Source organism: Vicia villosa, linkage group LG3, assembly GCF_029867415.1.
Source record: "Vicia villosa cultivar HV-30 ecotype Madison, WI linkage group LG3, Vvil1.0, whole genome shotgun sequence".
Classification (NCBI taxonomy): Eukaryota; Viridiplantae; Streptophyta; class Magnoliopsida; order Fabales; family Fabaceae; genus Vicia; species Vicia villosa.
In genome coordinates this window covers 178,742,495-178,803,787 of record NC_081182.1, presented here as the reverse complement: position 1 = coordinate 178,803,787, position 61,293 = coordinate 178,742,495, and the positions used below count along the sequence as shown (strand labels likewise).

The 61,293-nt window shown below is 34.5% G+C and overlaps 5 protein-coding genes across 15 annotated transcripts in view; 3 read left to right on the top strand and 2 right to left on the bottom strand.

Annotated features, from left to right (window-relative positions):
* Positions 1-15,059: 15,059 nt before the first annotated feature.
* LOC131662621 (protein LEO1 homolog) lies at positions 15,060-51,273 on the bottom strand. 10 transcript variants are annotated; one of them, XR_009301763.1, is made up of 19 exons: positions 51,108-51,271; positions 50,601-50,893; positions 48,295-48,433; positions 48,017-48,202; positions 47,481-47,657; positions 45,939-46,070; positions 45,694-45,873; positions 45,486-45,614; positions 45,253-45,357; positions 44,877-45,122; positions 44,054-44,191; positions 43,675-43,835; positions 38,067-38,358; positions 35,133-35,259; positions 34,125-34,827; positions 33,706-33,872; positions 33,501-33,629; positions 33,237-33,355; positions 15,060-15,204 (listed from the first exon to the last, which is right to left on the bottom strand). XR_009301763.1 is itself a non-coding variant. In XM_058932451.1 (12 exons), the coding sequence occupies exons 1-11, from the start codon at positions 51,204-51,206 to the stop codon at positions 44,060-44,062; spliced, it is 1,818 nt and encodes a 605-aa protein (XP_058788434.1). In that variant the 5' UTR covers positions 51,207-51,271; the 3' UTR covers positions 41,059-43,835; positions 44,054-44,059. The 10 variants fall into 10 exon arrangements, 1 of the variants encoding a protein (XP_058788434.1); XR_009301770.1 differs by lacking the exon at positions 15,060-15,204 and having other exon boundaries at positions 32,310-33,355; positions 44,054-44,182; positions 51,108-51,273; XR_009301769.1 differs by lacking the exon at positions 15,060-15,204 and having other exon boundaries at positions 32,327-33,355; positions 44,877-45,116; positions 51,108-51,272.
* On the top strand, positions 24,988-26,754 carry LOC131659456 (replication protein A 70 kDa DNA-binding subunit D-like). The gene is made up of 8 exons (XM_058928645.1): positions 24,988-25,023; positions 25,132-25,292; positions 25,379-25,643; positions 25,749-25,845; positions 25,933-26,060; positions 26,140-26,224; positions 26,317-26,446; positions 26,587-26,754. The coding sequence occupies exons 1-8, from the start codon at positions 25,011-25,013 to the stop codon at positions 26,752-26,754; spliced, it is 1,047 nt and encodes a 348-aa protein (XP_058784628.1). The 5' UTR covers positions 24,988-25,010.
* On the top strand, positions 26,760-27,749 carry LOC131662623 (uncharacterized). Of its 2 annotated transcripts, none has more exons than XR_009301771.1 (4): positions 26,760-26,953; positions 27,051-27,218; positions 27,301-27,369; positions 27,472-27,749. XR_009301771.1 is itself a non-coding variant. In XM_058932454.1 (4 exons), exons 1-4 carry the CDS (start codon positions 26,945-26,947, stop codon positions 27,661-27,663), a joined length of 327 nt encoding a protein of 108 aa, XP_058788437.1. In that variant the 5' UTR covers positions 26,760-26,944; the 3' UTR covers positions 27,664-27,749. The 2 variants fall into 2 exon arrangements, 1 of the variants encoding a protein (XP_058788437.1); XM_058932454.1 differs by having other exon boundaries at positions 27,051-27,107.
* On the top strand, positions 27,894-32,181 carry LOC131659455 (uncharacterized). The gene is made up of 4 exons (XM_058928643.1): positions 27,894-27,921; positions 28,607-28,957; positions 29,049-30,266; positions 30,563-32,181. Exons 1-4 carry the CDS (start codon positions 27,894-27,896, stop codon positions 32,179-32,181), a joined length of 3,216 nt encoding a protein of 1,071 aa, XP_058784626.1.
* Positions 51,274-57,898: 6,625 nt separating the features above from the next.
* Positions 57,899-61,293, bottom strand: part of LOC131659454 (uncharacterized) — a 7,560-nt gene continuing 4,165 nt past the window's right edge. Inside the window, exons 6-13 of the mRNA XM_058928642.1 lie at positions 60,357-60,383; positions 60,202-60,265; positions 59,901-60,010; positions 59,606-59,785; positions 59,366-59,470; positions 59,068-59,278; positions 58,314-58,454; positions 57,899-58,213 (exon numbers count right to left, since the gene is read on the bottom strand). Coding sequence (XP_058784625.1) covers positions 59,168-59,278; positions 59,366-59,470; positions 59,606-59,785; positions 59,901-60,010; positions 60,202-60,265; positions 60,357-60,383 — 597 coding nt within the window. The 3' untranslated portion in view covers positions 57,899-58,213; positions 58,314-58,454; positions 59,068-59,167. The remainder of the gene's footprint in view (positions 58,214-58,313; positions 58,455-59,067; positions 59,279-59,365; positions 59,471-59,605; positions 59,786-59,900; positions 60,011-60,201; positions 60,266-60,356; positions 60,384-61,293) is intronic.

Below are 61,293 nucleotides of genomic sequence, written 5' to 3'. Positions count from 1 at the left end.
CCGTAGGTCATTTCTACGCGCCGTTTGAAGTATTATGAGAACCCTTGAGTATGCTTTATGATAAGGAGGAGTGTGTTAGTGGTTGAATGAATTTCTCATAAATGTATTTTTGTGAAATGATATTTGCTAATCAAGTATGTTTTGACGGTATATGTGTGCTGTGTGAATATGAACGCCTGAGTGGCAATTTTGATGATGTATCCGTGTGGATTAATATAACCGGTGTGATGAGGATATGTGACCGAGTTATATTATTGTTGTTGTTATGTAATCGAGTCGTTTGTATGCACAGCATAACATTTCAATACGTTAATGGCGGAATGCTGTTAACAGATGGCCTGCGGGCATGGTTACCAGTAGGGGCTTAATGCTCGGTAATGGAATGAGCCTGAGTGGCAAAAGGTCATCAGTGGGAGCTGCGTGCTCGATGACGACAGCCTGCGGGCTTCCTGAGTGGAATAAAGTCTCAGCATAATGCTTGGCAGGTGTATTTGTCATAATGACAAGGAGGAGTTTTACTCCGGATTTGGTACCACATGCATACGCATAGTCGAGTCTCATTCATCATCGTCAGTCTTTATAATTTATGTTATCATTCATGTACCGCATTACTTATATATTTACTGTGGTTGAATTATTTGATTGTCTTGTTATATGATTCTTAATGATATTTGTGGGCATTACTATATTGATCATGCTTTCATTATGAATTGTATTCTCACCCTTCTGCCTTAATGTTACCTACTCGTGGGTAATGTGCAGGTGATCCGCAAGTGTAGGTGCTCTCTTTGTAGTCGTCCGTTTTGGTGTCATCTGCTCGTGATACGTAACACCTAGGGGGGGGATCGAACACTTATTTTGTAGATAATGCTTATAGGATCCTTTTGATGTATATTTGATCCTTTAGATGCATTCGTATTATGTATTTTGGATACCTTCTCATGCGATGTATTTTGGAAGAATGTTGTGGATATTTTGTTTACCGATGCATTTATATATGTATGAATACATTCAGGTGTTTATGTGTATCCGTCCTCTTTGATTATTTGTGTTACGCATCTTTTGCGAGTATGTTATGTTTGGTTATGTGGTTACTTAAGTGTAACGCCCTAATTGTTTTTTTTTATTTAATTTTTATACTCTGATATTTGTACCTATATGCCTGGGTAGAATTGGGGTGTTACATTAGTGGTATCAGAGCGGGTCGGTCTTGTCCGACCAAGTGTCGTGTCGTTTGGTCTAACAGTTCTTGTGTTATTTTTTTTTTGGGCTTACTTCTCTTGGTGTTATTGTGAAGTTTAGAGATGGCTGGACGTAATGACGCTGCTATTGCTGCTGCATTGCAAGCTATGGCTGAAGCTATGCATACGGATGAGAATGCAAGGTCTCGGAGTTTAGCGACTTTCCAAAGGGAGAATCCTCCTGTGTTCAAGGGAACGTATGACCCCGAGGGAGCCTTGACTTGGATGAAGGAGATGGAGAGGATCTTTCGTGTGATGGATTGCACGCAAGAGCAGAAAGTCAGGTATGGCACTCATCAGTTAGCTGTGGAGGCTGATGATTGGTGGCTGGAGACTTTGGCAAGGTTAGAAGCAACCGGTGAAGAGATTTCCTGGACGGTGTTCAAGAGGGAGTTTTTGAGGAAGTATTATCCGGAGGATGTCCGTGGAAAGAAAGAGACTGAGTTTCTGGCTTTGGTTCAAGGCAGCATGTCTGTGTCTGAATATGCGGCCAAGTTTAATGAACTTGTGAAATTCTACCCGCACTTTGTTGGTGAGGGAGCAGAATTTTCTAAGTGCATTAAGTTCCAGAATGGGTTACGTTCTGATATCAAGAAGGCGGTAGGGTATCAGAAGATTCGGGTGTTTCCAGATTTGGTGGACAGCTGTAGGATTTATGATGAGGATAATAATGCTCATCATAAGGTGATTAATGAAAAGAGGAACAAAGGTCCGCAGAATCGTGGGACGCCGTATGATGGAGGGAAGGGTAAGAAAAAGATGAATTATGGACCAAGGTTTAGTGGGGGAGATGCTCCTGCTAAGATTGTATGTTTTAAGTGTTGTAAACCTGGCCACAAAAGTAATGTCTACAATGGTGACTCGAGGAAATGTTTCAAGTGTGGGAGGGCAGGACATTTGTCATCCGACTGTACGTTCAAGGGAATAATGTGTTTTAATTGTGGTGAAGAGGGACACATGAGCGGCCAATGTCAGAAGAAGAAAGTTCAAGCTGGTGGGAAGGTGTTTGCTTTGGCTGGAACTCAGACGGACAAGGGTGATCGACTGATCAGAGGTACTTGTTTTATTAATGGCATTTCTTTAATTGCTATTATTGATACGGGTGCTTCGCATTGTTTTATAGCCGATGATTGTGTTAAAAGATTAGGTCTTGTTCTATCTGATTTGGGTGGTGAGATGGTTATCGATTTACCAGCAATGGGGTCGGTGATTACTTCTTTAGTTTGTAAGAATTGTCCGGTATCAATCTTCGGTAAGGACTTTACTGTTGATTTGATTTGTTTGCCGATGAGCGAGTTAGACGTGGTTCTGGGAATGGATTGGTTGATGAATAATCGTGTCCATATCGATTGTTATCATAAGTTGGTGAGGTTTCCATTTCTTGAGAAAGATGTGGAATTTGATGTCTTATCTACCAAGGAGTTGAATCGACTGTTAGAAGATGGGGCACAATTGTTTGGTGTGTTTGCATCGTTGACTGTGGAGAGTCGAGCTGCAGTTGGGGATTTTCCAGTAGTGCGAGAATTTCCCGAAGTGTTTCCTGAAGACTTTTCTGATGTGCCGCCAAAGAGAGAGGTGGAGTTTTCCATAGATCTAGTTCCTGGTACGAGGCCTGTTTCTATGGCGCCGTATAGAATGTCGGCATCAGAGTTAGTGGAATTAAAGAAACAATTGGAAGAGTTGCTAGCAAAACATTTTGTGAGGCCTAGTGTTTCACCATGGGGAGCTCCAGTGTTGTTGGTAAAGAAGAAGGATGGAAGCATGAGGTTGTGTATTGATTATCGCCAGTTGAACAAGGTGACGATTAAGAATAAGTATCCGCTTCCTAGGATTGACGACTTGATGGATCAGTTGGTGGGAGCCAGTGTGTTTAGCAAGATTGATTTAAGATCTGGTTACCATCAGATTCGGGTGAAGGAAGAAGATATTCAGAAGACTGCGTTTAGGACTCGGTACGGGCATTATGAGTTTTTGGTGATGCCGTTCGGAGTTTCTAATGCACCTGGTGTGTTTATGGAGTATATGAATCGCATATTCCATGATCAGTTGGATAAGTTTGTTGTGGTCTTCATAGATGACATCTTGATTTATTCTAAGTCTCCGGAAGAGCATGAGGATCATTTGCGTGTTGTGCTACAGGTTTTGAAGGAGAAGCAGTTGTATGCTAAGTTATCCAAGTGCGAGTTCTGGTTATCAGAGGTGAGTTTTCTTGGTCATGTGATTTCAGGTAACGGGATTGCAGTGGATCCATCCAAAGTAGATGCAGTGCTACAATGGGAGGTTCCGAGATCGGTTACTGAGATCAGAAGCTTTTTAGGTTTGGCAGGTTATTATCGAAGATTCATTGAAGGCTTTTCGAAGTTGGCACTTCCGTTAACTCAGCTTACTTGCAAGGGTAAGGCGTTTATTTGGGACATAGTTTGTGAAAGGAATTTTGAAGAGTTGAAGAGAAGGTTGACTTCAGCTCCGGTTTTGGTTTTACCTGATCCTGAGGAACCGTTTGTGGTGTATTGTGATGCATCGCATATGGGGTTAGGTGGTGTTTTGATGCAGGAAGGTAAGGTGGTGGCTTACGCTTCGAAGCAGTTAAGGATTCATGAGAAGAATTATCCCACCCATGATTTAGAGTTAGCTGCAGTGGTTTTTGCATTAAAGATTTGGAGGCATTATCTCTACGGTGCAAGGTTCGAGGTATTTAGTGATCATAAGAGTTTGAAATACTTATTTGATCAGAAAGAGTTGAACATGAGACAACGTAGGTGGTTGGAATTCTTGAAGGACTATGACTTTAGCTTGAATTACCATCCTGGTAAAGCTAATGTGGTTGCCGATGCTTTGAGTCGGAAATCTTTGCATATGTCCGCTATGATGGCGGAGGAGTGGGAACTTTTGGAGCAGTTTCGTGATCTTAGTTTAGTATGTGAATTGACGCCAGGTAGTGTGAAGATGAGTATGTTGAAAGTGACGAATGACTTTCTGTCGACCGTTAGCGAGAGACAGAAAATGGATGTGAAACTTGTTGATTTGTTTATGGTGGCAAATCAAAGTGATGATGGCGACTTCAGAGTGGATGGTCAGGGTGTTTTGAGATTCCGTGGTCGAATTTGTGTACCTGATGATTCCGAGCTGAAAAAGATGATTTTAGAGGAAGGTCACAGAAGCAGTTTGAGTATTCATCCGGGAGCCAATAAGATGTATCAGGATTTGAAGAAGATCTTTTGGTGGTCTGGTTTGAAAAGGGATGTGGCTCAGTTTGTGTATGCGTGTTTGGTATGTCAGAAGTCAAAGGTGGAGCATCAGCGTCCTGCAGGGTTGTTGCAACCATTGGATATTCCAGAGTGGAAATGGGATAGTATCTCTATGGATTTTGTGACGAGTTTACCAAATACTGTGAGAGGTTTCGATGCGGTTTGGGTGATTGTTGATAGGTTGACAAAGTCTGCTCACTTTATTCCTATTAACATCACTTTTCCAGTTGCGAAGTTGGCTGAGATTTATATCAAGGTGATTGTGAAACTGCATGGTATACTGTTGGGTATTGTGTCGGATAGAGATCCAAGGTTCACATCAGACTTTTGGAAAGGTTTGCAAGAGGCTCTAGGTTCTAAGTTGAGGTTGAGTTCGGCTTATCATCCTCAGACAGACGGTCAGGCCGAAAGGACTATTCAATCGTTAGAAGACTTGTTGAGGGCATGTGTTCTAGAGAAGGGAGGTTCGTGGGATACTTATCTTCCGTTGATAGAATTCACTTACAACAACAGTTTTCATTCTAGTATCGGAATGGCACCTTTTGAAGCGCTATATGGTCGTAAGTGTAGAACTCCACTGTGTTGGTTTGAATCGGGCGAGAGTGTGGTACTCGGACCTGAAATAGTAAGAGAGACTACAGAGAAGGTGAAATTTATTCGTGAGAAGATGAGAAGTTCACAGAGTAGGCAAAAGAGTTATCATGACAAGCGAAGGAAAGATTTGGAATTCCAAGCCGGTGATCATGTATTCTTAAGAGTTACACCTATGACTGGTGTTGGACGAGCTTTGAAATCGAGGAAGCTTACTCCGCATTTTATTGGTCCTTATCAGATATCGGAGCGAGTTGGCAAAGTTGCGTATCGGGTGGCGTTACCGCCAAGTCTTTCTAATCTGCACGATGTATTCCATGTGTCTCAGTTGAGGAGATACATTGTAGATCCGTCCCATGTGATTCAGATGGATGATGTGCAAGTGCGTGAGAACCTGACGGTTGAGACGATACCAGTGCGTATTGAAGATCGTGAGACTAAGACTCTGCGAGGCAAGGAGATCGCCTTGGTGAAAGTCGTATGGTTAAGTGCGGCAGGTGAGAGTTTGACCTGGGAGTTGGAGAGCAAGATGCGAGACTCCTATCCTGAGTTATTTGTAGCAGGTAATCTTATTTTCAAGGACGAAAATCTTTTAAGTGGGGGAGGGTTGTAACGCCCGTAAATGTGTTTTTCTGATTAATTGTGATGTTTGCTACATTTTCCTAATTTTACCGTTTTCGAGTCGAGTCAGTCGGTAAATATTAATTATGTTAATATTTTACTTATTACTTTCCATGTGTGTAATTATTATGTTTTGGGTGTTAATTGGTTAGAATTAATGTTTAGTGACATTTGGGCCAAAATTAGAATTTATGAAAGTTGAGTGGGGGAAAATGAGAAGTAGAGAAATAGAAAGAGATATTTTGATATAGAGAGAAAATGAGATATTTTGAGATAGAAAGAAAGAAAGAGAACTTGGGAAGAGAAGAGAAAGAAGAGAAAAACAAAGAGAAGAAGAGAGTTGTAGAATCCAAACCAAGCTAGAGCCAAGAATCCAACCAAGGTAAGGGGGATGAATATGGTTTATCTTGATTGTATGGTTCTTGTAGTTTTGTATGCTTTGTTCTTGTTCTTCCTCTTTTCCAAGCTTGCTCAACAATGGCAAATTGTGTGTTTTGTGAGTTTTGAAGATATAAACTTGATTTTGTGGTGTGTATGTGTACTATGATGATAGATATTCCCATGGATCATGTTTGTTCTTCATTTCTCCATGTTTTCTTGCTTATGAAGAAATATAGGTCAAAAATAATATGTGATGATCCAACCATGTGTTAATCATGGATTAGGTGTATATATAGCATGTTTGTGTTGTATTGGTGTTGAGTTGAAGGTTTAAATGGGTTTTGAATGGTTTAGAGGGAGCTGAGACGGTCTGTTGCAGAACTGGTTTTTCTGGGTTTACGCAGGTTCGCTGAGCGGAGGTCCTTTTGCAGGAAATCTCTGTCCGGGTCCGCTGAGCGGAGGTTCTGTATTTTCGTTTCGTGATTTTTCTGTCCGGGTCCGCTGAGCGGAGCTCAAGCGGACTGTGTGAAATTTTGTTTTTCCAAACTTCGTTTTGTTGTATCTTTTGAACCGTAGGTCGTTTCTACGCGCCGTTTGAAGTATTATGAGAACCCTTGAGTATGCTTTATGATAAGGAGGAGTGTGTTAGTGGTTGAATGAATTTCTCATAAATGTATTTTTGTGAAATGATATTTGCTAATCAAGTATGTTTTGACGGTATATGTGTGCTGTGTGAATATGAACGCCTGAGTGGCAATTTTGATGATGTATCCGTGTGGATTAATATAACCGGTGTGATGAGGATATGTGACCGAGTTATATTATTGTTGTTGTTATGTAATCGAGTCGTTTGTATGCACAACATAACATTTCAATACGTTAATGGCGGAATGCTGTTAACAGATGGCCTGCGGGCATGGTTACCAGTAGGGGCTTAATGCTCGGTAATGGAATGAGCCTGAGTGGCAAGAGGTCATCAGTGGGAGCTGCGTGCTCGATGACGACAGCCTGCGGGCTTCCTGAGTGGAATAAAGTCCCAGCATAATGCTTGGCAGGTGTATTTCTCATAATGACAAGGAGGAGTTTTACTCCGGATTTGGTACCACATGCATACGCATAGTCGAGTCTCATTCATCATCGTCAGTCTTTATAATTTATGTTATCATTCATGTACCGCATTACTTATATATTGACTGTGGTTGAATTATTTGATTGTCTTGTTATATGATTCTTAATGATATTTGTGGGCATTACTATATTGATCATGCTTTCATTATGAATTGTATTCTCACCCTTCTGCCTTAATGTTACCTACTCGTGGGTAATGTGCAGGTGATCCACAAGTGTAGGTGCTCTCTTTGTAGTCGTCCGTTTTGGTGTCATCCGCTCGTGATACGTAACACCTAGGGGGTGGATCGAACACTTATTTTGTAGATAATGCTTATAGGATCCTTTTGATGTATATTTGATCCTTTAGATGCATTCGTATTATGTATTTTGGATACCTTCTCATGCGATGTATTTTGGAAGAATGTTGTGGATATTTTGTTTACCGATGCATTTATATATGTATGAATACATTCAGGTGTTTATGTGTATCCGTCCTCTTTGATTATTTGTGTTACGCATCTTTTGCGAGTATGTTATGTTTGGTTATGTGGTTACTTAAGTGTAACGCCCTAATTGTTTTTTTTTTATTTAATTTTTATACTCTGATATTTGTACCTATATGCCTGGGTAGAATTGGGGTGTTACATGGGAGCCTGTTAGCTGAGGTTTTCGACGTCATGTTATCTTGGAGCGAGGAAAAAATGTCTTGGAAGATACTACAAGCTTTCGACAAGAAATCACGTTTTTGCTGAAGACGTTGAAGCCGCCTGAAAATTCTAGTAACTCACACACGATGTCGTACTGGATGTTATGACATCCACAATAACACAAAATAATACTTTAAAACAGAAAAGCATAAAACAGTAAAGAACACAGAAAATTATTCACCTAGTTCGGTATACAACAATACCTATTATGAAGGCTACCAAGCCAGGGAGGGAATCCAATATAAGCAGTATTAATTCAGAGCTAAACTCCCCGTTTACAACTCCTCACTTAAGACCTACCCAATGCAATTCCAATCTAGACCTAGACCTGAGTATCTCCACTCACTCCCCCTTAATCACTACAGTGATTACAAACAGACTTTAATCAAAAGAGAGAAGACACACTTCAAAAACACACCTTGATCTTGCTTAAAAGCTTCAATCAGGAGACACACACTCGTGCTTAAAAGCTTAGAGGGACAAAGTACAAAAACAACATATTCCAATACAATCATCAAAAGACAATTGCTTGGAGTATAAGAGACTAAACACACACAGACACAGAACTACGGTTCTTCATAATAAATCTCTCTACGTTCCAAATTAGGATTGCAGTCTTCTTATATGTAGCTCTTGGGCCCTGGGCTTTCCAATAAACAAATTAGGGTTAACCAAGTTAACCTAATTCACACGTCATCAGGCTGTTACAGAATATGATGTATACGAAATCTTCAAGTAGAAATATTCAGCACACAATAAAATATTTCCTAAATTGTAGATTGAGAGAAATCAGGAAACATAATAGTAAAACATAGCAGTTCCTGCTATCAAACATGGATGCCATGACATCGGTCATGACATTCATTAAAAACCTGTATTAGCTTACACATATGCAACCTGCATAGCACCATATAAAGCATTTCATGACATTTGTCAAGACATTAAACACCCAGATATGTTTTACCACAAATGTAGCCAACAAGAAAACACCTACAATCTCCCCCTTTGGCAAATTTTTGGCTAAAACAACCTGTCACACCATATAAGAGAAACACTTGCAGGAGAAAATACACAACCATACACAATCAGAGTTAATACATAACAGCATACCACACAAACATACAATCACTACTACTACCATCAGCATGCATACATCAACCACAACTACTGCTACTTCTACAACAAACATCAAAGCACATAACATGGCTATACTACCAGTACAACCATACCACATGAGCAGCTGTCAAGTATACTACACACAGTCAAACAGATCAACACAAAATAAGCATATCAAAATTGTTAATCACACGCACTTTTTGTTCTGGGGTGACATTACTACTCCCCCAGCTGTTTTATTCTCCAGATTCAGACCCACCAGAGTTGTCTGCATCACTTTCTTCATCTTCTTCATCTGAACCATCAGCTGGACTGGTATTTCCTTCTTCAACTTCTTCCTCAGAGTCTCTTCCCTCTTCATGTTCATCTTGTGCTTCTATCCATGCAGCGCCTGCAAAATCCTCATTACCATCCTTCTCTAAAGTGTTGATCATCTTCTCAAGGGATATCTTCCCTGCCTCCAGCTCTTTGCAAGTCTCTTTCAACATTGTTATGACTTCAGCCTTACTGGCTGATGATCCACTCTTGGATGTCTCACCTGATGCTTCATGGTCTGCTAAAAAATGTAGGTACCATAGTCAAACTTTGCTTTTGTACCAACAACATAGATAAATCTTCCAAGGACAGTTGAGACAGTAGACTTATGATTTGTTGGCACCCAATTAGCAGCCTCAATCTTATGCAGCATTTCATACTTCATGCTTAGTTTACTGGCAGACAATTTTCCTTTCAAAGGCCAGCTTCTGACTTGATTTGCAGTGATAACTTGGCATACCTTGTTATCAGAGACTTCACGGACAAGGTATGCCAAGTTATAAATGACTGAGTATATGTTGATGTGATTATAAGATGAGTTCATATTCATTTATTGGTAACATGTTTTTAGTTAAGATATGTAATTTTGGTGTGGAGACTACCCCGTTGTTGTATAGGAATTATAAGGTTCGAAGTGATATCGTTATATGTTGTTGAGTTGTTGTAATGATGCACGCATTCATACATGCATCATATGTTATTGTTATTGGTAAAAGAGGCGGGTTATGAGTCTCGGTGAGGATACTTGTGACTTGTCCCAAGCTCGGTGTAGGGCTTGGAGCTTAGTATGGGGCTCAGGGGTTCGGTAGATGGAACCTATTTCATAATAAAAACCATAGTTGAGATCGGTAGCATGCATATGAGTCGTTGATAAGTTGTATGTCACATTGCATAAATAAATGCATATGATTGTGATGTGAGTGAAGTATGAATAAATGTTTCATAATAAAAACCATAGTTGAGATCGGTAGCATGCATATGAGTCGTTGATAAGTTGTATGTCACATTGCATAAATAAATGCATATGATTGTGATGTGAGTGAAGTATGAATAAATGTCGTAGTGGGGCATAATCAATATATATATATATATATATATATATATATATATATATATATATATATATATATATATATATATATATATATATATATATATATATATATATATGTGTGTGTGTGTGTTTGTGTGAATTAGTATGTGGTAATCTACTCTCATTGTTTATGCATTGTTATTATTTGAATGTATGCTCCCCCCTTTATTGTTGTTGTGGTATGTGATCCACTTTATTTTGATTAAATAATAATATTGTCACTAATTAAATGCTTATGAAATTTATTTGTAATTTTGATTTATTTTTATATTATCATGTATAATATTGTCCCCATTAGCAAAAATTTATGGATTTGTCCCTCTATTTATTTATATATATAATGTCTAGAGAAGTTAAAATAAAAACGAAAAAAAGAAGTCATATTTTTTTATAAAAAAAAGGAAAGAAGTAAGTTAAATAATTATTAAATAATTTTTCTTAATAATAGCGATAAAAATTGGACAAGATATATGGAATGGTAAAAAAATTTTTTTAAGAAATCCATTTATACTTTGATGTGTCTGCACATTAAACAAAAGCAGATCAGACGGATACTGGAATGTCCGTCTGAACGCTAGTGAGTGATAAAATAAAAATAGATTTTTTATTTTATTGTAAAAAACTATTTTATTTAAATTCAGGTATATTTAATAAAAAATTGTTTTATTTTAAAAAATTAATAATTAAAAAAATAAATGAAAAAATTTAGCATGAAATCCGCAACGCAAAGTTGCTCTACTTTTTAATTAATTTAATAAATATATGTTAATTTTTACACTGTGTGTTTTAATGAATCAGAATTAATATTGGGAATAATATGGAAAAGGTGGGGAGAGGTTATACTAATTTAACGAAATAAGACCGGCTTTAGTTAATAAGTTATAAAACTTTATTGATATTGGTGGTTGTCCTTCCAACATTGGTGTGGCTTGTTCGCTTCGTATTGGTGGCTGTCTGTTCTAATTCAGTCTGTCATTTATAATTTGGAACTGAAGTGTTTTGACTGAGGCATCTCTTATGCCCTCTGCGAGTTTATTAATATACTTTCCTTGGCTTTCAAAAAAACTATTGATATTATTGTCCAAAGAATAGTCTTGCATGAGACTTGTTGAAATGAAGTAAGCTAGCTTCCTTATTTTCTTGGTTTGTTTTCTAGAAAATGAGTAACATAATATAATTGAGTGATAGTTTTTCAAGGCTTGCATGAGACTCGTGAAATGAAATAAGCTAGCTTCCTTGATTTCCTGGTTTATTTTTTAGAAAATGAGTAAGAGTACCATTATGTATTTATGTATAGCATTATTATTATTTTTTCAAAATAGGATTTTGGATTTTATGGTTTTGTACTAAAAAAAACCATATATATATATATATATATATATATATATATATATATATATATATATATATATATATATATATATATATATATATATATATATATATATATATATATATATTATTTGATTTTATATTCATAAATGCATTAATCTTCTCTCTCTTGATGAATCCAATGGTTGATATTTATTCCTCTCATCTCTCATTTTAAAATGCTCTCACTTGATATGCTCTCTCTATATATATATATTTATTATTTGATTTTATATTCATAAAATTATAATAATAAAATTCTCGATTTGTTATAAAAAAGGATCCTACTCAAATTTTATTGCTTAAATTGATTAATTTTTTAGTGATCGATTTAGTGATGAATATTTTTTCATCAAATTTTGTTGTCTAGTCAATAAAATGACAAAAAAATTTCAATCTCTAAATAGATTATTATGCAAAAATTTAGTAGTATAAGATGACAATTGCTTTTACTAATATTTTTTCCTTTTCTTTTATTTTTATTATAATATAAGTTATTTTTTCACTCTCATATATAATAAGAAATATAATTAATGTTGTTTAAGAAATATAAAATTTGAGTTATTTTACAAAATTATATTGTATTAGTTTTATAAAAAATTAATTAAAAAACTAGAGGAAGAGAGAATAATAAACACATAATAGTATGATAAAAAATAATAATAATCATTTATATGTAATGTAAAATAAATTATAATTTATATAATTTCTTTTCTAAAGTGAGATAGTAAAAATAGAAGAAACATTTAACTAAATGATGTTATAACGCCTAAACATAATCGCTTAGTTTCATAAGATGTGTTTTTCTTTTTTCTTTTTTTATTCTATGTCCTATAATATAATCCTGAATTTAGGCACTCAAATACAATTGTTAAAAATTGTGAAAATATCGAGTAAGAAAAATAATAGTAAAAAATAGAAAAAAATCATCCATCTAAATACTTTTCAAAGAGAGAGTTATTCAAGCCCAAACTATTTATAAAGAAAATGCATATGAAAGTTTATATCTCATGCGAAATGACTTCCTCAACCACTTCAGAAAACAAATTCATGAAAATTATAGTTGTTATTTCATCATTTGTATACTTGTAACAAACTTTTTATAACACATGATTATATTGTAGGAAGAATGATAGTAAGTTACTCATTTTAGTTCTTCCATTCAATTTTTCAGTTAGATCATATATCATATAAGATGGAAATAAATTTTTTCTTTAATTCTCATCAAATATTGTCCCATTAAAATCCGTGAGTAAATAGTTAAAATAGAAGAAATTATTCAAACCCATAAAAAATAGCACTTAAAAAGCAAGTTTCGTAGACCTAAGTCACCCAACCCATTATCTCTAGTGATAATATCACATCATTGACATTGTTACCAAATTAAAGATCATTTCGTCTAAAAAAATTGTTTTACCTTTTTATAATTTTAAAATTAATTTGACTTCTTAATAATTTTTTATTTTAAAATATTGCAATAGTGAAAGGACTTATTTGTCCTAATGTCCTTTAGAATATGATTGGATTGATGGAATATGATAAAATAAAATAAAATTTTGTTTTATGGTTTGGTTTGATTAAGAAAGGATATAATGGAGTCGTATCGGATGAAATATATTTCATCATATTTCATCATCTTTTTACCTTCAATTTGGACAATGACAAAATTTCTATTCCATATGACGTACCCAAACAATGGAATGATATATTTATTTCACTCTCCTATGTTCCATTCCACTCGACTTCTTTCTAATCCTTGAGGTGGAGAGACATCTGTTTAGCTGGGGAAAGTTTTAATCTGAAGCCTATAATTGGTTCAATTTGTCTGTTTGTGGTAAATTAGGTATGGCAAAAGCATAGAATTCTGAAATCATCGTTGGATTGGGCCAAAGCAACTTGCATCTGTCTTCCCCGAGTTATTCTTGTAGTCGTCCTCCCCTCCGGAAAAAATCGGGATTTGGGATTTTGGGAAGAGCATAAGTGGTCGTGGCATTTTCTTGACATCATAGAAACGTTATTGGTAGAGGAAGGGAAACAAATGGAGCACCTATTGCATATCTGGTAAGTATCAAACAAGTTAAATAGTCAACCAATAAATTTGTGTGAAGGAGTAATTCTAGTTTTTTGTCAGCAACGGCTATGAGAGATTGCTAATGATTAATGATACAGGTTGCAGCCTAGATCCCACAAATGTGATAGATTTAGCAACAATGTGGAACACTAAAATTATGGGACAGATTAAATGTTTAACAAGAGATCGGATAATGGCCTAGGGTGAAGAAGGGTCATGTTTAGGTTCTTTGATCATCTTGGCATGTATATCCGGCTATCTAAATATTTACTCTTGATTTTTTTGATTTGTTGCAGACTTTTTTGTAACTGAGTACTTTTTTACTCTTTTCTAATCCAAGTTCTTTGTTATTTAAAAAAAATTGTATATATAAACTTAATTCTCTAATTATTTAAGGGAACTCAGTTCAGCCTATTTGAATTTTTGGATGAATATTTTGAGTGTAGGGTGTAGAAAATGTTATTTTCTTATAAAATTAATTTTACTGGCAATGGCATGTAAATATCAAGAGTCAACTATAAACCACCTTTGAGATGGATCATACTAGAGCGACCTTTTAATTTCATAAAAGTTGGCATGCAATTCCATATAAATTTGTAACTTCTATGGCGAGGATTCGACCATCTTTTGAAAACAAACATGCGAAACTTTGTATCTTCTTATCTTCAGAAAATATGAACTTTTTAAGATTCTTGAAACCAATTCTTTAGTCTATAGAAAACCATATGTAACCATATATTTTTTACAAATTAATAGCATTATTTTTTGTAAAATATTGTTGCGGAAGGGATGAACTGACAAATTCCTCAGCTATAGCACTGGTTCCCTTGGAATACAACCTTGGATTAGAATATGCAGAAAACAAAAATATTTACACTATTATTCTAATCAACATTAGAAATATAGTGAACAACATAGACCCGAGACAAAATACCAATTAAAGTGTGCCTCTACTAGGTCTTCTTGATGTGTCCAAAACTTCAAAATTTTAGTGTATAGACAATAATATAGAGGAGGGAGAAAACAAATGAGTCGTCTAGCTTGTGCTGCAGCCAGAAGCAATGTTCCTTCCAACTTCCAATTGCAATTTGCAAGATCCTGAATCATAGAGGAATGTACATGTGAATCAAAAAGTGAATGAACAAATTCATGCAATATATTTAAGGATAAGGCTACACAGAATGACAATCTGACTTATGGAGTTTCAATCCTCATCACTGTCAGACACAACAGTCATTCGCCGATTGGTTGATGGTTTTCTAGGAGGAGATTTTTCATCAGATTCAAACCCCTTCCTTTTGACCTTACCCTTTAAATCTAGACTCTTATGCTTCATTTCCTGCAAGTAACCATCGAATCTACAATATAAGAAAGTTAAATGTTCTGGAAAAGACCGAACTGCCCCTTTGCGTTCTGCCTCAGCCACGTGGATGCATTGGTTGAGTTTCTTTGTTCTGCTCACTTCATACTTCCTTTTCTCACTTCATTCACTTCACGTTTCCTTTTCTTCAACCTTTTCTTTTCTTTCATTTCACCAAACCCAACACTTTTTCATTTTCTTGGAAACACAAGTATAGTCTTTTTGAGACTCAACCTCACAACTTTTTCCATTTCATTATTACATCAGAAAACTCTCTTTGTTATTTCTGTAACCGACCTTCATCTTCCACCTTTGCTATTTCTCTAACCGAGCTTCATATCCCACCTTCCTCCGTCTTCAACCTCTGCGTTTCCTGATTTTAACGCTCTGAATCTACATGGCTCGACCGATGGAAAAAGTTATGGACATTAACGACACCAAGAATCGATTTATGGTGTGCGAATAAATTGGATTGTGATTTTAGGGTTTCATATATTTTTTCTAATTTCTTCTGATTTAGTGTTTGTTGTTTTAGGTTTGATTGTGTTGGCTCATGCGGAAAGGGGGAAGATGCGCGGAAAAGGAGATTGTTTCTTCCTCCTCTTTCTGTTTCTGCAGCAAAGTATGTTGTTCTTTTCATCTTGCTAACAAAAATATGAATAAGGTTTTCACCAGTTACTTTTATGTTTTGACATTCAGATCTGTAGCAGCATCAACGGGTTACCGACGATTAGTGTGGTGGTGGTGGAAATGGGTTTCCGACGACGAGTGTGGTGGTGGTCCGATTCGAAAAGGTTTATGTATGACATTTTCAATTTAGGTTTCGTTATTAACTTTCTTTTGTAGAAAGTGTAGGATTTGAACTAATTATTATAGATCTGATATTATTATTATAGATCTCAAAACTCACTCATTTGATGATGGATTTATCTTATGTGTTCGATCACGGTGGCCGCCGGTGATTAATTAGAAATAAGTTAGGTTTCAACCTTATTTTTTTTTCTAATTTGCTCTGTTAATATGATTGCTTTGTTGATATGGTGAAGACATATTGGTGGACATATACGTTTCTGAGAAAAAACCATATTGATACAATAATTTTATTTTTGTCGGTCTTTATGATACAATATTTTTCAACTTTGATAGTTCTTTTTGGAATGGTCAAATATGAATGGTTGGACCAGCTGTTGCAAAACAATCTATCCTCTTGCTGTTTGATTTTACTTCGTCTACTTCTTCTCTGTTCCATGTGTATTTTAGTTGTGCAGGTTGTCGTAATTGTCGGTGAAAATGTGTATAGGGAACGGGTGATGGAAACGTTTGAGAAGGATCTTCATTTACCGGTTGTTTGTGTTGATGCTGTAAATTCAACCGGTTGTTTGGCATGCAGTAGCTTCTTTGTCTGGATATTGGTATAACTCTTTCGCACTTTCGTACAGTCTCCCTTTTGCGGCCATTGCTTTAGTGTCACTTGTGTTCATTGTAACTTCTGTCCCGGAGACAAAAGGCTTGAGCTTAAAAGATATTTAATTAATTTGGAATTACATTAACAAGTAAGCAATGAATTTACTTTCTGTAGGATATGGTGATTCCTGAGTTAGCACTGTTACCTTTCAAGCCTATTGCAATGAAGGTTCTTCAATGTTTGTTTCCCTTTGGAATATGGTAGGATTTCCTTTCCCTTAAAAGACTTGAATTACTTCTAATATGCTCATAACTGTTTGTTGTTTTTGCAAATAATTATTCGAAATCTGGAAAAACATCTAGGCTATATATGTAACAGGAAGTATTGTATAGCCTCGGGAACATAGGTGAGAGAAAACCTTATAAAGAGTAAAATGCAACCATAATAAACTTTTTTTGTGACAGTAGTATTACAATACATGGGTGATTTGGATTAGCATGGTCTTCCTGGCACCATATGTAAGTTGCTACTTTCGGTTGGTGATTTGGACCACACCTCTTTTTGGACTCAAACCTCTGCTTAAGAATTAGAATGAATTTTCATAATGGCACTTCTTTACTAAAATTTGGTCGATGAAAAGTGTAGGCTTTGCTTAATACTAAAAAACGTGTGATCTCTGCTGATGACAGTATGGTTTGTGTATTTAACTTCCTCTCCATATTTGCAGGTTACAGAAAGTTCAACCTATACTCAAGACACTGCAACCAAAGACTGTTCTGATAATTGTACAAATGTTACTTTTATACACTTATGTTTGTTTTCCATTGTTGGTTTGATTTATGGAAGATTTACTATATAAATACGGTATTGACGTTGTGTTCAATGGACGTGTAAGCATATTGCTATTTTTATTTCAAATAATTGTTATGCGAAATTCTAATGAGAACATTGATCAGGTTCATTCCTATGAAAGATCAGTTGAGGTAGGAATTCTGACTCGGTGTTTTCGGAGTCATTGTTGCAGCTGGTTTTTTCGGAGTCATGTTCTTATCAATATTTTGGTTGGTCTGGTGCAGGTGAATGATTTGGAGAAAGGTTGGTTTTTGTATGTTGAACGATAAAACTAAGCTTATTTACCGATACATTCTTATGGCCACATGTGTTGTGTATATATGTTAATTAATTTTCATTAATTTCTAGGAGTTATTGTCGTTGTTAGTGTCGCATTTCCAGTCGGTTGCTCTCTGTTTCGATTAAACCGGATGCAATCGGGTGCAACAACTCTAATGAGGAGAGTTGGAAATTGCAATTATTCTGATTGTTTTATATGAAACATTGGAATTTAAATTTTGCTTTCTGCATTGTTGTAGTGAATTGTGTTACCGAAAAGGTGGGTGACACTTATTCTCGGCGTCAAGGTAATTTAAATCGCTTTCAATCTTTTCTATTACGATTTTAAACAATAGGACAGTGTGGATGCAGCAGATGAAAAACCAGAAGATGAAAACGTGGATTCTTACCTGTCTATTGAAGGTAAAACTATGCCTTTTAAAAACTGAAACGAATTTCAGGAACAAACAGTAGAAATGAAAATAAAGGTAAAATTTACATAGAAGTGTGCTTTTATGCAAGCTATACAGTGAGTTTGAGATTATCCACTTTCAGATTCTTACCTGTCTATCTTGTGGTGTAGTTTGAGATGAGTCATTGTAGTAAGAGTGACAAAAACCTTTTTGCAGGATGAAGTCAATCATCATAGTTGGTTTGTTCTAAATTATCTTCGTCAACCGAATGGCTCGAATACTATATATGTGCAAATGATGGTTTTAATACTGGTATTTAATACTGGTTTTATTATTGGTATTTTGTAATGGCTAAGTGATATATAAAATATATAGTTATGCTATGTGAATTGAACTAATATATACTAATTGAGCAGGTTTTGGCAAGTCTCAGATAATTGAGCAGGTTTTGGCAAGTCTCGGATAACTCTGGAATTGAATTGATATATAAAATAAATAGTTATGCTATGTGAATTGAACTAATATATACTAATTGGGCAGGTTTTGGCAAGTCTCTTATTTTATTCAACTGTTTATTCTATAAAAAAAAAGTATCAAGTTTAAGCATTATTGGAATGGAAAAGCAATGATAGAAAGTGAGAATAAAAGGTAATTAAATGAATAGGACGACGGAATGAATAAAGTGAATATATGATGAAAAATAGTGTATTGAATTTTAATGGAATAAAACTCATGTTTCAATTGTGATTCCAACTCCCCAGTGGACCGTTTTGAGTTTCTATTTAAATGTCGACTGAGCCATTCTCCATACAATATATTTGTATCAGTACAACTAATGTTATTGTAAGGAATAAGTATCTTGCAAAAAAGTGTGGTGTAATTTATATTTATATTTATATTGTCATTTTACAATACCAATGAAACAATTAATATAGTTTTCTCTATTGAGTCCTTAATATTTATTACTCTCTTTCTAACTCTTTTAATTTACTAAGCTCATACCATTACTAAAGGATAATTAAAATATATATTATTGATGAAACAATTTTAGTAAAACAATTTAGTTTTTATTTAAAAAATATGTATTTTTTTTAAAAAATAATGAACTATTTTAGTTGAATAATTTTATTTTTATTATTTACATTTTTATTATATTTTGAAAACAAAAGCGTTCGTACCACACCATTACCCGTGCGAATGCAGGGGTTACAAACCAGTACCGTATGAGTGCACGGGTAATCGGACCAATTTCTGTATGAACACACAGGTAATACACCACCGTGTGAATGCACGATTAATTAAGCCAAATCAGTGTGAACGCACAGGTTACGTACCAGTACCGTGTGAACGCACGGGTAACGAGTCTAAAATTCGTGTGGACGTATAAGCTAACATATAATACTTTTTAAGATAATATATGAATAATTGAAATATATATTATTGATGTCTTTCTGTTAAAAATTTAAAATTTGATACAATTTTGATTTTATTTTAAAAATATGTCTTTTTTTTATATACAAAAAATTTACTATTCATCCAGATATTTTTTATAACGATGCCTAAAAAATATTTATACACGTGAATATGAAGTTATTGATCAAAATATTGATTGTTAACGGGACATGAAGTTACTGATCAATTTTTTTAATTAATTATGAATTCAATTATTATTTTTTCACAGGTAATCAGACATTTTTCTATTAAAAATATATATCTGAAACAAATGCGCGTCCCGTACCAGAACCCGTGCAAACGCACGGGTTTGTTACTAGTTAGTATTGAATTTGAACAAAATGGAAATGCTGAGTAATATTCATGCATTAAATTGAGTTATGGCCGAAAGGTGGTCCTTCGTCACTCTACCAAAAATAAACAAAACAAATACCTCTCCTATTCTATATAACAATACTCCCACGTAGAGGTGGGGCTACGGCCTAATATTTAAGGCCCTAAAAATATAAAAGGCTTAAATTTTTAAATGTAAATGAGCCACAAATTGAATAGGGCCTTAAAATAAAGACCCCTAAATTTGAAGTAAGGCCTCAAGGCCCAATTTTTTTTCACAAAATATTTTTCACCAAAAATTAACTTTTTAATTTTTCATTAAAAAAATATTTTTTTATTTTCAATAAATAATTAATTATTTTTTTTAAAACCGATTTTTTTTTATTTTCACAAAATTTAAATTTAAATTTTCTATATTTTCCTAAAAAATCGTTTTTTTACCGGAAAATCGACTTTTATTTTCGTTAAAAAATCGGGATTTTGCCGAAAAAGTCAACTTTTGTATTTTTGACGAAAAATCGATTTCTTTTCAGAAAAAGTCGATTTTTTATATTTTCAAAAAATTCGGTTTTTTTTGGAAAAATCGATTTTTTTAATTTTCGAAAAAAAATGTTTTTTTTTTTCGGAAAATCGACTTCTTGTATTTTCGACAAAAAACATTTTTTCCGAAAAAGTCGACTTTTTATATTTTTGACAAAAAATCATTTTTTTTTCGAAAAAGTCGACTTTTTATATTTTCGATAAAAATTCAGTTTTTTTAAAAAAAATCAACTCTTTATATTTTCGTTAAAAAATCGGGATTTTGCCAAAAAAGTCAACTTTTGTATTTTTGACGAAAAATCGATTTCTGTTCAGAAAAAGTCGATTTTTTATATTTTCAAAAAAATCAGTTTTTTCGGAAAAATCGATTTTTTAAATTTTCGAAAAAAAATGTTTTTTTGTCCGAAAATCGACTTCTTGTATTTTCGACAAAAATTGATTTTTTTCGAAAAAGTCGACTTTTTATATTTTTGACAAAAAATCTGTTTTTTTCGAAAAAGTCGACTTTTTATATTATTGATAAAAATTCAATTTTTTACAAAAAAAATCAACTTTTTATATTTTCGATTAAAAAATTATTTTTTTTCCAGAAAAGTCGAGTTTTTACAGTTTCGAAAAAAATTGATTTTTTCCGGAAAAGTCAACTTTTTTCTTTTTTGAAAAAAATCGATTTTTCGATTAAAAAATCTTTTTCGGAAAAACATCTTTTTGTATTTTCGAAAAAAATCGATTTTTTTCCGGAAAAAGTCGACTTTTTTATTTTTGAAAATAAAACGGTTAATTTTTTTTGAAAAAGTCAATTTTTATGTTTTCGACAAAAAAATCCATTTTTTCCCCCAAAATATCTATTTCAAACAAATTATAATTTGGGCCCCTTACTTAAGCCCCATAAAAAATAAAAATATAAGGGGGCTTTAAAATATAGGGCCAAAGAATTATTTATATTGTAAAGGGCCTAAAAAAGAAGGACCTTATAGGGGCTTATTTGTTAGGGCTTTACAATTTTGGGCTTTTTTGACCCCTCTACTCCCACATGATTATTACCGTATCAATAACATAAAGTGATTTTGCTAAGGGGGCAATTCACCTAGAGGATAAAGTAATCTCAACAATAGATGAATAGATCAGCAGTCGATAATAGGTAATGTTTAACAAATTATGGATATGTTTAACATATCAACCATTGATTTTCTCATCGTCGGTTGAGATATCTTTTGAAAATAAAAATATCTTTATTATATAAAATGGAACAACCTATGCAGCTTCTATGAAACCCTAATTGCCTCTCTTTTCCCTCCCTTATGCTCCAACTATTTATTTAGTTATTAATTATTTATTTACATTTTAAATTTATGATTGATTTGCTGACATAAAGATTAGTATAATCTTTTTAAATTTTTTTTTAATAACTTGCACTAACTTCTCACATGTACAGTACATTTTTTGTAAATCTAAAAAGTTACATAACGTATACATCCAATGCATACATGGTTATCATTAGTCTTGAGCATCTCAATTAGTAAAGAAAATTTCTTTAGCCACCTCCCTATGGGGGGTCACCCCCAGCGAAAATTCCAAAATACCCCTGCTTCGGAAGTTCATTTCCGAAAGCGTATTTTTTTGAAAAAATTGATTTATTTCGGAAGTTCATTTCCGAAAACATTATTTCGGAAGTTCACTTCCGAAATACTGCGATTTCTGCAGATTTATCAAAACACTTCCCCTCCCCCAATCATTTACCCTAAATCAAAACAAAAAGTGGCAAAGGCGAAAATTTGTGCAAACAGAATTCCAAAGCTGCATCAAGGCTCCAATCACACTGCTAAACAACATTCAAAAGCCCTCAATCCTAACACTTTGTAAGTTTTGAAATTTTTAGATCTATTATTCAAATGCATGTTATTTAGGGTTTTAATTGCATAAATGATATATGGTTAGGTTGTTAGTAGTATTTAGGTTGTTTAGAAGCATTTTGATTTGGTTTGAAGTTTGGTTTAGGGGTCTGCCATGGAAGTTGCAGAAAACTCCATCGTTCTGATACATTTCGGAAGTTCATTTCCGAAAACACCTCCATCCCAGTTTTCGGAAATGAACTTCCGAAATGTATCAGAAGTTCAATTTTTTTTGTTTTTTATTTTGTCTCGCATATTAATCGATTTCAATTGTTTACAGGAACATGTCAGACAATCAACCAGCACGCAGGACTGCGTCTTCTAGAGAGGGTAGGGAGTGTCCGTTTTAATTTGCAAGTACTTTATTTTTAACGCCTTTGTTTATTGTGTCTGTTTCTTTGAAGTTTGTGTCCCTTTCTTCTTTTATAAAAGGAGGTCTCATGGACCTTTCTTTCTTCATTTTTACGTAGGAATGGGTGGCGCTAAGGGAAGAAAGGGTTCTTCAAAGAAGGAGGTGAAGGAGGTGAAGGAGGTGAAGGAGAAGAAGAAGGTTTTGACTGGTTCTGCTTCTCGTCCCCTGGGGGTCCATGGCTCGGACGTGCAGACTCAGTCTTCAGGCGTGATCAACGCTGATGGTTCTGATACTGAGTGGGATGAGGATTGGTATAATTATCTTCATTCGGAGGAGTTCGCTCGTCGGGAAGAATAACGTGTTTTTATTTTGTTTGATGTGTATTTTGTAACGCTCATCGGGCAGAATAACGTGTTTTTGTTTTGTTTGACGTGTTTTGTTTTGTTTTGTTCTGATTTCGGATTGTATCGCACAGTGTTTTTGTATTGGATTTATCATCTTAGTTTTTGGATTGTTCTGATTTCAATATGTAGATTCTTGGATTTCATCGCCGCGAACACTATCCATCTTCTGGATTATAAACATAGAACTTTGACTTTCCCAGCGCACCCCTTTGTTTGATTTTTTTGTAATGACGTCCCCTGATCAGGTAAGAAATGTGGACACATGTGCCTACGTAAGCCTTCTAAGACGGTTACCTTCTAAGAAATGTGGTAACACTTTCCTACTTAAAAGCCTACGTAACAAAAATTGGGAAGCTCCACAGCCACGCCCTATTTAAAAGAATAAAAAACCTTTTGAAATTTCGAAGTTCCCTTTTCCTTCTCCCCACCACTCTCAGACGGTTAACTTCTAAAACACTTTCCTATTTAAAAGCTTCTCACCCATTTTTCTTTCAAAATATCCCAAATCATTTTCGATCCTAAGTCTTCTTCTTTGCTTTAACGTTTTCTATCTCTTGTTACTGCTTTCATCACAATGTCTCGCCGCGGTGGAGGAAATCATCCCGAAAATCGCCGGAGTCAACTATCTCCTGCACATTCTCAACAATCATCCATCAATGCTGCAGGATCAGGCCGTGGTGGTGGTGGCCGTGGCTCTCGCGGTGGACGTACCTCCAATCCTTCTTCCTCCGGACATCCACCTCCTCCGTCATATGCTCCGGCCCCGGTTACCTCTCCTCCGTCTGTTGTTGCAGCTCCGGTTGTTCGTCCATCTGTTTCAGCGCCGTTTGTTCCATCTGTCGCAGCGCCGGTTGCTTCCTTGAGTTCGACTCTGATCTCTATCGAGAGCCTGACTGCCGAAGTTAAATAGAAGGCTACTCTAGAGTCGGCTCCGTCGTCTCAGAAGGAAAATTGGGAAGGAAAATTCAAGTTCGTGCTAATCATTTTCAGTTGCGAGTGGCTGATAAGGATCTACACCACTATGATGTAAGTATAGTTTGCTCATAAGTTTTTTGTTGTTGTTTATTATGTTGGTAAGTTACAATGTGGTATGGATTTCTAGAGGATCAGGACTTTCTAACCTGTTGCAGCGTCTCCTCCATCGTCTTCATCCGATTAAATAAAGCGAATCGTTCTTGTTTGTTATTTTTCTTCTGTCCAGACCTTTTTTCGGAAGTGCATTTCCGAATTCCTCCAAGGGGGGTGAGTTCGGAGATGAACTTCCGAAACACCACATTTTCTGAAAATGTAACTTTATTTCGGAGATGCATCTCCGAAATCAATATTTTATTTTAAAAAAAACACGTTTTCGGAAGTTCATTTCCGAAAACACCTTTTTTTCAAAAAAAAAATACCTTTTCGGAAATGAACTTCCGAAACAAGGGGTAGTGTTGTAAATTCACCAGGGGTGAGCAAGAAGGTTAGGAGGTGGGTAAAGAAATTCTCTTAGTAAATGCACAGCCCCACATATCCATTATTTAGTTATTAATTATTTATTTACATTTTAAATTTATTATTGATTTGCTGACATAGAGATTAGTATGAATCTTTTTAAAAATTGCATTAACTTCACACTTATTCATTCTTTGTAGATATATGAAAAGTTGCTTTAAATTTCATATACAACTAATGCAATTGAAATATTTTTTTTAATAACTTGCACTAACTTCTCACATGTACATAACGTATACATCCAATGCACATGGCTATCATTAGTCTTGAGCCTCTCAATTAATAAATGCACAGCCCCACATATCCATTATTCTTCATAAGCTATTATTATAAATAGTGGTTGTTGTCAAACAAATATACATCACAAGTTGCTATACTTAGTTGAGTTCAAGAATGTCTACAAAAGGTGTCAAAAGTATTTTCGTTTGATGCTAATCAGTTTATATATTTTTAGTTCATATATTTTTACATTTAGTATTACCTTTTAATTGATTATTTCTTATAAAAAATGCAGTTGTAACTGCCGTACCACCCAAGATCACTGCAGTTTCTGCAATTGTTCCTGGCAAGTTTGAGTTTCGTCTAAGGGTTCGTGTGATTCACTATTGGACACTTCCTGAACGCTACAACTCTACAGATATAGGAAGTTTGCATATGATCTTGCTAGATGATAAGGTATAAATTCAAAGTTTATCTATTACTTATTATTTGTGAAACAATATTATCGAACTTATGCCGTTTATATATTTTTGTTTGTTTAGTGCGGCAAAATTCAGGCCACCGTTAGAAAGAATTTGATTCCTACATTTAAGGAGCAGATTGAAGTAGGTTCCTCATACGTGTTTGAAAATCTTATGGTGGGTAGCAACCACCCTTCCTACAAAGCTAAGACACATAAGTACAAACTGAATTTCATGCAATCAACTAAAGTATTCAAAGTTAATGCTCCTGATATACCTCAATATCATTTTGATTTCATACCTTTCTCTGAAATTTTGAGTGCTACTAAAGAAGACAGGTTACTTGGTAAGTTTAACTCTTTGTATAATATAATAGAATTGATAATATTTACATCTTTTTTATTAGTTTAACATATATTAAATTGATTCTTTAAATGTGTGTATATATTAGATATTATTGGCCATGTTGTGGAAACAAATGTCGTCAATGAAGTTGAGAAAAATGGAAAAAAGAGTAAGGTTATGGATCTGACTATTGAAGATTTAGAGTAAGTATTACACCTTTATTTATTTTTATTTTGATGTCAATAGACTGTTTTAATCTAAATTGCTATACCTTGACACTTATAATGTAGGAGCAACAAAATTCATTGCACATTGTGGGAGGATTTTGCAGAAATGATGCAGAAATTTATGGACAACCATAAATCTTCTGATCCAATAATCATGATACTTCAATTATGCAAACTGAAAAAGTTTTTTGGTAAGTACCAAATGTGTCTAAATATTGTAGACAACTTTGAATATTTAGAAAAAAAAATTTTGATATGTAAATTTTTCAGGTGCTATGGGAGTCTCTAATGCTTACTATGGAACTAAAATGATGTTGAATGCGGATTTGATAGACACTGCTAATTATATATCTAAGTTAGTTTATAAAGTCAACATATTATCTTTAGTTTATAATATTAGTCATCTCTTTAAATGATATTAAACTATATGATCTATAACATGTTTAGGATGAATGGTACTGAGATAGAAATCACACAAGGAGTGAGTCAAATGTCTGGTCCAACAATTGTCCCTCTAGCAGATGACTTGCTCCAGACACAAAAAATGACAATTGAGAACTTGATAGAATCCACTGAGGTAATTTTATTGTTTTTTTTATTTGCGTTGTATAACTCGATGATCAATTGTATATCATGTGATAGTTTTGATGGTTACATACATGTTCCAAAACTTTATTGATTTATATTTTATGGTTTCATATGATGAACAAATGGCAGAAATGTGTTGGTACTGTTCTAGCAAGAACATGTGAACTTGAGAGAGATCTTGGATGGTATTATCAAGCTTGCACAAAGTGTGCATCAAAGGTTACTACTAGAACTGGGGTTATTTACTGTGATAAATGCCAGCAACCAAGGACCGCTATTCCTAGGCAAGTAATTTAGTTATTACAGTGATAAAAATTCACTTGGATGAATTTTGCTTAATTTACATCCTTGAATTAATTTAGTGTAAATTTTCAGGTTCAAGGTTAATGTTCAAGTAATTGATAATTCTGGATCAACAACTTTTACTCTCTTTGATAGGGTGGTTTCTCAAGCTTTGGGAAGAAATGTACAAGATCTGTTGGATAACATGAATCATGTAATATAATTGGTGGATTTAGTGCTACGGTGTCAAAATTAACGTATTTAATAATTTGTTAACATTATTTATTTAGATATTATTTCTTTTGTTATAGGATTTAGCTTATCCACCGGAGCTTGATGTATTTGTGGACAAACAAATGTTGTTTAAGGTAGAAGTTACTGATGCCAATTTGTTTCGTAATTGGCGCAATTATACTGTGAAGAAGTTGACTTAAGACGGGGAGATAATCAATCAGTTTTTAACATTGCATGGGATAAATGTATGAAAATTGACATCTATTGATATTCCTTTTTTTTATTGATAATTTAAGAAAAACTCACTCTCTCAAACATATATAACAGTTGAATGATGTGGGTATAGATGTTGAATGTGTTCAGATAGGAGGTGAAGTTGCTGATAATAATGCTATGGTATATAAGTTATTTATTAATTTTTAATTGTTTCATCACATTCAAATGATTTTACAATTTGTGTACTATATCATTTTTATGGTTATTGAATTATATATGTAGGAGGCAATTGAAGGTGGTGATTCAAACAAAGAGGAATTGACTATTGTAGATTCTGGAAATACACCTACAAGCAAGATATTGGGGAAGAGGTTGTCTGATAGTCCTGAATCAATTGCTGTGAATGATATCAACGGTGGTGCTTCATCGGTTGTTAAAGATTCTAAATGTGTAAAGCTTGAAAAATCTGATTGAGTGGCCTGCGTGCTAAAAAATATTCGTTGTGTCTTGCAGTTATTTTCTTTTTAATTTACCAGTTGTTGAACCAAGTTAATGCTAAGTATGACATTTCTTTTAATGTTTTGATTTGTCTTACGAATATGATAAATATGTTTGTGATAAACTTATATGTTTAAATAGAAACATGGCTGGACCCGTAAAAAACACACAGATAAAGCCACATATTGGACACACAAATATTCTAAATGTTACTTCCTCCGTTCCTTTTTAAGTGTCGTTTTAGAAGAATTTTTTTGTTCCTATTTAAGTGTCGTTTTATAATTTAATGTTATAATTTGTCATTTATACCCTTATTTTCTCAATAACTCCACCTCAAATTTTTCAATTAGTTATTGGAAAAAGAGAGTGTATGATTGAATTTATTTGGAAAGAGAAAAATAAATAAGGGTATAATAGAAAATGTAACTCTAATAATCCACTATCTTGGTTGAAGAGCTTTTTGCTAAAACGACACTTAAAAAGGAACGGAGGGAGTAAAAGATAAAATGATTTAAGTAATATTATTTGATATGACTAAATTGATAAAATAATATCTATTTTATTTGGGCTTTCCTATCTAAAACTTACTCCCTATGTGAGAAAAATATCAATTTTTTGTCCCTACTTATAAGAGAATAATCTAAATATTTAAGATTTTTAATATAATAAATAATATAATAATAATATCTATAATTTTTATTAGTTACAGATTAAACTTAACTTTAAAATATTATTACTAAAAAAATATAAAATAATTTGTTTTAAACCTTATACTTATTTAATAAAAGTATTTAGCTTTATATATTTCACTATTTCTTAGAGATAATTACTTATATTATTGTAAACAAACTTAAAATAAAGTATTAAATTATATCAATACTTGCCCGTTTGTGCTACATTTCAAAATTATTAAAATAAGACTTAAGAGCTGACATGTACAAGGGGTTAACTGAATCTATTTTCAAAGGAGAAACTGATCCAGCTACTGTTGGAAAGAGAATTGTTTTGCCATCTTCTTTTGTCGGTGGAGCAAGATATATAATTCAAAACTATCAAGATGCTATGGCTATATGTTCTTGGGTTGGATATCCTGATTTGTTCATCACGTTTACGTGTAATCATAAATGGCCTGAACTGGTTGATTTTTTAAAGATATATTGTCTCAAACCAGAGGATCGACCCGACTTAGTTAGTCGGTTGTTCAAAATTAAACTTAACCACCTGATAAAAGACATTAAGAAGGGGGATATTTTTGGCAAAGTCAAAGCAGGTATGCATGTCATTTTTTATCTTAAAAATTATGTTAGGCAATATTTTTTAAATTTTTAAAAATTAATATATTGTTTTTATTTTTTATGTAGTGATATATACTATTGAATTTCAAAAGCGTGGACTGCCACATGCACACATATTGGTTTTCTTGCAACCAAGTTATAGGTTCGTCCAACCTCATGAGATTGACAAAATAATATCTGTTGAGATTCCAGATAAGGATAGAGATCCAGAGCTGTATAAGATTGTATCTTCGCTTATGATACATGGTCCATGCGATGCTCAAAATAGAAACTCTCCTTGCATGCAAAAAGGCAAGTGCACCAAACGGTTTCCACGAAAATTTGTTGATGCTACAGTTATTGACGCTGAAGGTTATCCTATCTATAGAAGAAGGGATGATGGAGGGTTTATTCAAAAAGGCGAATCATTTGTTGATAATAGATATGTTGTTCCATATAATAAACAGTTGTTGTTGAAATATAATGCTCATATCAATGTTGAGTGGTGCAATCAGTCAAGATCTATTAAATATTTGTTTAAATATGTCAACAAAGGACATGATCGTGTTACAATTGGATTTTACACGGGTGCTAATGATAAAGATAATGCCGAGCTCATTGATGAAATAAAGATGTATTATGACTGTAGATATCTATCAGCATGTGAAGCTTCTTGGAGGATATTTTCGTTTGATATCAATTACAGGGAGCCATCGGTTGAAAGACTGAGTTTTCATCTTGAGGACGAGCAATGCGTTATTTTTCCAGATGATGCTTCAATTGAAGAGGTAGTCAATAAACCACATATAGACTCCACCAAATTTTTGGCATGGATGGATGCTAACAAAAAATATCCTGAAGCAAGAAATCTTACATACAGTGAGTTTCCTACAAAGTTTGTATGGAAAGAAAAGGAGCATCGATGGACTCCACGTCAAAGGGGTTTTTCAGTTGGAAGACTGCATTATGCGGCACTTGGATCTGGACAATTATTCTATTTGAGAACTTTGTTGAATTATGTGAAAGGTCCTACATCTTATGATGATATCAAAACAGTTAATAATATAAAGCATAACACTTTCAAGGATGCTTGCTTTGCCTTAGGATTGTTGGACGATGACAAAGAGTTTGTAGATGCAATTATGGAGGCGAGTCATTGGGGTACCGGGAGCTTTTTACGCAGTTTATTTGCCACTCTGTTAGTGTCAAATCAAATAAGTCGACCAGATTTTGTTTGGAATAAGACATGGGAGTATTTGTCTGATGATATTTTGCACCGACAGAGACAATTATTGTCTTTTCATGGTATTTTTTTCTCTCTTTTTATTTTTATTTTGATGCATGGTAGTTTGTTTTCTGTGTGTATATACAACGTATCACATTTAGGATACTTTTTGTTTCATACTATACTTTTTAATGTTTTTTATATTATATTAAGTGTAGTTTTTTATATTATATTAAGTGTAGATTTTTCTATAACCTTCTGTAGTATACTTTTGTTCCGTAGTATCACATTTAGGATATTAAGTGTTTTTTTAATTTTTAAATTATATATACATAATAGCTATTTTTATTAAGTGTATACTATATTAAATTTGCAGACTTGGTCTTGACTGTTGATCAATTGAAGAGTTATGCTTTGGCTGAAATTGAGATTTTATTGCAAAGTAATAACAAAAGCTTGGAAGATTATCCTGAGATGCCTCAACCAGATAGAGCATTGTTACGCGAGAGGCAAAATAGATTGATTTATGATGAGTTGAATTATGACAGGCGGTCACTGTTAGAAGAGCATCGTAATTTGATGTCAACAATGACAACTGAACAAATGAGAATATATGAAAGGATCATGAAAAGGATCAATGAAAATAGATCGGGACTTTTTTTTCTATATGGTTATGGAGGAACCGGAAAAACTTACATTTGGAGAGCAATGTCTGCAGCAATAAGATCAAGGGGTGAGATTGTTCTAACCGTCGCATCGAGTGGTATAGCTTCTTTGCTAATTCCGGGTGGAAGAACTGCACACTCAAGATTTGCCATCCCTATAGAAGTTCATGAATGCTCGACGTGTAATATCGCTCCAAAAGACCCTTTAGCTGAGTTAATACGTCGTGCAAAGTTAATAATATGGGATGAAGCCCCTATGATGCACAAGCATTGTTTTGAAGCTGTTGATCGTACTTTTCAAGATATAATGCAAAATAAAAATATCCCATTTGGCGGAAAAGTAGTTGTTTTGGGTGGAGATTTTCGTCAGATCCTTCCTGTTATCCCTAAAGGAACAAGACACGAAGTTGTGCATTCAACTATAAATTCTTCTCATCTTTGGAGTTATTGTGAAGTGCTTACACTGACCACTAATATGAGACTTCTGACTGGAGGTATAGATGCTGACATTGAAGAGAGAAAGAGTTTTTCGGAATGGATATTGGGAATTGGCGATGGAAGTATTGGAGATGCTAATGACGTAGATATCACAGTGCAGATACCACGTGATTTGTTGATTCCTAGCTTTGGAGATCCACTTTCAGCTATTGTGGAAAGCACGTATCCAAATCTTTTACACAACTTGAATGATCTGTCTTTTTTTCAAGAGAGGGCAATATTAACTCCTAAAAATACCATTGTTGATGCCCTCAATGATTATATATTGGATTTAATACCTGGAGAAGAAAAAACTTATTTGAGTTATGATTCTCCATGTAATGCTAGGTCAGACATTAACACGCCAGATGATGTGCATACTCCTAAATTTCTAAACACCATTGTATCTTCAGGATTACCAAATCACAAGTTGAAATTAAAAGTTGGAGTCCCAGTAATGTTGAGAAATATTGACCAGTCGTTGGGATTGTGCAATGGCACCCGATTGATAATTACAAAAATGGGAAGATATGTCCTTGAAGGTAAGATTATATCAGGTAACAATGTTGGTCATAAGATTTTTATTCCAAGGTTATCACTGACTCCAACCGATAAAAGAATCCCTTTCAAATTTCAACGTCGGCAATTTCCATTGACTGTATCATTTGCTATGACAATCAACAAGAGTCAAGGTCAGTCACTTAAATATGTAGGAGAATATCTTCCCCAGTCAATTTCTTCTCATGGGCAATTATATGTTGCATTGTCAAGAGTTACTTCAAAGAAAGGCTTAAAGATACTGATAACCAACGACGAAGGTGAAGATACAAATGTAACTCAGAATGTCGTTTAAAAGAAGTCTTTCATAATGTTCAATAATTAATTTCATTTATGATATTTAAAATTTTCTAATTTAAAAGTTATTCAATATTTATTTATGTTTCAAAATTTATTTATTTTTAATTTTGATATTAAAAGCTATTTTAATGTCAATTATTTTATAATTACATTATAAACATTATATAATATTATATTATGTGAATAAAGAATAAAATATTATATATAACATACTAAAAAATTTCCGTGCATCGCACGGGTCAAAGACAAGTATATATAATATCTTGTTACTATCAGAAGTTATCTCATAGGGCCAGTTTCCCATCATACTCTTAAAACTATTAGACTTGATGACCCAACTCAAACCAGCCCGAATATTGGGTTGGTGGGTTAATCACCCATTTTCAAATCCAAAACGGTCAAATTTGTTTGGTTTGGATATGAGTTTTCCCACCCAAACAAAACCAACCCATGGTCACCCTACTTCCGAAGTTCCTGACATGAATCATGGCACATAAGGATCTCAATGGAAAATGCTTAATCTTACGAAATAAATTGGCAAGAAAGTGAAGAATGCTTATGTGTAAGCAAAATAGATGAATATTCTCTCTCATATTTTTTTTCTTCCTATATTTTCTCTAAATAATTATTATAAAAAACAGTTATAATACCACCACCCCCATGATCCAATATAAATAGGAGTTGTTTTATTGACCCACCAATCATGTTAAGACAAATAAACATTCTTGCATTTCTTAAAATTGAAATTCGTACTATTTAGCATTACTCGATCTCAATATATGTACAAAAAACTTTATCTCACATGTATCAACTTACAAGAAATCTGTAAGTCATGTGCAAAAAATTGCACACATTCAAACACTCATTATAATCACTAGTGTTTCACTCTCCCCGGCGGAGACATAAAAATAGTCTATTGAACAAAGATAAAATTGGTTTTTACAAACCAAGTAAAGGAAATAGTGCATTGACATAAAATAAACTGAATAATTAGAAATAACTCGAGTCCAAAATTAAAGAAAATTATTATATAATTAAATATTTAAGTACCTCCTCTTCTTCCTCGTCTGAAGCAGCAGCATCAGCTTGAGCGGTTTCTTCATAATCTTTTTCGGAGCCCTCATCCTCAAAGTGTCGTTGTTTATGACTTGAGTCATAAACATAATAATCTGCTTCATCATCATGAAGAAAGGGAGCATTGATAAATAATGGAACTGACACACTTTAAGTAGGAAGATACGCTTAGAGAATATTGCAGCAACTACATAACATCTAAAAGGCAGCAGTGTCTCCAGGAACAATTCAAATTTATACCTTGCCCAAAGCATCCTCTAAAAATCCAGGAGAAAGTTGGCGCCTCCTCTCAGTTGGAGCATATTTCTGATTCACTTTTCCACGCTTACGGTTAATAATTACGTTAGCCCTGATAGTCTGACTTTTAGCCTACAAATGATATGGTTGGATTATTGTATTTGAGACATAATATAAGTATATGACTAATTTGTATGATTGATTATACCTTTTCCTTTTCTTCTGTTTCCCTCTCAGGATCAATGTCTATGACACAGTTTTTAACCTTATAAACCTTCCTTTGCCTTAAGTCAACAACCGGTGAGAATTCGAGGACAAGGAAGATTGCATAAATTTTATTTTCTTCAATAGCCTTCTTTGTGATTGCAGGATTCCCTGTAAGTAAGTACACATAGTCCGATAAGGCATGGTTTTGGTAATATAATATTTTCTCATGAATCATTTTTATAGATAGTGCAGTTAACTTTAGATCTTTGTTAATGGTTTGACTTATTGTTTGAGGTAACAAAGATCTAAAGTTAACTGCACTATCTATAAAAATGATTCATGAGAAAATATTATATTACCAAAACCAAATCAAACCGAATCATAGTAAAAGGTCACTTGAATAGAACCGTTTCAAATTACCTAGAACAGAACCAAACCACTTATTGGTTTGGTATATCTATTTGCCATTTGGTTTGAGGTTCTACAAGTGTTAGTTCAACACAGATTCGGTTCACTAATCAAACATAATGGTTCGATTATTTTAACTTTAGTTCGGTTCTTGGTTCAGCGTTTTTTTTAACATTCCTAGGTTCAAATGTAGAAATGGTCCAAAAAAGAACACAATGGCGCTGTATAATCCATATAGCTAACCCCAAATAATGGTCAAAGGCTATGATTCTTATTACATCTAAGATGTTAACCGTTACTGTTAGAAATATCCAAAGTCCCACATTGGTTAGACATAGAACTTGAAAACAGTTTATATAGAGTGACACTTCTCACCTTACCAACGAGCTTTGTAAGGATGAGTTAGGTCAAACTCTAATACGATATCAGAGCCTATCGATTGGACCATGGGCCACCCACCGTTATTATCCATGCACCAAGCCTAAGATCAACACCCATGATATTGGAAACTTTAATCAGGTCCATCACATGAAACTTTAATCAGACCTTATTAGGAAGAGTGGTGGTTTACGTAATGGAATCTCTAACTCCAAGGAGGAGCCAAGTGGCTTATCTTTAGTTTCCATTTCAATGTTTTCCTCCTCTAATTCATATTGATGATCTTCATCAGCAAGTTTCCATTTCCATAAGTCCCTTCTTCATCCGCAGGATATCTCTACAACAGGAAACCAATTAAATGATTAATTCTTAAAATTTGAAAAAGTATATTTATATATGGCATTATTCAGGGGCGGAGCCAAGGCCCAGCCAGCCCGGGCAGGCGCCCGGGTTCAACCCCTATTTTCTTTGTATTCCTCCAATGTAATAGTAGATTTTTAGATAAAATTAGGAATACAATTAAGGGCAAAATTAGTAAAAATAAGGTGTGAAAATTAAAACAGATGAATAACAAATGGTGTAAAGTTTTTGCCCAGGCTGCCTACAATTTCTGGCTCCGCCACTGGCATTATTGACACCTACATTTGAATCTTGTTCATTGTCTGCATACTCCATATCCTCCTTTTTGTCATCAAAATCACCAAATACATCACAAATTTCCGGGGCAGAATGCAATTCATGAGTTTTGTCTTTGTCTATGGGTGACCTGCTATATTTTTTTATTTTAAAAAAGGACAAATTATCAGTCTATGTGTAGTGCAACATAAAAAAAATGTGCATGCTAAATCTTGGATCATTGGTAATTTTCTATGTTCTAATTGATCCTCTAATTTAAGACAAATTTTTAAAACATGCATATCAACACAAACAATATGAAAAAGAACAGCACAGCCAACCCATCATGTAAAATGAAATGCACTGACAAAATCATAGGTTACAATGGTATTTAATTTCAATAACTAGGTACTGAATTCATGGAATTTTTTATGATGTGAATATAGATAACACAGAACAGAAAGGAAATTCATCTTTCATTACAAAATTCAATGCAATAATTGACTGGCCATTTCGAGCAGCAAATTGACAAAATACACATGTTATATTTTCTGCATTCACACATTATAAAAATAATAATGTCATCAGATCTATCTTGATTGAAATCAAGCTAGACAGATAATATCCGCGCGGCCGCGCCGTTGCAGGGCGGATTGTAACTTCGATGCAAAGTTAAACCTTGTTGCAGGGGGTTTTCTGAGGGGCGACTCTCACGGCCAAGGATCGCGGCCAATCAGCAGAATATCAGGCACCAGGGGTGAAATTTACATGTTTTTCTCGGGGAAACACAGAAACGGCTCTGTTGGGTGATGTTAAGTCTCAGGGCCTGGACGCGGCTACTCTCTGTGTCTGCGTCTGAAAGTCCTTGAAATTTGCATGTTCTGCACAAGTTTCCTTCTCTTTCAAATTCTCTGGGTGTGCAAGTTGTTTTTTTTCTTGATGGTGAGACCAAATAGCATACGGAAGCCAAACAGTGACTAGGATTAGAGAGTTAGCTAAGAGGAGAAAAGGAATATGGGGTATTTTGCCCCAAATTAGATCAATGCTGCTTTTTTTTATACTCTTTTACTACACTGCTGCTAAGGATTACTCTAATACTCTTAATCAGAAGCTTGTGGGATTTGAAATTCAATGATAGAAAAAAAGTGCACAGACAACTTGGTTGAAGGAAATTTTTAATGCAATCTGTACAATCTACACAAGACATATTTGTATAGACTAGACACCCTGCATACAAAGGGCATCGTCTATAAGAAACTTGGTGGAATAAATAGAAAAAGTAAATCACATTCTCATAGTTACAGCATCACTGAAATAACATTTTATTCATGCAAGGACATTAGAATCAAGAAGGACTGCACCGGCAAGAGAAATCATCCCAAAGAAAAGCACTTAAACATAAAAAAAATATCACAAAACCACAAGGAAATCGAGAATACTTAACTAGATGTCTAAAGCACATTAACCACAAAACCAAAATTCCAAGTGTAGGTTTGGTATCGTGTTGCAATTTGCAAAGAGATTCAACTAGCATTGAAGTGGATACCACAAATTCTCATTCTCTCATTTTATCGGACGTGTTTGACTCGCACAAACACACAGCCAAGTAACTTAGTCCAGTTTGGATCAGTTTCTTATTTGTGGAGCTTCTCAAATATTTAGTTTGTAACTTACAAAAATAACTTACATGTAGTATTTCAAAAACTGAGGGCACTTTAGAAAATATTGAGCTCCTGAGACAGATTTCAACTTATGTCAAACATTTTATTTTAGAAGATCTGTCGCCGTTTTAAGAAATTTGAACTTTCTTTTTTACAATAAGATAGCACTCTAGAAAAAATTGGGCTTATAATACCAATTTTATCTTATGTGAAAATTGAAAAAAATGTATCTTCGAAGACTTGTTCTTATTGTAACATTTCAACTTTTCTTTTTTAAATATACAATTGTTAAAAATAAAGCTATCCGAAATTAGTCTTAATCAATAACAAAACATGTTCTGAGCCAACCATAAAGTTGCAGATACACTAGGAACACCAAATTTATACTACTAATAAAACCTAGTTCAATTAACTATACAGCATGTTGTCTCCCCATCTTCTTATCTTCTTCTATGCCAATAGTCAATCTCATTGAAGATTTTTCCACCCCACCGGTGCTTATCATGGATTCTCTCAATCAAGGTTGTCAAATCGGGATCTTGCATAAGATCGGGAGGTGATGGTAAGATTGTAAAATATAAGATTGTAACTATGATCGGAAGATCCTACTCAATTAATTTTGTAAGATCGAGAGGGGGTAGCAAGATCGCAAAACATAAGATGGTAAGAAAAATCGTAAGATGCCACTTAAACGGAAAATAATACTACATATTTGAAGTATATCTACATGATATTTTTGTATGCAAGTGTATTCGAGAGAAAATGGACGCCACCGAACTGAAATTGTTGCGCCTTTGTATCTTGCCATCCTTCTCGACTTGTAATGGTGGTGGCCATAAATGGTCAATCGCACATAATCATTGGTTTTACCTCCTTTTTTTTTTTTTTTCCATAATTGGACTACAACACACAATTCTACTTAGGATCTAGGTTGTTGGGGGTGAGTGAGATCGTAAAATCGTAAGATTTTAAGATTTAGATTGTGATTTTAATAACCATGCTCTGAATAGTATAACATTATAGAGGTGCAGTTTTTGACATCCTCGTTTTGGTCACTACACAAGTAGTTTCTATATGTTTACTTCCAACGCTATTTTGCTTATCCCGACTTGCTCAAGTTTGTGCAAACAAATAAATCTACGGAAGTAAACTTATGGACGATCTAGTACTGTAGCAAAAACATATTTCATCCCATAAAAAATAAACAAATTCACCAACACATAAACAAAGAGTAACAAAACCAGAAAAAACAACTAACACAACAATGTGGTTAACTACTCAAAACACTAGATGGGCATACCTTAGGCTTCTGGCTGCATCAACTTCTACACCATCATTTTTATAGAAAAGGTTTTCCTCAGATCCACTTTCAACAACATCCCTCCGCCTGCTTGTAACAATGCGCTGACTATAATCATCTTTAGCATACTATCCACACCCCTAGCTCCACTCTCTTGTTCTCTCTGATCATCAACCTCCACTTCAATCTCCTGCGAAATCTGCTCCATCTCCCCTTCACTCTCTAATTCCACCTCTCCTTGTCCTTCCGCTTCTCCTTCTCCTTCTTGCCCTACCTCTCCCTCTACTTCATCCTGCAACAAAAAAAAAAAAAACAGAAAAATTCAATTGTAAATTTTGAATTTCGAAAGTTCGAATATTATCATCCAAACACATAATAAACAGTTGAATATATTGAGATTATGGAAATGGTGAGTTTGTAGTGGAAAAAATATATTGAGATTATGGCAAAAAGTAAGACTCATCAAATGTTCCCATTTTAAACACATGATGTTTAACAAATAAGGGGTAATATAGAGATTTCTACAGCATTTCCTTTTCTTATATTAAGATAGATTATAGATGTTCACGCCTCAAATTGTACTATTACTATCACAGTGAGATTGTTATTTTAAAGGATAAAAGCTGAATGGTGTAAAAAAATGAAGTGTTGGACTGAAAAAGACAGTTTTAAAGGAGAGTTTACAATAATTTACAATAAAAAAGGGCAAAGGCAAATTATTTGTGTAGATATCATTTGTTAAGGAGGTCATTATGAAATAATTATTTATTTAAGCTTGCAATTTAAATAAGCTTAAAGAGAAAAACATAAATTGAGACATGAACTGAAGTTACTTGTCATCTAATTATAGGACTTAGTGTTAGGAATATTTGTATATAGAATAGTTTCACACCGACTATATCAAGTAATTAGCTATAATCTCTCTATATATAATAATAAAGTCTCCGTAGTGCTTTTTAGAATTCACGGTTTTTTCAAATGAGCTCTTAGTCTCTCGTAATTTAACATGGTATCCAGAGATTATTGAGAGACAACCCTTCACCGTGTTTTACCCGATTGACCCACTGTCTTTCAGTGAGAAATTATTGGCAAACCATGTCATAACTCTGGTTTGCCTTCCTTACACTGTCGTGACTCATTCCGGCATCAGTTTTTGAATTTCTCCGGTCACCACCGGACTACCGCCGCCGCCGCTATTGTTTCTGGTGACCTTCCGACATAAGCGCCTCCTCCGATCCAGCCGATCCCGACGATTTTTCCACCGCCGCACTCGTCACCGTGCAACTATTATAGATCCAGTCTCAGATTTTATTTTCCATGCACGAAAAATTATAATCCATTTCAAACAAATCCTTTTTCACCCGTTTCGCATGATATTTTCTCTTTATGCCAAACTACGATGATTTCCTCAGGTGGTATCAGAACTCAGATTCTACTGCTTTCGTTGCACACACTGGTAATTCGTCTGTTTGCCTCTCTCAATCATCTTTTCTTAGACCTTGTGTCCTTGATTCTGGTGTGTCTGATCATGTTACTGGTAATAAAAATCTTTTCTCTTCCCTCTCTACCTCTGGTTTCTTACCTACTATAACTTCTGTCAATGGTTCCCAAATCCGATCTGAAGGGATTGATACTGTTCAAATTCTACCTTTTTTCTCTGTTACTTCTGTTCTATATATACTCAATTGTCCATTTAATTTACTTTCATCGGTCGTTTAACTCATTCTCTTGATTGTATTGTCACCTTCACTAACAGTAATGTTAACTTGCAGGATCGGAGTTCGGGACGGACGATTGGCATCAGATATGAGTCTCAAGACCTTTATTACCTTTCAGTGTCATCTCAGACATAATGCTCAGCCAAAGATTCTCCATTCACTATCCATGCTCAGTTAGGTCATCTCAGTCTTTCCAAACTACATAAGTTGGTGTCAAATTTATCGAAGGTATCTAACTTACATTGAGTTCTCTCAGTTAAACTTATATTGAGTCCTGTCAGTTAGGGAAACGCGCTCGTAGTCAATTTCCCAATCGAGGCAATAAACGAGCTTCGTCCTCTTTTGTTGTAGAGTTCGTTTGGATGAGAGTAGATGGAAGGAAGGGAGGGGATATTAATAAATATGTGTTTGGTTCATTTTCTATAAGGGGAGGGGACGGGAGGGAAGCAAAATCCCTCCTAAACTCACTTTTTGCTCCTCTCCATATTGGAGGGATTTGGAGGGGAGGGAAGATTCATTAATCATAAATTTATTATTTTCCTATTTTATCCTCAATTATTTTTTTAATTCCAAGATTGTCCTTATTGAATTAGTAAAGACTAGATTTTTTCTGTGTTATTTCACGTTTCATTTTTCTTCTATTGTGCGGTTGCTATTTGTGCGTTGCTCTCAGGTGAGTTTTTTCCTTTTTATTTTGTTGAATTTTCCTTTTTGATATTATGTTATTTTTTTTGTAATAATAACATATTTATATCAGTTCTTATTTACAATATATTATAGTAATAAGATTTTTTTAACAATATACAAATATAGTATATTTATGTTCTAAATATAGATTTTAAGTCTAATATTATTTGTCCAATTTTTTTAACATTCTAACATTATTTTATCTATTTTTAATTATAGAAATTGTTTTATTGGGTTATATGAATCATCAAGATCAGATAATGGTTTGATTTGCGTTGAACATCTATAGTTCAACTAATGTGTGTTGTTGTTTTATGTTATAGTATGGTTTATGAATGAACAAGTTTTTATTTGGTGAAATTTACTCAATACTATTGTTATTTAGAATTATTTTTACTAAGTACAAATAACAATATTTGTAAGAATAAAAAGGTAAATTGATTTTAAAATCCCTCCCCTCCCCTTGTGAACCCAACATACATGTTAAAAATCTCTCCCCTCCCCTTCTTTGATCCAAACATATATTTTATTAAATTCTCTACCCTCCCTTCCCCTCCATTCCTCTCCCCTCTATTAAATTATCTCCCCTCCCCTCCATTGAACCAAACGGACCCACTTAGTTCACTCCGATGTTTAGGGTTCCTCACGTACTGTCTATACTATTTTGAGTCTAGGTATTTTGTCACTTTTATTGATGATTTTTCACGTTGCACGTGGTTATTTATAATGAAAAATAGATCTCATTTATTTTTTATTTTTGAATAATTTTATAAAAAAATAAAAACTCAATTTGGTGTGTCTATTCGTACCTTAAGAAGTGACAATGCTCGTGAATACTTATTCCAACAATTTCAAACTTTTATGTCCAACAATGGTATTCTCCACCAAACATCTTGCCCTTATACACCTCAACAAAACATGGTAGCCGAACGCAAAAATCGGCATCTCATAGAAACCACTCGGACCCTACTTCTCCATGGTAATGTTCCACTTCGGTTTTGGGGGGATGATGTGCTAAAGGCATGTTGCCTTATATATCGCATGCCCTCTTCTGTCCTTAACAATAAAATCCCTCATTCAATCCTTTTTTCCAATTCCCCACTTCACCCAATTCCTCCCCGAGTCTTCGGATACATATGTTTTGTACACAATTTATCTCCTGATCTTGATAAACTATCAGCTCGATCAATAAAGTGTGTCTTTCTTGAGTATCATCGATACCAAAAAGGTTATCGTTGCTATTCATATACTTTACAACAATACCTCGTATCGGCCGATGTTACCTTCTTCGAGTTGGTTCTATATTTCAAGTCCAGCCAAGTAACTTCAGAACCCCTTCAGGAAAGTACTCCCACACCTCTTCTAGAAGTCCCATCTGCCATTGTTCCCCATCATACTATGGAACCTGGCCCGCTAGATACCCGTACGATTGACCCCCCACACTTCTCGCCTACTTCAAACATATCAGCGTCGTCAACCAACACCTGTCGTACCTGTCCCTGAGGCCGTAAATGTCCTTGAGATCGTACATGTCCCTGAGGCCATTGCAGACTCTCCACTGACGCTCTCGCCATCACCGGACCCGATCCTACAACCTGAGTCCAATCTTCCAATTGCCCTTCGAAAAGATATGCGTCAAACACGAAATCTTTCTCCATATTATATTGATTTATGTTATCATCGTCTTTCCCGTTTGCAGTATACTTCTTTGTCTTCTGTTTCTTTTCCTAAAACTCTAGATGAAGCATTATCTCACCCTAAGTGGAGGCAAGAAATGATTGATAAAATGCGTGTTCTTCAAAGGTGGTTTCGTTTAGGCAAGCAATGATTGATAAGTGGAGGCAACCCTAATTGAAACAACATTTGTCGAATCAATTTCTGACAAAAGATTTTGATAAACTCCGCTATTTCTTGGGTATTTAGGTAGCCCAATCTAAAGGTGGTTTCGTGATTTCTCAGCGGAAATATGCTATGGATATTTTGAAAGAAACAAGTTTGTTGATTGTTAAACCACTTGATACTCCTATGGAACCAAGTGTCAAACTACTATCCAATCAGGGAGAGTCTCTATTTGACTAAGGTATAGGAGATTGGTTGGAAAGTTGAATTATCTCACAGTCACTCGTCCGGAAATTTCTTTAACAGTCAGAGTGGTAAGCCAGATCTTAAATTCCCCTTGTCAGGAACACGTGGATGTTGTTATCCAGATTCTGAGATACATTAAATGTGCTCCAGGGTCTAGTGTATGAAGATAAAGGACATACTCCGATAGTTGGATACTCCGATGCTGATTGGGCAGGGTCACCTATTGATAGACGATCCACCTCTGAGTAGTGTGTACTTGTTGGAGGAAACCTTATATCCTAGAAAAGTAAGAAACAAAACGTAATTGCAAGATCAAGCGTCGAGGCAGAGTATAGGGCCATAGCAATGGCAACATGTAAACTCATTTGGTCAAAACAGTTGCTTAAAGAACTTCAAATTGAAGAAGCAAGCCCAATAACACTTGTTTGTAATAATCAAGTTGCATTGCACATTGCTTCAAATTCAGTCTTCCATTAGAGGACCAAACATATTAAGATAGATTGTCACTGTCAGAGAGAAAATTGAATCAGACGACATCGTCACAAGCTTTGTCAACTCTAATGATCAATTGGCAGATGTGTTTACAAAATCCCTGCGAAGTCTCAGAACTAATTATATATGTGACAAGCTTGGTGCTTTAAACTTATAAGCTCAAGCTTATGGGGAGTGTTGATATTTGTAAATATATAGTGTTAATAATATTTGTATATAGGATAGTCTTACATCGACTATATCATGTAATTAGCTATAATCTCTATATATAATAAAGTCTCCGTAGTGTTTTTCAAAACACACGGTTTATTCAAATGTCTCTTAGTCTCTCGTATTTTAACACATCTCATTTATGTAAATACATACAAATATAGTCAAATAATTTGGCCCCAATTTACTACATTTCTGGATCCAAACATACAACAGAAACCCAATCCGATCTAAACAGTTTTCATAAAAGAGTATCGAAACACATCAAAAAATATTCAGTTTTTTTTTTATCAATTGCAGTTTTTATTTGGATTTGATCACCCTATCACTTTCCATATAGCTTAGCAACTTTATGGAGAAGATTCGACCATTGTTTTGGGAAATGTAAACATACAACAAGACCTGAGACAAATTACCAATTGATGTGTGCCTGTGGTTCTTCTTGATGTGTCTATAACTTTAAAATTTAAGTTTGTATAAGCATGAATATAGAGGAGGGAAAAAGCAAAACGAGTCGTCATCTCAGCTTGTGCTGCAGCAAAAAGCATTGCTCCTTCCAAATTCCAATTGCAAGAACCTGAAACATGAGGGAAAAAAGAATGAAACAAGTAACAGCGCAGCTAATTTCATACCCGAAAATCGTTGACAAAAATGAATAGAAAGTGTGGAGGAGAAAATAGCAAAAGGTTCTCATTTTTGCCAGCAAAACAAATGGTTCACATCTCGTGGCAAGTACGCAATCACAATAATGAATTATATTATGTTAAGGCAGCACAGAATGAAAACCTGACTTACAGAATTTCATTCGTCGTCACTGTCAGACACAATGGTCATTCGCCGATTGGTTGGTTTTCTAGGAAGAGAGTGTTCTTCAGATTCAAACCCCTTCCTTTTGACCTTACCTTTTAAATCCCGACTCTTATGCTTCGGTTCCTACAAGTAACCATCAAAATAGTATTAAAACCATAACAATGTTAGTTAATAACTTATTCACAACGTTAGTGCATTAGTGAATGCCTGTAGATAGCAACCTAACAGACATGTACAATTAAACAGAACAAAAAAAAAAAGGATAGTGTAATAGTTAATGCTTAACAAATCATTGATATGTTAATATATCAACCTTTGATTGATTTCCTAATTCAAAGGTTAATGTATCTTTACAAAATAAGAAAAATAATAATATCTTAATACTATCGCAAATCTCATATGGGCCAGTTTCTCATCATACTCTTCAAATTATTAAACCCGATGACCCAACTCAAACCAATTTGAATATTGAGTTGGCGGGTCAGTTGCCCATTTTTAAAACAAAAGCAATCAAATTTGATTGGTTTGGATCTGAGTTTTCCGTAACCCAAATCAATGCAAACCCATGGTCACCCTACTTCTGAAGTTCCCGACATGAGCCAAGGCATATAAGGATCAAAACATATGTACACAAATGTTTCACCCTATCCGGAGATACAAAAGTAGTCAAGTAAACAAAGATAAAATTGGTTTTTACGAACCAAGTAAGGGAAATGGTGCACTGACAAGATGTAAACGGAATATAATTAGAAATAACTCTGGAGTCTAAAATTAAAGAAAACAATTATATAATAAAATATTTAAGTACCTCCTCTTCTTCCTCTTCTGAAGCAGCAGAATCGGCTTGAGCAGTCTCTTCATCATCTTCTTCAGAGTCCTCATACTCCGGCTCAGTATCATCATCCCTCGTACGTGAATGAGGTATTTCTTCTTCTTCGTCTTCATCAGTTTCATATTCAGATTCCTCTCTCTCATATGGGTAACCCAATGGGTTCCGTGAGGATTTTGCTGGTGGAATAGATGACTTACGGGGGATGTTCTTTGGTCCCTGTGACTAAAATTCCAGATATTAACCCTCATTACTAATGTTAATACAAATATAATCAACAACATTAACCCTCATTACTAATGTTAATACAAATATAATCAACGAAAAGTACAACTCCGAAAGACAATAATAATACCTTCTTAGCATTCATAATCCTTTTCTCTGCCCGGACTTCAGCTTCCAATTCGTCCTCAAAGTGACGCTGTTTATGACGAGGATCGTAGTAATCTGCTTCATCATCCTGAAGAAAGGGAAGGTCGATAAATAATGGAACTGACACAGTTTAAGTAGATGCTTAGAGAATATTGCAGCAAATACGTAACATCTAAAAGACAGTAGAGTCTCCAGCAACAATTCCTAAATTTATACCTCGTCCAATGCATCCTCTAAAAACCCAGGAGAAAGTTGAGGCCTCCTGTCAGTTGGAGTATATTTTTTATTCACCTTGTCACGCTTACGGCTAAGCAGTTCGCTAGCCCTAATAGTTTGACTTTCAGCCTGAAAATGATAGGGAAATTAGACTATTGTATTTGAGACAAAATATAAGTATGCGACTAATTGGTATGATTGATTATACCTTTTCCTTTTCCTCCTTTTCCTTCTCAGGATCAATGTCTGTAACACAGTTTTTAACCTTATAAACCTTCCTCTGCCTTGAGTCAACAATAGCAGTCAACAACCGATGAGAATTTGAGGACAAGGAAGATGGCATAAATCTCATTTTCTGTAATAGCCTTCCTTGTGATTGCAGGATTCCCTGTAAGAAAAATGTTATGAGAAAAAGTAAATCATCAAACATGTTATGAGAAAAATGAAATTCACCTTTCCATGTCTAAGGAAAAGATGTGATTGATCATGCTGGGCATCCTGCTCTGATATGTCAAGAACTTCATTCCCAATTAACAACTGAAGACTACCATCAGACCACCTTACAAATCGAGCGTTGCTTTCAACCTGATCATGAATAATATCTTTTTACTACAAAATAAGTGATGTAGTGCAACTGAAACTAAGCTGCCCTTAAAAGGTTGAAAACCATTTAACAATAAATAAGAACACCTGAACTCATTTTGCCAATACTCTTAATTAAAAAAACATCAATGCAAAAGAAAATGTATTGCACATTCAATAGGTAGATTTTCTGCACCATATCAACAGTAATACATATTAAATGCCATTTCATAATTAGGCTATTTGTTATGTCACTATCTTGAAATATGATTCATGAGAAGACATTATAACATTAGCAAAAGGGAGATGAATAATATATATAAAAAAATTTTAAAAAAAAACAACAGACCAAACCAGTGTTGTCCATGGCGGATGGCGAAGAGCCAAAATCCCACCGTACCAGACCACTTTGTAGCGCCGTTATAGCGGATTACGGCGGAAAACCCCGTATTATCGGCCGGTAATTACCATTGCGGCAAGCCCAAAAACCACTATGTATATCCACTATAGCACCTAGGTTGTTAATCTCGGAAAATGGGCATGTAGCGCCAAACCCCTAAAATGCTATAGCTGCATAGTGGATTGCAGGATGACCGTATTGTGAAGACTAAAAAACAACGTACATAGTAAACATAAATTCTAAATATATACATAAATACTTCAAAATAGAAATTGCAACATCACATATCCCATCAAAATCAATTTATAAAAGTATTCCTACACAATATTATCATCCTCTTCATTGATATTAACCCTACACAGTAACGCATCAGTGGCAGAGGCAAACAATGAAGAAGCAGAGGAGAACAGTGAAAAAATAGAGGAAAACGACGAAGAATGCAGAAGATGCGATGGAAGACGTTGCAAGGGAGAACAATGCAAAAAAAAGGTGAAACTAGAGAAGCATAACACATGTGGAAAGGCCAACATAGCCTTAAAAAAATATTATGTTTAAAAATATTAGAGCTTACGATTTTGCTCCAAATTGAGAATAGCAGCCATCAAATCACAATGACGCCGCTATTACACCACCCTAGTGCCACTACGACGGTGATTTTAGCAGCGGCTATGACCGCTATCGTCAATAGCGCTTCGAAGACCAATAGCGTAGCCGTGAGGGGCCGCGCCGTTACGCTATGCCGCTAAAGCAGTGCTATTGCGCGCTATTGACAACCTATAGCAGCACCGCAATTGCGGATATTTGATAACACTGGACCAAACCACTGAGAAAGATTTGGAATTAAATGGTTTAAATCTAGAAATGGTCCGTGATAGAACACGGTGACATTGTATAGTCCATATAGCCAACCCCACCTAATTCTTGCTACAACTAAGAGAGTAAATGTTACCATGGATGTAAAAGAAGGAATATAAAAATAAAAACAAAAACTAAAATAGTATACAATTACTTACAGAAGTTGTGCCATCAGGATTTTTGACTTCTCTCCAACGTACAATATTGTTCTCCAAGCGTATGCGCTTCTTGTTTCCAAGTTCATCAGTTACAAAGGTATCCTCTTCCTCATATGTTTTAGGATCAAAAGGTTTTGGATCAATACCCATGATATTGGAAACTTTAATCAAGTTCATCTGCCACAAATATGAGAGATGTTTACAGGAATGCATATCAAACAATAAATGTGTTCTATTTGTAGTTAGGTCCCAATAGAATGATACCAAATGTCAAAATCTATTCACTATAACGTTTTTATTGAAACTTGTTTAATTCTTATCACTTGGGTCACTTTCACCAAACATAACTTCAGAAATTTATCAAAAAATTCTGATGTTCCTATAAACATTTCAAAATACATACATTCATTGATACAAATAACAACCTTAAACTAACACAAAATTTAAAGTATGCAAAAGAAGAGTAGAAACTTAATGTTTTAACCAGCTTCATCTTAAAAATAACATATAAAACACAGGTCTCACACAAGGCAGACCTTATTAGGAAGAGCTGGTGGTTCACGTAATGGAATCTCTAACTCCAAGGGGGGCCCAAGTGGCTTATCTTTAGTTTTCATTTCAATGTTTTCCTCCTCTAATTCATATTGATGACCTTCATCAGCAAGTATATCCTCTGGTCTCAGGCTCTTTCCATAACTCCCTTCTGCATCCGCTGGATATCTCTACAACAAGAAATCAACTACATAATTAATTCTTAAAACTTGAACAATAAACATGTAAATGAAATATGTTAATGTTGACACCTAACACTCACATTTGAATCTTGTCCAATGTCCTGCTGAGCTGCATACCCCATGTCCTCCTCTTCATCGTCAAAATCACCAAATACATCACGGATTTCCGGGGCAGAATGCAAATCACGAGTTTGATCATTCTCATCTCTAGGTGACCCGCTATATTTTTTTAGATAAAAAAAAAAAAAGATAATTTCTCAGTGTCAATGTTGTGCTACATAAAAGAATTGTGCATGATAAATTTTTGGTCATCGGTAATTTTCTACGTTCTATTTGATCCTCTAATTCAAGATAACTTTTTAAAACATGCATATCAACACAAACAATAAGAAACAGAACAACACAGCCAACCCATCCTGCAAATTAGACTCACACACAGATATAATCAATTATAAATTGTATAATACTGAAATGAAATGCACTTACAAAATCATAGATTCCATTGGTATTTAATTTCAATAACTAGGTATTAAATTCATGGAGTTTCTACTAATATATAAAACAGAAAAGGAAGTTTCATCATCCATTAGAAATCTCAATGCAATAATTGATGGGTCATTTGGGGCAGCAAATTTACACATTACAAAAATAATAATGTCATCAGATCTATCTTGATCGAAATCATATAAAAATCTAGACAGTTAATACCCGCGCCGTCGCTGGAAGGATTGTAACTTGGATGCAAAGTGAAACCTTCTTGTTGGGGGTTTCTGAGGCGCGACTCTCACACTCGAGGATCGCGGCCAATCAGCAGAAGAGCGATTACCCGGGTGAAATTTGCGTGATTTCCTCGAGGAAACATAGAATCGACTACTATTGGTAATGTTAAGCCTTGGGGCCGGACGCTGCGGCTCTCTACATTTGCGTTTGCAAGTCCTTGCAACCCGGAAGCCCCTCTCGGCTTTTGTCTCTGTGTTGCGCATAAGTTTATTTCTCTATCTTTCATTCTCAGGGTGTTCAATCTCTAAAGCTATTGTGTGCAAGTTATTTTTTTTCCTGATGGTGAGAAGAGAGGGCACGGGGAAGCAAAACAGCGACTAGGGTTTGAGAGTTTGCTGAGGAGGGGAAAAGGAATATTGGGACCAAATCACTTCACTTCTTTTTTATACTCAGGTTTTTATTTGTGGAACTTCTGAAATATTTAGTTCCTAACTTACAAAATTAACTTAAATATTTCAAAAAATGAGGACGCTTTAGAAATAATTGAGCTCTAGAAACTGATTCCAACTTATGTCAAACACTATATTTTGGAAGAATAATTGTGGTTTTAAGACATTTCAACTTTCTATTCTACGAAAAGATAGCACTCTAGAAAAATTGGGCTCAAAACTAATTTCAACTTGTGTGAAAATTGAAATTTTGTATCTTAAAAGACTTGGTTAATGTAACATTTCAACTTTTCTTTTTTATACGTGCAATTGTTAAAAAAAAAATATATCTGAATTTAGGCTATGTTTAGATATCACAAAATGAAGAGAGCGGAATGGAAAGGAGCCGAGTTGAATGAAGCGGCGCAGAATGAAAATTCCATTTCATTGTTTGGAAATTTTAGCACGGAACGAGACAAATTCTTCATTCCACCCAAATCGAAGGAAAAGAAATATGGTGATAAATGATGGAATGAAATGGAATGCATACCAATTCATTTTGTTCCGCTCCATCCGACTTTAAACCATCCAAACAATGGAATACCACTCCATTTCATTTCATACCACCCGCTCCATCTGATTTCATCAATCCAAACAAAGCCTAAGTCTTTATCAATAACAAAACATTATCAGATCCCATTAATCCAAACAAAGACTAAGTCTTGATTAATAACAAAACATTATTAGATCCCATCGTAAAGTAACACTAAGAACAACAATATATACGATTAACAAAACCTAGTTCAATTAACCAAGTAGCCCGCCATCTCTCCATCTTCTTCTATGCCAATCATCAATTTCATTGTAGATTTATAAACGCCAACGAAGCTTAGTACGGATTCTCTCGCATTCAATATCATAACATAATAGGGCCCATCGTTTTTGACACCCTCGTTTTAGCCACTACACCGGTACATTCCATTTGTTTATTTCTAAACATAATAACATCCAAAAGTTTACATCCAGACAACAAATTTGCACAAATAAATACATCTTCAAAAATAAACTTATGGAAGATCCCTATGGTGGCAAAAACATCACTGCTATAAACAAAATATTTCATCCCATAAAAAACCAACAAATTCACCAACACATAAACAGAGTAACAAAACCAGAAAAAATAACATACACATTACACAGCAATGTGGTTAACTACTCAAAACACTAGATGGATATACCTTAGGCTTCTAGCTGCATCAACTTCTTCGCCATCATTTTCATTGAAATGATTCTCCTCAGATCCACTTTCAACAACATCCCTACGCCGGCTAGTAACAACGCGCTGACTATAATCATCTTTAGCATCACTATCCGAATCCCTAGCTCCTCTCTCTTGTTCTCTCTGATCACCAACCTCCTCTTCAATCTCATGAGAAATCTGCTCCCTCTCTCCTTCACTCTCTATTTCCACCTCTCCTTCTCCTTCCTCTTCTCCTTCTCCGTTTTGGCCTACCTCTCCCTCTCCTTCATCCTGCAAAAAACAAAATTCCAGAAAATTCAGTTGTAAAATATGAATTTCGAAAGTTTGAATATAATCTTCCAACACAGATACAATCGAATTTGAAACAAATAGATCAAGCGGCATTTCAGGAAGAAACGGAATTAAGCTAGGGTATGGAAAAAAATATTGAGATAATGGAAATGGTGAGTTGATAATGGAAATACGGAGTGGACGACGATCTTACGGAATGGAGTTGAGGATTGGATTCGAGTTCATCTTCCTCGTCGGATTCATCTCCGAAGAGATTCTGCATCATCTGGTGCCGTTTTTCTTCTCCTCCCATTGTTCTGTGCGCTGTGTGTTTCGGAGGGAAAGTGAGGGGTTTTTCAGCAGCACCGTTTAAAGCAAAATAATTGTGTTGCTCTTAGCGAACACAACTGACACTTATATTTTCTAGAAGTTACATAAATTAATTAATAATAAAACATTAGATATTACTATGAAGTATGAAGTGTTATTTCATTAAAAAAAAAAAAATGGTGATGCACTGACAGTATAAATTATATGACATAGAAAAACGATTTGTTTCTATTGGATGATAGTGTACTACCTTTAACCTCTTAAAAAAAAATTAAGCAAATTGTTTTGTCCAAGTAGTAATAAAATTTAAATTTTAAAACTTAAATTTAAATTTTAAATAACTTATATTTATATTTTCTATAATATTAAATTTAAATTTTGATAATGATATCCAAGCTAATAATATTGACTTTAGACGTTGGTTGAGTTAAGATTTACCAACTAAATATTAATAATTTATTTATATTAATAGTAATTAAAGCAAAAATACATATTTTTCTCTCAGGAAATCGATTTTCACAGGGATAAATCGATTTTCAACAGTCCAGTGGCAAAAATAAGTACTTTTCGTTCAGGAAATCGATTTCCCACGGTGGTAAATCTATTTCCAACAGTCCAGCAGCAAAATTAAGTGTTTTTCGTTTCAGGAACCGATTTCCCACGGTGGAAAATCGATTTCCACACTATGACATTGAAAAATCTGTAACTTTTTCTTGCTGCAGGATTTCATCTCCTACACCCAAAAATCCAGTTTTTAGACACATTAAAATGCACCAATGTTTACAATTTTGAACACATGCATAACCATGTATTTCTAATCAAATCAATTTCATCGATTACAGCAGATTGCAACTGATTAAATCAAAACATCCTACACTGAAACCTAACATGTATATCACTACATCCCTACTACTATACCATAATTTTAACACCAAAATAGTTCTCTATTCTACACAAATTTGGACGTAAACATTGCCCCATCGTCATATTCATCGATTTCACAACAAGTTCATCAAATTACAAAGGATTCACACATCATTCATCATCAACATCATAACATCACATACACACAAAAATCTAATTTCACACAAAACATGAACACATAATTATGAGTCTTATCTCTACCATAACCCATCATTATATAATCCCTTATAGTGTTAGAACCTCACTCTTACCTTGGATTCGATGGTTCTTGACTCCTACAGTAAACTCTATTTGCCCTAGCCTCTTCATGCTCTTTTCTCCTCTTCTCTTTTCTATGATAAATCTTTGTTTCTACGTTTTGTCTTGTCTTCCCTCTTCTCAATTCTATTTTATTCCAACACTGACCCTAGGACCCCTAAATCATAATTTCAACCTTGCCCTTCTCCAATTAAATAATTATTTAATCAAATATAATTTATTTACTAAACATATTATTATCACTATTAAAATAATAATAATACTAATAATCCCAAAACAAAAATATATAAACATTACCACCTCTAACCTCAATTTCTCGTCACAACTACCTAATTCTAAGGTCTTCTACCCCACAATTCACATCATATCACGTCACTTATTTTTAAATTATAAAATAAATATGATAAAAATGAGGCGTTACATATCACACTTTGCACATTACACCTATGCTACCTCACCCATCAGACCGAGGTAAAATCTCTATTCCAATCCCTATTTTTGTAGTAGTGTGTTGTTCCCTTGGTTGGGATATTAATCTTGAGAAGATAGATGACTTGAGAGGATTAGTGAACTGACCTGATGCATCAACATACGACTTAAGAAAATCTATCAGGGACCTAATATTAGATAACTTGTTTCCACTGAAAACCAAAAATGACTTTTATGTAAACAATATAGGAAGGAACACAAAGTTTTATAATTCCTCTAATGAGATATAACTTATCATCATCTATGAGATTGGATAAGCCTTTGTTAAAAACATCTTCATCTAAGAGAAAGGGCAAGGGTGGGAAATTATTAAAATGTCTTAGGATGGACCACTTAGTTTAGCTCATATGTTGATTTGCATGCCTGCAAGCAGAGCCATTGATGTTCTCTTATGCTAATGATGGCTATTTAGGCTAGAGGGGGATATTGCCTTCCCATAAATACCTAAACATTTTCCTCCCATTTTTATTTTTGTATTGTATAACAACTATTTCACTTAGCAACCATTTACTCTTGCTTTTACACTTGCTCTAGCAAACTCATTGCTTTTCATCCTCTGATGATCCCTTACTATATAACTTTCCTTCTCCCTTTTAATATATTTTTCATTTAATACTAAGATTATGGTGTTCCTTATTGATTGTGATGTTAGATGTAATGTAGTTGAGCCTGATACACACGGGGAGAGGTGAAAATTATAACACAATTGTGTTTAAGTTCAAAGGAGTATACATAAAGTAAATTGAAGATAAATTGAAATAAAGATGTTTAGGAGCTAAGATAGTAGTTTTAGTAGATCTGATAGCAACGAGAGTAGAGATAATGATTTTGTTTTGGTCTCTTCTTACCTAGAACCTCTGAGACTACTTATGGAAACTTCATACACGCTAGCTTGGAGTTGGCCTGTTTTTAACAAGGTGATGAACACCAACTTCTTGTTTAGTAATGAAGAAAAAGGTAAAGGTATTTCACAATTTTATTTATATATCATTGATCGGAAGCTAGGATGATGACTGTTGGAGCTTTGATTGGAGGGCAAAAAGGCTTCCATGAGGCGTCCACAAGGTGGGATGGGTAAGAAGATTAACATGATGCATCGAAAAGGTGTGGTGGGTAAGTATTTCTTAATGTGCTTGTGTCATATTTAATTTAGGTTGGAAATCCCTTTTACCATATTTTAATCCTACAAGTTAGAGAGGGTGTGGATTTCCCTAAGGTGGTTTTTTAGGATGATATGATTCAAATCCCCTCTCTATTGGACAGGTGGGTTTGTATTGATATTATGCTTTGAATATGATAATATCATCGATGGAAAGAGGGATATGGTTGATTTTTCAAAATAATTACGTGTTTTATATATTAGGGAGTTGATGAAGTATGTATGATGTGGACAAGACGGTGATTGGCGAGTATTTACATGATTTTATTGTGTTCATCTATTTTCATTCATGTCCTATAATATAATCCTGACTTTAGGCACTCAAATACAATTGTTAAGAATTGTGAAAATATCGAGTAAGAAAAATAATAGTAAAAAATAAAGAAAAAAAATCATCCATCTAAATACTTTTCAAAGACAGAGTTATCCAAGCCCAAACTATTTATAAAGAAAATGCATATGAAAGTTTATATCTCATGCGAAATGACTTCCTCAACCACTTCAGAAAACAAATTCATGAAAATTATAGTTGTTATTAACACATGATTATATTGTAGGAAGAATGATAGTAAGTTACTCATTTTAGTTCTTCCATTCAATTTTTCAGTTAGATCATGTATCATATAAGATGGAAATAAATTTTTTCTTTAATTCTCATCAAATATTGTCCCATTAAAATCCGTGAGTAAATAGTTAAAATAGAAGAAATTATTCAAACCCATAAAAAATAGCACTTAAACAGCAAGTTTCGTAGACCTAAGTCACCCAACCCATTATCTCTAGTGATAATATCACATCATTGACATTGTTACCAAATTAAAGATTATTTCGTCTAAAAAAATTGTTTTACCTTTTTATAATTTTAAATTTAATTTGACTTCTTAATAATTTTTTATTTTAAAATATTACAATAGTGAAAGGACTTATTTGCCCTAATGTCCTTTAGAATATGATTGGATTGATGGAATATGATAAAATAAAATAAAATTTTGTTTTATCGTTTGGTTTGATTAAGAAAGGATATAATGGAGTCGTATCGGATGAAATACATTTCATCATATTTCATCATCTTTTTACCTTCAATTTGGACAATGACAAAATTTCTATTCCATATGACGTACCCAAACAATAGAATGATATATTTATTTCACTCTGCTATGTTCCATTCCACTTGCATCTGTCTTCCCCGAGTTATTCTTGTAGTCGTCCTCCCCTCCGGAAAAAATCGGGATGTGGGATTTTGGGAAGAGCATAAGTGGTCGTGGCATTTTCTCGACATCATAGAAACGTTATTGGTAGAGGAAGGGAAACAAATGGAGCACCTATTGCATATCTGGTAAGTATCAAACAAGTTAAATAGTCAACCAATAAATTTGTGTGAAGGAGTAATTCTAGTTTTTTTTTGTCAGCAACGGCGATGAGAGATTGCTAATGATTAATGATACAGGTTGCAGCCTAGATCCCACAAATGTGATTAGATTTAGCAACAATGTGGAACACTAAAATTATGGGACAGATTAAATGTTAGAAAATTTCTTTGCCAACCTCCCTACCTTCTAGTCCACCTCTGGTGAAAATCCTATACTACCCCTGACTTCGGAAATGTATTTCCGAAAATGCAAGAAAAAGGTGTTTTCGGAGATGCATCTCCGAAAACGCCTTTTTTCTTGAAAAAATTGTCTTATTTCGGAAGTTCATTTCCGAAAACAGTATTTCGGAAGTTCATTTCCGAAATGCTGCGCGTTATGCAGATTTATCAAAACACTCCCCCTCCCCCATTCATTTACCCTAACTCAAATAAAAAACAAGCAAAGGCGAAAATTTGTGCAAACACACTTCCAAGGCTGCATCAAGCTCCAATCACATTGCTATACAACATTCAAAAGCCCACAAATCACTCAATTTGTAAGTTTTAAATTTGTTAGATTCATTATTCAAATGCATGTTATTTAGGGTTTCAATTGCATAAATGATATATGGACTGGTTGTTAGTAGTATTTAGGTTGTTTAGAAGCTTTTTGAATTGGTTTTATGTTTGATTTTGGGGTCTGCCATGGAAGTTGCAGAAAACTCCATCGCAGGGATGTTTCGGAAGTTCATTTCCGAAAACACCTCCATCCCAGTTTTCGGAAATGAACTTCCGAATTGTATCAGAAGTTCAAATTTTTTAGTTTTTTATTTTGTCTCGCATATTAATCGATTTCAATTGTTTACAGGAACATGTCAGACAACCAACCAGCACGCATCAGACAGGGTAGGGAGACCCAGACTGCGTCGGCTAGAGAGGGTAGGGAGTGTCCGTTTTAATTTGCAAGTACTTTATTTTTAACGCCTTTGTTTATTGTGCCTGTTTCTTTGAAGTTTGTGTGCATGCGTTCTGACTTCTTTGACGGCGTGTCGCTGGTTTCCAACGTCTTTGTTCTTTAATGACTTGTCTGTTTCCCAAGCGTTTTTGTCCCCTTTCTTCTTTTATAAAAGGAGTTCTCATGGACCTTTCTTTCTTCATTTTTACGCAGGAATGGGTGACGCTAAGGGAAGAAGGGGTTCTTCAACCTCGTGCTCTCGCGGAGTGAAGGAGGTGAAGGAGAAGAAGAAGGTTTTGACTGGTTCTGCTTCTCGTCCCCTGGGGGTCCATGGCTCGGACGTGCAGGCTCAGTCTTCAGGCGTGAGAGTCATGATCAACGCTGATGGTTCTGAGACTGAGTGGAATGAGGATTGGTATAATTATCTTCATTCGGAGGAGTTCGCTCGTCTGGCAGAATAACGTGTTTTTGTTTTGTTTGATGTATATTTTGTAACGCTCGTCGGGCAGAATAACGTGTTTTTGTTTTGTTTGACGTGTTTTGTTTTGTTTTGTTTTGATTTCGGATTGTATCTTTCGCACAGTGTTTTTGGATTGGATTTATCATCTTAGTATTTTCAGTTTATCTGTTGCTTATTTTTATTTGGCGTTTGCGTTTAATTAAAATGCGAGACAGTTTAAGAAAAAACATAAAAAAAAAACACAGTTTCTGCATAATTCGGAAGTTCATTTCCGAATTCACCCCCATGAGGTGTTTTCGGAAGTTCATCTCCGAAGACACCCCCCATGAGGTGTTTTCGGAGATGCACTTCCGAATTGTGGAAATTTTTTAAAAAAAAAAAGCGCTTCGGAAGTTCATTATCGAAGCAGGGGTATTTTGGGATTTTCGCTGGGGGTGACCCCTAGAGAGGTGGCTAAAGAAATTTTCTTAAATGTTTAACAAGAGATCGGATAATGGCCTAGGGTGAAGAAGGGTCATGTTGAGGTTCTTTGATCATCTTGGCATGTATATCCGGCTATCTAAATATTATTCTTGATTTTTTTGATTTGTTGCAGACTTTTTTGTAACTGAGTACTTTTTTACTCTTTTCTAATCCAAGTTCTTTGTTATTTAAAAAAAATTGTATATATTAACTTAATTCTCTAATTATTTAAGGGAACTCAGTTCAGCCTATTTGAATTTTTGGATGAATATTTTGAGTGTAGGGTGTAGAAAATGTTATTTTCTTATAAAATTAATTTTACTGGCAATGGCATGTAAATATCAAGAGTCAACTATAAACCACCTTTGAGATGGATCATACTAGAGCGACCTTTTAATTTCATAAAAGTTGGCATGCAATTCCATATAAATTTGTAACTTCTATGGCGAGGATTCGACCATCTTTTGGAAACAAACATGCGAAACTTTGTATCTTCTTATCTTCAGAAAATATGAACTTTTTAAGATTCTTGAAACCAATTCTTTAGTCTATAGAAAACCATATGTAACCATATATTTTTTACAAATTAATAGCATTATTTTTTGTAAAATATTGTTGCGGAAGGGATGAACTGACAAATTCCTCAGCTATAGCACTGGTTCCCTTGGAATACAACGTTGGATTAGAATATGCAGAAAACAAAAATATTTACACTATTATTCTAATCAACATTAGAAATATAGTGAACAACATAGACCCGAGACAAAATACCAATTAAAGTGTGCCTCTACTAGGTCTTCTTGATGTGTCCAAAACTTCAAAATTTTAGTGTATAGGCAATAATATAGAGGAGGGAGAAAACAAATGAGTCGTCTAGCTTGTGCTGCAGCCAGAAGCAATGTTCCTTCCAACTTCCAATTGCAATTTGCAAGATCCTGAATCATAGAGGAATGTACATGTGAATCAAAAAGTGAATGAACAAATTCATGCAATATATTTAAGGATAAGGCTACACAGAATGACAATCTGACTTACGGAGTTTCAATCCTCATCACTGTCAGACACAACAGTCATTCGCCGATTGGTTGATGGTTTTCTAGGAGGAGATTTTTCATCAGATTCAAACCCCTTCCTTTTGACCTTACCCTTTAAATCTAGACTCTTATGCTTCATTTCCTGCAAGTAACCATCGAATTAGTATTGAATTTGAACAAAATGGAAATGCTGAGTAATATTCATGCATTAAATTGATTTATTGCTGAAAGGTGGTCCTTCGTCACTCTACCAAAAATAAACAAAACAAATACCTCTCCTATTCTATATAACCATACTCCCATGTTAATATCACCGTATCAATAACATCGAGTGATTTTGCTAAGGGGGCAATTCACTTAGAGGATAATATCACCGTCAAATTTATTTGGTTTGGATACGAGTTTTCTCACCCAGACAAATCCAACCCATGGTCTCCCTACTTCCGAAGTTCCCGACATGAATCATGGCACATAAGGACCTCAATATAAGTACAAAAATCTTTATCTCATTGTAACAACTGACAAGAAAACTAAGTCATGTGCAAAAAATCGCACACATTCAAACACTCATTATAATCACTAGTGTTTCACTCTCCCCGGCGAAGACATAAAAATAGTCTATTGAACAAAGATAAAATTGGTTTTTACGAACCAAGTAAAGGAAATAGTGCACTGACAGGAAGTAAACTGAATAATTAGAAATAACTCGAGTCCAAAATTAAAGAAAATTATTATATAATAAAATATTTCAATACCTCCTCTTCTTCCTCGTCTGAAGCAGCAGCATCAGCTCGAGCGGTTTCTTCATAAACTTTTTCGGAGTCCTGATACTCCGGCTCAGTATCATCATCTCTCTTACGTGAATGAGGTATTTCTTCCTCTGTCATCTGGGTAACCCACTGGGTCCCGTGAGGATTTTGCTGGTGGAAAAGATGACTTACGAGGAATGTCCTTCGGTCTCTGTGACTAGAGTTCCAGATATTAACCCTCACTACTAATGTTAATGCAAACATAATCAATAAAAAGTACAATTCCTAAAGACAATAATAATACCTTCTTAGCATTCATAATCCTTTTCTCTGCTTGGACTTCTGCTTCCAACTCATCCTCAAAGTGACGTTGTTTACAACGTGAGTCAAAATAATCTGCTTCAGCATCCTGAAGAAAGGGAGCATTGATAAATAATGGAACTGACACACTTTAAGTAGGAAGATACGCTTAGAGGATATTGCAGCAATTACATAACACCTAAAAAAAGACAGCAGTGTCTCCAGGAACAATTCAAATTTATACCTCGCCCACAGCATCCTCTAAAAACCCAGGAGAAAGTTGGCGCCTCCTCTCAATTGGAGCATATTTCTGATTCACTTTTCCACACTTACGGTTAAGAATTACGTTAGCCCTGATAGTCTGACTTTCAGCCAGGAAATGATAGGGTTGGATTATTGTATTTGAGACATAATGTAAATGAGACTAATTTGTATGATTGATTATACCTTTTCCTTTTACTCTTTTTCCCTCTCAGGATCAATGTCTATAACACAGTTTTTAACCTTATAAATCTTCCTTTGCCAACACAGTTTTTAACCTTATAAATCTTCCTTTGCCTTGAGTCAACAACCGATGAGAATTTGAGGACAAGGAAGATGGCATAAATTTCACTTTCTTCAATAACCTTCCTTGTGATTGCAGGATTCCCTGTAAGCAAGTGCACATAGTCCGATAAGGGGAAATAGTAAGTCATTGAGCATGTCATGAGAATAATGAAATTCACCTTTCCATGTCTTAGAAAAAGATGTGATTGATCATGCTGGGCATCCTGCTCTGATATGTCAAGAACTTCATTCCCAATTAATAACTGAAGATTACAAAACGAACATTGCTTTCACCTGACCATGAACAATATTTTTTACTACAAAATAAATTATGTAGCGCAACTGAAACTAAGATGCCCTAAAAGGTTGAAAAACATTTAACAATAAATCAGAATACAAGAACTCATTTTACCAACACTCTTAATTGAAAACAGTAGTGAAAAAAATACATATTGCACATTCAACATGTAAATTTTCTGCATCATATCAACAGTAATACACATTAAATGCCATTTCATAATTAGGTTATTTGTTACCTCAAACAATAAGTCAAACCATTAACAAAGATCTAAAGTTAACTGCACTATCTATAAAAATGATTCATGAGAAAATATTACATTACCAAAACCAAATCAAACCGAATCTTAGTAAAAGGTCACCTGAATCGAACCGTTTCAAATTACCTAGAACCAAACCAAACCACTTATTGGCTTGGTATATCTATTTGGAATTCCGAACCGTACAAAACTGTTAGAAGACAGATTTTTTCAAACCGAACCATTTGTTAAAGAAGCAAACCATTATACCTTTTGTTAGTACAAAATTTTAAACTTGTTTTTAGCATTTTTCATTTTCAATTCCAGTTCGGTTTATTTGCCATCTGGTTTGAGGTTCTAGAAGTGTTAGTTCAACACAGATTCGGTTCACTAACCAAACATAATGGTTCGATTATTTTAACTTCAGTTCGGTTCTTGGTTCAGCGTTTTTTTTAACATTCCTAGGTTCAAATGTAGAAATGGTCCAAGATAGAACACAATGGCGCCGTATAATCCATATAGCTAACCCCAAATAATGGTCAAAGGCTTTGATTCTTATTACATCTAAGATGTTAACAGTTACAATGGATGTAAAAGAAGAAAATAAAAAGTATGCACAAGAATTTCAGGATGTTCATCATCCCAATCCTCAAGAGTTAATTGAAAATGGGTGATCGTATTAGCATGCAAAAAAACTAAAATAGTATACAATACTTACAGAAATAATATAAAAAAAAAAAAACTAAAAATAGTATACAATTACTTACAGAAGTTGAGAATTTGTGACTTTTCTCCAACGTACAACATTGTTTTCCAAGTGTATGCGCTTCTAGTTTCCAAGTTCGTCAAT

Bases quoted from the DNA above. Each gene is read 5' to 3' on its own strand.
- LOC131659456 (XM_058928645.1), top strand. The intron at 25,846-25,932 runs GTAAGTATTACA...CTTATAATGTAG, and splicing joins CTGACTATTGAAGATTTAGA to GAGCAACAAAATTCATTGCA. The intron at 26,447-26,586 runs GTAATTTTATTG...AACAAATGGCAG, and splicing joins ACTTGATAGAATCCACTGAG to AAATGTGTTGGTACTGTTCT.
- LOC131662623 (XM_058932454.1), top strand. The intron at 27,108-27,300 runs GTAGAAGTTACT...CATATATAACAG, and splicing joins ACAAACAAATGTTGTTTAAG to TTGAATGATGTGGGTATAGA. The intron at 27,370-27,471 runs GTATATAAGTTA...TTATATATGTAG, and splicing joins TTGCTGATAATAATGCTATG to GAGGCAATTGAAGGTGGTGA.
- LOC131659455 (XM_058928643.1), top strand. From the start codon at position 27,894: ATGTTACTTCCTCCGTTCCTTTTTAAGT. The intron at 27,922-28,606 runs GTCGTTTTAGAA...TATTAAAATAAG, and splicing joins TCCTCCGTTCCTTTTTAAGT to ACTTAAGAGCTGACATGTAC. The intron at 30,267-30,562 runs GTATTTTTTTCT...TTAAATTTGCAG, and splicing joins ACAATTATTGTCTTTTCATG to ACTTGGTCTTGACTGTTGAT.
- LOC131662621 (XM_058932451.1), bottom strand. From the start codon at position 51,206: ATGGGAGGAGAAGAAAAACGGCACCAGATGATGCAGAATCTCTTCGGA. The intron at 48,434-50,600 runs GTATATCCATCT...AAAAAAATATAG, and splicing joins GATGCAGCTAGAAGCCTAAG to CGGGTCACCTAGAGATGAGA. The intron at 44,192-44,876 runs GTACTTAAATAT...GGTTACTTGTAG, and splicing joins CAGAAGAGGAAGAAGAGGAG to GAACCGAAGCATAAGAGTCG.